Genomic DNA, 72,089 nt, shown 5'->3' with positions numbered 1-72,089 from the left:
AGATTTAACTGGCAGTCAAATTTCAAACCCATTTTTGAGAGAAATTTGCTCTTTTGTGTTTTCCATTCTCTTTCTTTTCTTACCATTCTTATCTCAGCTTTTCTTGGTTTTGAGTCAAAGGGTGGTCGTTGGCTAGTTTCAAGAGATTTTGCATTTTTCCACTCTTTCAACATGTCTTTGTGATTAAACAGATTTTAGACTGTTTTCATGGAAATCTTCTTTTGTCCTCTTTTGACGTATTTAATGATTTATTTATTTTTCTCTTCAATCTGCAGTTGGGGTGTGCATGTAAGGGTTTTTCGCAGGAAAGGTAAAGATTATTTCACATTTTTTACCTTTTTCACTCTTTTCTTTTTGGTCTGTGTATGCTTTGCCCGTTTCATGTTTGGAATGAATCATTCTAGAGTGGGGTTGAAACACTAAACTTTTGGTGCCTGTCACTTGATCATAAGATTGATGCTGTCATGTTTTAAAGTTAATTGCTTGTATGTGGACTCTAAGCTTCAAGTAAAATTGCATTGTCTCATGATTTCACATGTTTGCTTGAATGGTCAAATTTCAAAACATTTTCATTGAAAAAAATAACAACAACTCATGCTGTCTTCCACTGCTTTTAACGTTTGTCCAATATTGCTCTGGGTTCCATGTTTTTGTTGTTTTTTGTGGGAAAAATGTGGAATTTTGTGCTTTTGGCTTCTTGGCTAACACGTGCTTGGCCCCTCCCATATTGAAAATGCACGGTCCTGGAGTGGGTTTGAACTTACAAGCTTATGCAGGATGATATGTGTTTGAAACAATTCAAGACATGTCCCCGAGGACAAAGGATACAAGCAGTGTCCTTCTAATCTTTTCTTTGACCGATCCCAATTTCCAATGGGTAGTGTTCCCGCTCACTTCTCAAAAAGTTTGTGGTGACGTTTCAAATTGAAACCATTGTCACAGAAAAGTGTTTGCCTCACCCTTTAGACATGGTTTTGAGAAGCATCTCTACTTGGGTTAATCAGCACTGTTTTTCAGTTTGATTACTACAGGCTTATTTTCAACTTCTTAGAGAAAAAGCTACTGCGACCGTGTCATCTTGTACACAGTAAACTCACGTCCCTGGGTGGGCTTGAACCACCAACCTTTCGGTTAACAGCCGAACGCGCTAACCGATTGCGCCACAGAGACAGCTCTTGATGGCCACAGAGTTGAGGGATTTTTGTCTCTCGATATCTCCCCACTTATACAGTTCCCACTTTAACACTGCTTCCGGTAAGAAGTAGAGACAGCTGTGAGGATGACTACATTTTAAGCATCAGCAGAGTGGCGCAGCGGAAGCGTGCTGGGCCCATAACCCAGAGGTCGATGGATCGAAACCATCCTCTGCTAAACTGTTTTGCTTGGGTTTTGTTTAATCTTTGAGATTTAACTGGCAGTCAAATTTCAAACCCATTTTTGAGAGAAATTTGCTCTTTTGTGTTTTCCATTCTCTTTCTTTTCTTACCATTCTTATCTCAGCTTTTCTTGGTTTTGAGTCAAAGGGTGGTCGTTGGCTAGTTTCAAGAGATTTTGCATTTTTCCACTCTTTCAACATGTCTTTGTGATTAAACAGATTTTAGACTGTTTTCATGGAAATCTTCTTTTGTCCTCTTTTGACGTATTTAATGATTTATTTATTTTTCTCTTCAATCTGCAGTTGGGGTGTGCATGTAAGGGTTTTTCGCAGGAAAGGTAAAGATTATTTCACATTTTTTACCTTTTTCACTCTTTTCTTTTTGGTCTGTGTATGCTTTGCCCGTTTCATGTTTGGAATGAATCATTCTAGAGTGGGGTTGAAACACTAAACTTTTGGTGCCTGTCACTTGATCATAAGATTGATGCTGTCATGTTTTAAAGTTAATTGCTTGTATGTGGACTCTAAGCTTCAAGTAAAATTGCATTGTCTCATGATTTCACATGTTTGCTTGAATGGTCAAATTTCAAAACATTTTCATTGAAAAAAATAACAACAGCTCATGCTGTCTTCCACTGCTTTTAACGTTTGTCCAATATTGCTCTGGGTTCCATGTTTTTGTTGTTTTTTGTGGGAAAAATGTGGAATTTTGTGCTTTTGGCTTCTTGGCTAACACGTGCTTGGCCCCTCCCATATTGAAAATGCACGGTCCTGGAGTGGGTTTGAACTTACAAGCTTATGCAGGATGATATGTGTTTGAAACAATTCAAGACATGTCCCCGAGGACAAAGGATACAAGCAGTGTCCTTCTAATCTTTTCTTTGACCGATCCCAATTTCCAATGGGTAGTGTTCCCGCTCACTTCTCAAAAAGTTTGTGGTGACGTTTCAAATTGAAACCATTGTCACAGAAAAGTGTTTGCCTCACCCTTTAGACATGGTTTTGAGAAGCATCTCTATCTTGGGTTAATAGGCATAGAGCCACTGTTTTTCAGTTTGATTACTACAGGCTTATTTTCAACTTCTTAGAGAAAAAGCTACTGCGACCGTGTCATCTTGTACACAGTGAACTCACGTCCCTTTCGGTTAACAGCCGAACGCGCTAACCGATTGCGCCACAGAGACAGCTCTTGATGTCCACAGAGTTGAGGGATTTTTGTCTCTCGATATCTCCCCACTTATACAGTTCCCACTTTAACACTGCTTCCGGTAAGAAGTAGAGACAGCTGTGAGGATGACTACATTTTAAGCATTAGCAGAGTGGCGCAGCGGAAGCGTGCTGGGCCCATAACCCAGAGGTCGATGGATCGAAACCATCTTCTGCTAAACTGTTTTGCTTGGGTTTTGTTTAATCTTTGAGATTTAACTGGCAGTCAAATTTCAAACCCATTTTTGAGAGAAATTTGCTCTTTTGTGTTTTCCATTCTCTTTCTTTTCTTACCATTCTTATCTCAGCTTTTCTTGGTTTTGAGTCAAAGGGTGGTCGTTGGCTAGTTTCAAGAGATTTTGCATTTTTCCACTCTTTCAACATGTCTTTGTGATTAAACAGATTTTAGACTGTTTTCATGGAAATCTTCTTTTGTCCTCTTTTGACGTATTTAATGATTTATTTATTTTTCTCTTCAATCTGCACTTGGGGTGTGCATGTAAGGGTTTTTCGCAGGAAAGGTAAAGATTATTTCACATTTTTTACCTTTTTCACTCTTTTCTTTTTGGTCTGTGTATGCTTTGCCCGTTTCATGTTTGGAATGAATCATTCTAGAGTGGGGTTGAAACACTAAACTTTTGGTGCCTGTCACTTGATCATAAGATTGATGCTGTCATGTTTTAAAGTCAATTGCTTGTATGTGGACTCTAAGCTTCAAGTAAAATTGCATTGTCTCATGATTTCACATGTTTGCTTGAATAGTCAAATTTCAAAAAATTTTCATTGAAAAAAATAACAACAGCTCATGCTGTCTTCCACTGCTTTTAACGTTTGTCCAATATTGCTCTGGGTTCCATGTTTTTTGTTGTTTTTTTGTGGGAAAAATGTGGAATTTTGTGCTTTTGGCTTCTTGGCTAACACGTGCTTGGCCCCTCCCATATTGAAAATGCACGGTCCTGGAGTGGGTTTGAACTTACAAGCTTATGCAGGATGATATGTGTTTGAAATAATTCAAGACATTTCCCCGTGGACAAAGGATACAGCAGTGTCCTTCTAATCTTTTCTTTGACCGATCCCAATTTCCAATGGGCAGTGTTCCCGCTCATTTCTCAAAAAGTTTGTGGTGACGTTTCAAATTGAAACCATTGTCACAGAAAAGTGTTTGCCTCACCCTTTAGACATGGTTTTGAGAAGCATCTCTATCTTGGGTTAATAGGCATAGTGCCACTGTTTTTCAGTTTGATTACTACAGGCTTATTTTCAACTTCTTAGAGAAAAAGCTACTGCGACCGTGTCATCTTTTACACAGTGAACTCACGTCCCTGGGTGGGCTTGAACCACCAACCTTTCGGTTAACAGCCGAACGCGCTAACCGATTGCGCCACAGAGACAGTTGAGGGATTTTTGTCTCTCGATATCTCCCCACTTATACAGTTCCCACTTTAACACTGCTTCCGGTAAGAAGTAGAGACAGCTGTGAGGATGACTACATTTTAAGCATTAGCAGAGTGGCGCAGCGGAAGCGTGCTGGGCCCATAACCCAGAGGTCGATGGATCGAAACCATCTTCTGCTAAACTGTTTTGCTTGGGTTTTGTTTAATCTTTGAGATTTAACTGGCAGTCAAATTTCAAACCCATTTTTGAGAGAAATTTGCTCTTTTGTGTTTTCCATTCTCTTTCTTTTCTTACCATTCTTATCTCAGCTTTTCTTGGTTTTGAGTCAAAGGGTGGTCGTTGGCTAGTTTCAAGAGATTTTGCATTTTTCCACTCTTTCAACATGTCTTTGTGATTAAACAGATTTTAGACTGTTTTCATGGAAATCTTCTTTTGTCCTCTTTTGACGTATTTAATGATTTATTTATTTTTCTCTTCAATCTGCACTTGGGGTGTGCATGTAAGGGTTTTTCGCAGGAAAGGTAAAGATTATTTCACATTTTTTACCTTTTTCACTCTTTTCTTTTTGGTCTGTGTATGCTTTGCCCGTTTCATGTTTGGAATGAATCATTCTAGAGTGGGGTTGAAACACTAAACTTTTGGTGCCTGTCACTTGATCATAAGATTGATGCTGTCATGTTTTAAAGTCAATTGCTTGTATGTGGACTCTAAGCTTCAAGTAAAATTGCATTGTCTCATGATTTCACATGTTTGCTTGAATGGTCAAATTTCAAAAAATTTTCATTGAAAAAAATAACAACAGCTCATGCTGTCTTCCACTGCTTTTAACGTTTGTCCAATATTGCTCTGGGTTCCATGTTTTTTGTTGTTTTTTTGTGGGAAAAATGTGGAATTTTGTGCTTTTGGCTTCTTGGCTAACACGTGCTTGGCCCCTCCCATATTGAAAATGCACGGTCCTGGAGTGGGTTTGAACTTACAAGCTTATGCAGGATGATATGTGTTTGAAATAATTCAAGACATTTCCCCGTGGACAAAGGATACAGCAGTGTCCTTCTAATCTTTTCTTTGACCGATCCCAATTTCCAATGGGCAGTGTTCCCGCTCATTTCTCAAAAAGTTTGTGGTGACGTTTCAAATTGAAACCATTGTCACAGAAAAGTGTTTGCCTCACCCTTTAGACATGGTTTTGAGAAGCATCTCTATCTTGGGTTAATAGGCATAGTGCCACTGTTTTTCAGTTTGATTACTACAGGCTTATTTTCAACTTCTTAGAGAAAAAGCTACTGCGACCGTGTCATCTTGTACACAGTGAACTCACGTCCCTGGGTGGGCTTGAACCACCAACCTTTCGGTTAACAGCCGAACGCGCTAACCGATTGCGCCACAGAGACAGTTGAGGGATTTTTGTCTCTCGATATCTCCCCACTTATACAGTTCCCACTTTAACACTGCTTCCGGTAAGAAGTAGAGACAGCTGTGAGGATGACTACATTTTAAGCATTAGCAGAGTGGCGCAGCGGAAGCGTGCTGGGCCCATAACCCAGAGGTCGATGGATCGAAACCATCTTCTGCTAAACTGTTTTGCTTGGGTTTTGTTTAATCTTTGAGATTTAACTGGCAGTCAAATTTCAAACCCATTTTTGAGAGAAATTTGCTCTTTTGTGTTTTCCATTCTCTTTCTTTTCTTACCATTCTTATCTCAGCTTTTCTTGGTTTTGAGTCAAAGGGTGGTCGTTGGCTAGTTTCAAGAGATTTTGCATTTTTCCACTCTTTCAACATGTCTTTGTGATTAAACAGATTTTAGACTGTTTTCATGGAAATCTTCTTTTGTCCTCTTTTGACGTATTTAATGATTTATTTATTTTTCTCTTCAATCTGCACTTGGGGTGTGCATGTAAGGGTTTTTCGCAGGAAAGGTAAAGATTATTTCACATTTTTTTTTTTTTTTTGTATATTTTTTATTTTTTGCCTTTATCATTTTCCAGTAAAATGCATAGACATTGCATATTATAGTATAACATTATACAAGATCTCGTAGTCCACATATTCACTTAGTATAACATTTTTTGTTTTTAACATAATGGAACAAGAAACAAGAAAAGAAGAAAAGAGAAAAAGAAAAAAAAAAAGGGATTCAATCTTAAATTGTCAGTAAATAATAAACTTAATAACTTTGTATTCCCCCAAGTGTTACATCCTTGATAAGGTCTCATATATGAAGTACATACAATAGGATATACAGTGAAATTTAGGTTGAGCTCTAATGTTTCCCACAAAGATCAATTGAGCCTTTCAGAAATTGTTTCCAAGGGTGCCAAATTTCTTGGTATTTGTAGTATTTATTCAATGCCCCCCACCTTAGTTCCTCCATCGCGTGAAAATGTTCAATTTTACAGTACCAATCTTTCTTTGAGGGGGTCTTGGTTGTTCTCCAGTTAGTCACTATAGCATATTTAGCTGCAGTCAGCATGAAATAAGTAAGGGAGTATCTAAATTTGCCATGAGGTGTGTCTATATGGAGCAGGAGAAGCGCCTCTATGTCAAGGGATATGTTGTGATCAGTTACTAGGTGTACTGTGGTCCAAACCTCTCTCCAAAATCCTGTGATTAAAGAGCATGACCACCATAAATGGTGAAATGAGCCTCTTTCGAGTTTACATCTCCAGCATTCTGCGGACTTAGTTGGATCGTACCTATTTATGTCTACCGGAGTAGTGTACCATTTTGTAATAAATTTGTAGTTTATCTCCTGTAGTGGGACACTAGAATGTGCATGGAAAATAGTTTTAAAGATGGCGTTCCATTCCCCTTCCCCAAGCTCATGTTGTAAATGGTCGTTCCAAGTTTTGGTGAAATAAGGTAGCCTAGTGTGTACTTGGTCTTGTAGCAATTTGTAACATGTGGAAGTTGGTTTAGGTGGAATTTTGTCTTGGCAGCACAATTGTTCAAATTTTGTCCTACCCCTAGGGGTCCAATTTAGTAGGGTCTGAGATTTTAAGAAGTGTCTTAGTTGTTCGTATTGGAAATTGTGCATGAGAGTCGGGAACTTTCCCATCGTCATATCCGACAGAGGGACCAGTCCTCCATCTGTTATAACCTCCTCTAGTGTGACATGACCTGCCAGGTCCACGCTATTGCGGGGTTTCAGTATGAAACCACTGTACCCAGCTGTGAAATTCGGATTATATGTTATTGGGTAGTGTGGTGAGGGTGTTGGCGCTATATCTGTGCCTAGGAGAAGTTTCTCCCATATTTTGATGGTGGGAGATATTGTCGGATGGTGCGGAATCTTCCAGTTATTGGGGGCAGTCAGAAGCCATGGTATCTTCTTGAGCGATTCTCCTATCTGTGCCTGTTCTAAGGGAATCCATAGTTTGGATGGGGATTGGTGTGACCAATCAAGTACTCGTCCCATATGTATGGCTTGGTAATAAAGCCAGATATCTGGAAGACCTACTCCTCCTTTGTCTTTAGGCCTGGTGAGGATATTATATCGTAATCTAGGTCGCCTCCCTGCCCAAATGAATTGCGTGAATAGAGCCTGGATTTTCTTGAAGAACTGACGTGGGATGAAGATAGGGAGTGTGTTCAGAAGATAGAGTAGTCTCGGGAGTGTGTTCATTTTTAATATGTTTACCCTGCCGAACCACCTAAAGTGTGGTTTATTCCAGCTGTCTAGGTCAGATTTAATGGCGTCTAAGAGGTGTGGAAAGTTGGCCCCGTATAGCGATTTAGAGTGTGGAGTTATGTTGATACCCAGATATTTAATGGATTTTTTCGCCCATTGAAAGGGGTATTTCGCCTTCAGGAGTGTTTCTTCCCTCTCGGACATTGTAATGTTTAAAATTTCACATTTGTCTGCATTGATTTTGAAATTCGAGAAAGCGCTATAGTCAGACATTACTTCCATTAGGGCCGGAAGAGAAGTTTTAGGTTTGGCCAGGGTGAAAAGTAAGTCATCAGCAAAAGCTGAGACTTTATATTGTGATTTGCCTACCCGTATCCCTTCAATTTGTGTTTGGGCTCTGGTCGCCTGCAGGAGAGGTTCTAATCCTATGATAAAAAGGAGTGGCGATAAGGGGCATCCCTGCCTCGTCCCATTCGTTATTTGGAATGGTTCAGATAAAGTTCCGTTAATTTTAAGTCTAGCTGATGGGATCGAATAGATCGCCTGTATCCACTGCATCCATCGATTGCCAAATCCCAATGTTTCTAGCGTCGACAGGAGGAAGGACCAATCCACCCTGTCGAACGCCTTTTCGGCATCAATAGCTAACATTATCGTAGGGTGGGCCAGCCCGTGTGCGCTGTGGACTAGATTTATTATTTTAGTGGTATTGTCCTTCGCTTCTCGTGAGGGCACAAATCCCGCCTGGTCTGGATGGATTAAGGAGGGGAGGAGAGGTTTTAATCGTAGCGCCAGCATTTTAGTGAAGATTTTGATATCCACATTTATTAACGATATCGGCCTATAACTACCACATAAATCTGGGTTTTTCCCTGGTTTATGGAGCAGGGTAATGTTAGCTGCTAGGCTCGATTTCGGGATCGGGTTTGCATTGTTAAGGGAGTTGATGGCTTTTAGCAAGTGATGGCCCAATTCTTTCTGATATACTTTGTAATAGGATGCCGAGTATCCATCTGGGCCTGGACTTTTGCCCGATGGTGTGGATTTTATGGCGTTCGTGAGTTCCATGAACGAGAAGGGTTCGTCCAAAGATTTTGATACTGCCTGGGGGAGTATTTTATCAAACTTGTCTGCTAGGTATGCCATAATCTTTTCCTTCTCAATAGAGTTTTTAGTGATATTATAAAGAGAATCGTAAAATTCTGTAAAGGTTTTCGCTATTCCTTCATTAGTTTGTTCTATTTTATTGACATTATTTTTAATTTGTGGGATGTATGTTTTTTCTCTTTTTTGCTTAATTGCATTAGCTAACAGTTTTCCGCATCTATTTCCCTGGGCAAAGAAAATTTGTTTGTTCCATTGCAACGCCTTTTTAGCCTTGTGTTGTAACAGTATTGTTAGGTCTGACCGTAGGGACATTAGTGTGCGGTGTATTGTCTCCGTCATGTTAGTTTTATGTGTTTCTTCTAGTTTCGCTATGTCCCTTAATAGTTCTGATTGTTTCTTGATGCGTTCTTTTTTAAGGAAGGAACCCCATTTGATTAAGTCCCCTCTAACTACACATTTATGAGCCTCCCATTGAAGGAAGGGTGTAGTATCTGGGGTATTGTTGTCTCGAAAGTACTGCGATATAGAGTCAGCTATTGCCTGTTTTGCCCTATCGTTGTGTAGTATAGACGTGTTCAGTGTCCATTGTCCTCTCCCTTGTGCCATGGTGGGGATCCTAACTGTTATCCGTATTGGGGCATGGTCTGACCAAGTGATGTTGTCAATAGATGCTGAGGTTATCAGAGAGAGGTCCTTCTGAGGGGTTAAAAACATGTCAATTCGTGTATATGTGTTTGCTGGTCTAGAGTAGAAGGAATAGTCCTTTGTGGTAGGATTCAGTGCTCTCCAACAGTCCACTAATTGGTGACTATGCATGAGGCTCCTCATCTGTGATCGGGTTGATTTTAAATGGTCTGAATGAGGGGCCGTGCTGTCTTTTTGCCCATCTATGGATATGTTGATGTCGCCCCCTATGATTGTTATCCCTGTCGCGAGTCGTTGGACTTTGGCTAGAATTCTGCGTAAGGTATGGCATTGTTTAGTGTTCGGCAGGTAGATGTTTACTAGGGTGATAGGTTGATTGTATATAGTGCCCAGAAGGATAACATAGCGACCCGATCTATCAGTATGATGTGAAGTATACATAAATGGGATTTGGGCTCCAATCAAGATTGCTACTCCCCGCGTTTTACTATTGGTGAAGTTATTATAATAAGCTATGGGGAAATGTCTATTATGTAATGTCGGAGCTCTGGGATCCCTAAAGTGTGTCTCCTGTACAAATACCACATCCGCTTGAAGTCTATGAAAGTCCCTGAGTGCCATATTTCTTTTGATAGGTGAATTAAGACCTTTGACATTGTAAGAGAGTATATTTAGTGTGTCTGTTACCTTTGGGGGTTTTTTAAGTGGCTCCTCCATTTCACACTTAGTTTTACCAAAGTAGTGTAGCTTGTGGGTAAGTGGGCTACCAAGTCTATTTATTGCACAGACGCTCCTCTATCGTGATGTCTTGATCAAGTGTGAGTGGGGAAATAAAAGGGGACAAAACAAGACAAATATGAAAGTAAAAACAATTCAACAAGTTAATAACCAAAACTTATTTACACTCTGCTGTAGATCCTAGGCCTAGGATCTACTAGCCTTAGCTGGTTCTTGTACCAGCGTACAAGGAGTCAGTGCTCTATGACCCACACCGTCAGCTTCACTTGCTGAAACGGGATTACTTGCCAATGGTGAATGAGATGTAGTTAGTGCACCGCTCGTAACCGCAGTGGGTTACGTCTGGGGTATTTGAGATAATATTATGCAACTGATTTCGAAATTGTAGTTCTTTATATTAGATTATTAGTAGTGTTAATGGGTTGTCGGAGCTCCCTCCAACCTTACTAAATTGATCTATAACAATTGTTGCGCCGCCAAGCGCTAGTAAACTTATCAATGAAGTTCGTAAACTATCGGGCTAAAAATAAAGGGTAGACCCAAACCTTGTCCAGACCTACAATGGGTAGACATTAATGCAGGTCATATCCTTGAATTCTATTTACTAGAAATATCCCCTGATATCTCTCTAACCTCTTCTTCTACTGATACACTTCTATAGATATACCTAAATAAATGTTGTTTTTTTTTTTTTTTTTTTTTTTTTTTTTTTTTTGTAATACAGGTTTTGACGGTCATATAAAGTTGTGTAGGCTATCCACCTAGTGGTGAGATATGTATGTTAGCATGTTAGCGCCCACATCTATTAGACAAATTATATACATTACATGCATCTTCCACGTCTACAGGTCCTTGATGAGCCATTCAGTCTACTTCCCTGGGTTATAGTGTCCATAGTTCGAAGGAAAGGCCTGGCAAATAATGTATTGTATCCCCCTAAAGGATTTAAATGGTGACCAAGTGGCTGCTAGTTCGTGGTGAATGTTCAGGTGTACTGAGAAGTAAATCGGGGTCTCGTGGTCGGTGTAAATGGGAGCCGTTTTCCTGGTGTTCCCCTCTTCTCGGCTTGTCCCCTCCATCTGGACCTTTGCGCTTGGGTTTGTGTGGTTCCCTGGTGCCATGTATTGTACCAGTCTGCTATTTCCATCTGAGGGAGGTCAAACATCTTGAGGAATTCAGGTACATCATGAATGGTAGAGATGGTACCCTGCCGCCCCTGATATGTTGCCATTAGGGAAAAGGGGTATCCCCACCGATACCTAATCTCCTTCGCCTGCAGGGCCTGGGTAATTGGGCGGAGCGCCCTCCTACCCTGTAGCGTTTGCCAAGCCAGATCTGGCAGAATTTGAATGTGGGGTGAGGCAGCCGCCAATGTTGGGGAGTTGCGGGCTAGGCGCAGTATATCTTCTTTTAGTGCATAATAATGTACCCTGCAGATGATGTCTCGTGGCATGTCTTGCGGCAGTCCCCTAGGTCTCACTGCCCTGTGTGCCCTGTCCAGTTCAATATGAGTGTCAGTGGGGCGGTTCAGGATATCATTAAATAGCTTTTGCAGTATAACTTGAATATTTTCCGTGTCTCCTTGGGGCTCAGGAATGCCCCTGATTCTTAAATTATTACGCCTGCCTCGATTGTCGAGGTCCTCATTCTGGCGCAGAATTTGTGTTATTTTGAGTTCCTGAGCATTTTGTCTCTGCTCAATATTGTGCAGTTGTAACTGTATATTGTCTCTATCCCCCTCCAAGTCTCCCACTCTGAGGCCTATTTGACGTACCTCTGTGGTGATGGCAGAGAGTTTGTCCTGCATAGATGCCTCCAATTTCGCCAGCATAGATGCCATTTCGTCTTTGGAGGGGAATTTCTGTATCATCTCTTGCAGCAACGAGTAGCCGATTGCGGGCGGAATGTCCGTGCTCGCTGGGCTGTGTGGTATAGAGCCACGTGGGGAAGATGGCGTCTCCTCCATTTCTTCCTCCGATAGAGCCCTCACTTTTTCTTTAAAATAGCGGTCCAAATCTCCGGATTTCTTGCTGGAGGGCGGACCCGGAGTCTCTTGGTTCGGAGCCTGCTTTTTTTTGTTACCCATATTATTTTTCGGGTTGTTTGGCGGCGTAATTAGATAAGGTCGGTCGGGAGCTGAAGCAACAAGCGTCCGCTCACACCATCAGTCAGGCCACGCCCCTATTTCACATTTTTTACCTTTTTCACTCTTTTCTTTTTGGTCTGTGTATGCTTTGCCCGTTTCATGTTTGGAATGAATCATTCTAGAGTGGGGTTGAAACACTAAACTTTTGGTGCCTGTCACTTGATCATAAGATTGATGCTGTCATGTTTTAAAGTCAATTGCTTGTATGTGGACTCTAAGCTTCAAGTAAAATTGCATTGTCTCATGATTTCACATGTTTGCTTGAATAGTCAAATTTCAAAAAATTTTCATTGAAAAAAATAACAACAGCTCATGCTGTCTTCCACTGCTTTTAACGTTTGTCCAATATTGCTCTGGGTTCCATGTTTTTTGTTGTTTTTTTGTGGGAAAAATGTGGAATTTTGTGCTTTTGGCTTCTTGGCTAACACGTGCTTGGCCCCTCCCATATTGAAAATGCACGGTCCTGGAGTGGGTTTGAACTTACAAGCTTATGCAGGATGATATGTGTTTGAAATAATTCAAGACATTTCCCCGTGGACAAAGGATACAGCAGTGTCCTTCTAATCTTTTCTTTGACCGATCCCAATTTCCAATGGGCAGTGTTCCCGCTCATTTCTCAAAAAGTTTGTGGTGACGTTTCAAATTGAAACCATTGTCACAGAAAAGTGTTTGCCTCACCCTTTAGACATGGTTTTGAGAAGCATCTCTATCTTGGGTTAATAGGCATAGAGCCACTGTTTTTCAGTTTGATTACTACAGGCTTATTTTCAACTTCTTAAAGAAAAAGCTACTGCGACCGTGTCATCTTGTACACAGTGAACTCACGTCCCTGGGTGGGCTTGAACCACCAACCTTTCGGTTAACAGCCGAACGCGCTAACCGATTGCGCCACAGAGACAGTTGAGGGATTTTTGTCTCTCGATATCTCCCCACTTATACAGTTCCCACTTTAACACTGCTTCCGGTAAGAAGTAGAGACAGCTGTGAGGATGACTACATTTTAAGCATTAGCAGAGTGGCGCAGCGGAAGCGTGCTGGGCCCATAACCCAGAGGTCGATGGATCGAAACCATCTTCTGCTAAACTGTTTTGCTTGGGTTTTGTTTAATCTTTGAGATTTAACTGGCAGTCAAATTTCAAACCCATTTTTGAGAGAAATTTGCTCTTTTGTGTTTTCCATTCTCTTTCTTTTCTTACCATTCTTATCTCAGCTTTTCTTGGTTTTGAGTCAAAGGGTGGTCGTTGGCTAGTTTCAAGAGATTTTGCATTTTTCCACTCTTTCAACATGTCTTTGTGATTAAACAGATTTTAGACTGTTTTCATGGAAATCTTCTTTTGTCCTCTTTTGACGTATTTAATGATTTATTTATTTTTCTCTTCAATCTGCACTTGGGGTGTGCATGTAAGGGTTTTTCGCAGGAAAGGTAAAGATTATTTCACATTTTTTACCTTTTTCACTCTTTTCTTTTTGGTCTGTGTATGCTTTGCCCGTTTCATGTTTGGAATGAATCATTCTAGAGTGGGGTTGAAACACTAAACTTTTGGTGCCTGTCACTTGATCATAAGATTGATGCTGTCATGTTTTAAAGTCAATTGCTTGTATGTGGACTCTAAGCTTCAAGTAAAATTGCATTGTCTCATGAGTTCACATGTTTGCTTGAATAGTCAAATTTCAAAAAATTTTCATTGAAAAAAATAACAACAGCTCATGCTGTCTTCCACTGCTTTTAACGTTTGTCCAATATTGCTCTGGGTTCCATGTTTTTTGTTGTTTTTTTGTGGGAAAAATGTGGAATTTTGTGCTTTTGGCTTCTTGGCTAACACGTGCTTGGCCCCTCCCATATTGAAAATGCACGGTCCTGGAGTGGGTTTGAACTTACAAGCTTATGCAGGATGATATGTGTTTGAAATAATTCAAGACATTTCCCCGTGGACAAAGGATACAGCAGTGTCCTTCTAATCTTTTCTTTGACCGATCCCAATTTCCAATGGGCAGTGTTCCCGCTCATTTCTCAAAAAGTTTGTGGTGACGTTTCAAATTGAAACCATTGTCACAGAAAAGTGTTTGCCTCACCCTTTAGACATGGTTTTGAGAAGCATCTCTATCTTGGGTTAATAGGCATAGAGCCACTGTTTTTCAGTTTGATTACTACAGGCTTATTTTCAACTTCTTAGAGAAAAAGCTACTGTGACCGTGTCATCTTGTACACAGTGAACTCACGTCCCTGGGTGGGCTTGAACCACCAACCTTTCGGTTAACAGCCGAACGCGCTAACCGATTGCGCCACAGAGACAGCTCTTGATGTCCACAGAGTTGAGGGATTTTTGTCTCTCGATATCTCCCCACTTATACAGTTCCCACTTTAACACTGCTTCCGGTAAGAAGTAGAGACAGCTGTGAGGATGACTACATTTTAAGTATCAGCAGAGTGGCGCAGCGGAAGCGTGCTGGGCCCATAACCCAGAGGTCGATGGATCGAAATCATCCTCTGCTAAACTGTTTTGCTTGGGTTTTGTTTAATCTTTGAGATTTAACTGGCAGTCAAATGTCAAACCCATTTTTGAGAGAAATTTGCTCTTTTGTGTTTTCCATTCTCTTTCTTTTCTTACCATTCTTATCTCAGCTTTTCTTGGTTTTGAGTCAAAGGGTGGTCGTTGGTTAGTTTCAAGAGATTTTGCATTTTTCCACTCTTTCAACATGTCTTTGTGATTAAACAGATTTTAGACTGTTTTCATGGAAATCTTCTTTTGTCCTCTTTTGACGTATTTAATGATTTCTTTATTTTTCTCTTCAATCTGCAGTTGGGGTGTGCATGTAAGGGTTTTTCGCAGGAAAGGTAAAGATTATTTCACATTTTTTACCTTTTTCACTCTTTTCTTTTTGGTCTGTGTATGCTTTGCCCATTTCATGTTTGGAATGAATCATTCTAGAGTGGGGTTGAAACACTAAACTTTTGGTGCCTGTCACTTGATCATAAGATTGATGCTGTCATGTTTTAAAGTTAATTGCTTGTATGTGGACTCTAAGCTTCAAGTAAAATTGCATTGTCTCATGATTTCACATGTTTGCTTGAATGGTCAAATTTCAAAACATTTTCATTGAAAAAAATAACAACAGCTCATGCTGTCTTCCACTGCTTTTAACGTTTGTCCAATATTGCTCTGGGTTCCATGTTTTTTGTTGTTTTTTTGTGGGAAAAATGTGGAATTTTGTGCTTTTGGCTTCTTGGCTAACACGTGCTTGGCCCCTCCCATATTGAAAATGCACGGTCCTGGAGTGGGTTTGAACTTACAAGCTTATGCAGGATGATATGTGTTTGAAACAATTCAAGACATGTCCCCGAGGACAAAGGATACAAGCAGTGTCCTTCTAATCTTTTCTTTGACCGATCTCAAATTCCAATGGGTAGTGTTCCCGCTCACTTCTCAAAAAGTTTGTGGTGACGTTTCAAATTGAAACCATTGTCACAGAAAAGTGTTTTCCTCACCCTTTAGACATGGTTTTGAGAAGCATCTCTACTTGGGTTAATCAGCATAGAGCCACTGTTTTTCAGTTTGATTACTACAGGCTTATTTTCAACTTCTTAGAGAAAAAGCTACTGCGACCGTGTCATCTTGTACACAGTGAACTCACGTCCCTGGGTGGGCTTGAACCACCAACCTTTCGGTTAACAGCCGAACGCGCTAACCGATTGCGCCACAGAGACAGCTCTTGATGTCCACGGAGTTGAGGGATTTTTGTCTCTCGATATCTCCCCACTTATACAGTTCCCACTTTAACACTGCTTCCGGTAAGAAGTAGAGACAGCTGTGAGGATGACTACATTTTAAGCATCAGCAGAGTGGCGCAGCGGAAGCGTGCTGGGCCCATAACCCAGAGGTCGATGGATCGAAACCATCCTCTGCTAAACTGTTTTGCTTGGGTTTTGTTTAATCTTTGAGATTTAACTGGCAGTCAAATTTCAAACCCATTTTTGAGAGAAATTTGCTCTTTTGTGTTTTCCATTCTCTTTCTTTTCTTACCATTCTTACATAGTTACATAGTTACATAGTTACATAGTTAGATAGCTGAAAAGAGACTTGCGTCCATCAAGTTCAGCCTTCCTCACACCTGTTTTTTGCTGTTGATCCAAAAGGAAAAAAAAAAAAAAAAAAAAAACCCAGTTTGAAGCACAATTTTGCAACAAGCTAGGACAAAAAATTCCTTCTTGACCCCAGAATGGCAGTCAGATTTATCCTTGAATCAAGCAGTTATTACCCTACATTGAAAGATTATATCCTTGAATATTCTGTATTTGCAAGTATGCATCTAGTAGCTGTTTGAACATATGTATGGACTCTGATAAAACCACTTCTTCAGGCAGAGAATTCCACATCCTGATTGTTCTTACAGTAAAAAAACCTTTCCTTTGCCTTAGACGAAATCTTCTTTCTTCCAGTCTAAACGCATGGCCTCGTGTCCTATGTAATCGTGTCTTATCTCAGCTTTTCTTGGTTTTGAGTCAAAGGGTGGTCGTTGGCTAGTTTCAAGAGATTTTGCATTTTTCCACTCTTTCAACATGTCTTTGTGATTAAACAGATTTTAGACTGTTTTCATGGAAATCTTCTTTTGTCCTCTTTTGACGTATTTAATGATTTATTTATTTTTCTCTTCAATCTGCACTTGGGGTGTGCATGTAAGGGTTTTTCGCAGGAAAGGTAAAGATTATTTCACATTTTTTACCTTTTTCACTCTTTTCTTTTTGGTCTGTGTATGCTTTGCCCGTTTCATGTTTGGAATGAATCATTCTAGAGTGGGGTTGAAACACTAAACTTTTGGTGCCTGTCACTTGATCATAAGATTGATGCTGTCATGTTTTAAAGTTAATTGCTTGTATGTGGACTCTAAGCTTCAAGTAAAATTGCATTGTCTCATGATTTCACATGTTTGCTTGAATGGTCAAATTTCAAAACATTTTCATTGAAAAAAATAACAACAACTCATGCTGTCTTCCACTGCTTTTAACGTTTGTCCAATATTGCTCTGGGTTCCATGTTTTTTGTTGTTTTTTTGTGGGAAAAATGTGGAATTTTGTGCTTTTGGCTTCTTGGCTAACACGTGCTTGGCCCCTCCCATATTGAAAATGCACGGTCCTGGAGTGGGTTTGAACTTACAAGCTTATGCAGGATGATATGTGTTTGAAACAATTCAAGACATGTCCCCGAGGACAAAAGATACAAGCAGTGTCCTTCTAATCTTTTCTTTGACCGATCCCAATTTCCAATGGGTAGTGTTCCCGCTCACTTCTCAAAAAGTTTGTGGTGATGTTTCAAATTGAAACCATTGTCACAGAAAAGTGTTTTCCTCACCCTTTAGACATGGTTTTGAGAAGCATCTCTACTTGGGTTAATCAGCATAGAGACACTGTTTTTCAGTTTGATTACAACAGGCTTATTTTCAACTTCTTAGAGAAAAAGCTACTGCGACCGTGTCATCTTGTACACAGTGAACTCACGTACCTGGGTGGGCTTGAACCACCAACCTTTCGGTTAACAGCCAAACGCGCTAACCGATTGCGCCACAGAGACAGCTCTTGATGTCCCCAGAGTTGAGGGATTTTTGTCTCTCGATATCTCCCCACTTATACAGTTCCCACTTTAACACTGCTTCCGGTAAGAAGTAGAGACAGCTGTGAGGATGACTACATTTTAAGCATCAGCAGAGTGGCGCAGCGGAAGCGTGCTGGGCCCATAACCCAGAGGTCGATGGATCGAAACCATCCTCTGCTAAACTGTTTTGCTTGGGTTTTGTTTAATCTTTGAGATTTAACTGGCAGTCAAATTTCAAACCCATTTTTGAGAGAAATTTGCTCTTTTGTGTTTTACATTCTCTTTCTTTTCTTACCATTCTTATCTCAGCTTTTCTTGGTTTTGAGTCAAAGGGTGGTCGTTGGCTAGTTTCAAGAGATTTTGCATTTTTTCCACTCTTTCAACATGTCTTTGTGATTAAAAAGATTTTAGACTGTTTTCATGGAAATCTTCTTTTGTCCTCTTTTGACGTATTTAATGATTTATTTATTTTTCTCTTCAATCTGCAGTTGGGGTGTGCATGTAAGGGTTTTTCGCAGGAAAGGTAAAGATTATTTCACATTTTTTACCTTTTTCACTCTTTTCTTTTTGGTCTGTGTATGCTTTGCCCGTTTCATGTTTGGAATGAATCATTCTAGAGTGGGGTTGAAACACTAAACTTTTGGTGCCTGTCACTTGATCATAAGATTGATGCTGTCATGTTTTAAAGTTAATTGCTTGTATGTGGACTCTAAGCTTCAAGTAAAATTGCATTGTCTCATGATTTCACATGTTTGCTTGAATGGTCAAATTTCAAAACATTTTCATTGAAAAAAATAACAACAACTCATGCTGTCTTCCACTGCTTTTAACGTTTGTCCAATATTGCTCTGGGTTCCATGTTTTTGTTGTTTTTTTGTGGGAAAAATGTGGAATTTTGTGCTTTTGGCTTCTTGGCTAACACGTGCTTGGCCCCTCCCATATTGAAAATGCACGGTCCTGGAGTGGGTTTGAACTTACAAGCTTATGCAGGATGATATGTGTTTGAAACAATTCAAGACATGTCCCCGAGGACAAAGGATACAAGCAGTGTCCTTCTAATCTTTTCTTTGACCGATCCCAATTTCCAATGGGTAGTGTTCCCGCTCACTTCTCAAAAAGTTTGTGGTGACGTTTCAAATTGAAACCATTGTCACAGAAAAGTGTTTGCCTCACCCTTTAGACATGGTTTTGAGAAGCATCTCTACTTGGGTTAATCAGCATAGAGCCACTGTTTTTCAGTTTGATTACTACAGGCTTATTTTCAACTTCTTAGAGAAAAAGCTACTGCGACCATGTCATCTGGTACACAGTGAACTCACATCCCTGGGTGGGCTTGAACCACCAACCTTTCGGTTAACAGCCGAACGCGCTAACCGATTGCGCCACAGAGACAGCTCTTGATGTCCACAGAGTTGAGGGATTTTTGTCTCTCGATATCTCCCCACTTATACAGTTCCCACTTTAACACTGCTTCCGGTAAGAAGTAGAGACAGCTGTGAGGATGACTACATTTTAAGCATCAGCAGAGTGGCGCAGCGGAAGCGTGCTGGGCCCATAACCCAGAGGTCGATGGATCGAAACCATCCTCTGCTAAACTGTTTTGCTTGGGTTTTGTTTAATCTTTGAGATTTAACTGGCAGTCAAATTTCAAACCCATTTTTGAGAGAAATTTGCTCTTTTGTGTTTTCCATTCTCTTTCTTTTCTTACCATTCTTATCTCAGCTTTTCTTGGTTTTGAGTCAAAGGGTGGTCGTTGGCTAGTTTCAAGAGATTTTGCATTTTTCCACTCTTTCAACATGTCTTTGTGATTAAACAGATTTTAGACTGTTTACATGGAAATCTTCTTTTGTCCTCTTTTGACGTATTTAATGATTTATTTATTTTTCTCTTCAATCTGCAGTTGGATTGTGCATGTAAGGGTTTTTCGCAGGAAAGGTAAAGATTATTTCACATTTTTTACCTTTTTCACTCTTTTCTTTTTGGTCTGTGTATGCTTTGCCCGTTTCATGTTTGGAATGAATCATTCTAGAGTGGGGTTGAAACACTAAACTTTTGGTGCCTGTCACTTGATCATAAGATTGATGCTGTCATGTTTTAAAGTTAATTGCTTGTATGTGGACTCTAAGCTTCAAGTAAAATTGCATTGTCTCATGATTTCACATGTTTGGTGAATGGTCAAATTTCAAAACATTTTCATTGAAAAAAATAACAACTCATGCTGTCTTCCACTGCTTTTAACGTTTGTCCAATATTGCTCTGGGTTCCATGTTTTTTGTTGTTTTTTTGTGGGAAAAATTTGGAATTTTGTGCTTTTGGCTTCTTGGCTAACACGTGCTTGGCCCCTCCCATATTGAAAATGCACGGTCCTGGAGTGGGTTTGAACTTACAAGCTTATGCAGGATGATATGTGTTTGAAACAATTCAAGACATGTCCCCGAGAACAAAGGATACAAGCAGTGTCCTTCTAATCTTTTCTTTGACCGATCCCAATTTCCAATGGGTAGTGTTCCCGCTCACTTCTCAAAAAGTTTGTGGTGACGTTTCAAATTGAAACCATTGTGACCATTGTAACACTGAGTCCGGTAAGAAGTAGAGACAGCTGTGAGGATGCCCACATTTTAAGCATCAGCAGAGTGGCGCAGCGGAAGCGTGCTGGGCCCATAACCCAGAGGTCGATGGATCGAAACCATCCTCTGCTAAACTGTTTTGCTTGGGTTTTGTTTAATCTTTGAGATTTAACTGGCAGTCAAATGTCAAACCCATTTTTGAGAGAAATTTGCTCTTTTGTGTTTTCCCTTCTCTTTCTTTTCTTACCATTCTTATCTCAGCTTTTCTTGGTTTTGAGTCAAAGGGTGGTCGTTGGCTAGTTTCAAGAGATTTTGCATTTTTCCACTCATTCAACATGTCTTTGTGATTAAACAGATTTTAGACTGTTTTCATGCAAAACTTCTTTTGTCCTCTTTTGACGTATTTAATGATTTATTTATTTTTCTCTTCAATCTGCAGTTGGGGTGTGCATGTAAGGGTTTTTCGCAGGAAAGGTAAAGATTATTTAACATTTTTTACCCTTTTCACTCTTTTCTTTTTGGTCTGTGTATGCTTTGCCCATTTCATGTTTGGAATGAATCATTCTAGAGTGGGGTTGAAACACTAAACTTTTGGTGCCTGTCACTTGATCATAAGATTGATGCTGTCATGTTTTAAAGTTAATTGCTTGTATCTGGACTCTAAGCTTAAAGTAAAATTGCATTGTCTCATGATTTCACATGTTTGCTTGAATGGTCAAATTTCAAAAATTTTCATTGAAAAAAAATAACAACAACTCATGCTGTCTTCCACTGCTTTTAACGTTTGTCCAATATTGCTCTGGGTTCCATGTTTTTGTTGTTTTTTTGTGGGAAAAATGTGGAATTTTGTGCTTTTGGCTTCTTGGCTAACACGTGCTTGGCCCCTCCCATATTGAAAATGCACGGTCCTGGAGTGGGTTTGAACTTACAAGCTTATGCAGGATGATATGTGTTTGAAACAATTCAAGACATGTCCCCGAGGACAAAGGATACAAGCAGTGTCCTTCTAATCTTTTCTTTGACCGATCCCAATTTCCAATGGGTAGTGTTCCCGCTCACTTCTCAAAAAGTTTGTGGTGACGTTTCAAATTGAAACCATTGTCACAGAAAAGTGTTTGCCTCACCCTTTAGACATGGTTTTGAGAAGCATCTCTACTTGGGTTAATCAGCACTGTTTTTCAGTTTGATTACTACAGGCTTATTTTCAACTTCTTAGAGAAAAAGCTACTGCGACCGTGTCATCTTGTACACAGTAAACTCACGTCCCTGGGTGGGCTTGAACCACCAACCTTTCGGTTAACAGCCGAACGCGCTAACCGATTGCGCCACAGAGACAGCTCTTGATGTCCACAGAGTTGAGGGATTTTTGTCTCTCGATATCTCCCCACTTATACAGTTCCCACTTTAACACTGCTTCCGGTAAGAAGTAGAGACAGCTGTGAGGATGACTACATTTTAAGCATCAGCAGAGTGGCGCAGCGGAAGCGTGCTGGGCCCATAACCCAGAGGTCGATGGATCGAAACCATCCTCTGCTAAACTGTTTTGCTTGGGTTTTGTTTAATCTTTGAGATTTAACTGGCAGTCAAATTTCAAACCCATTTTTGAGAGAAATTTGCTCTTTTGTGTTTTCCATTCTCTTTCTTTTCTTACCATTCTTATCTCAGCTTTTCTTGGTTTTGAGTCAAAGGGTGGTCGTTGGCTAGTTTCAAGAGATTTTGCATTTTTCCACTCTTTCAACATGTCTTTGTGATTAAACAGATTTTAGACTGTTTTCATGGAAAACTTCTTTTGTCCTCTTTTGACGTATTTAATGATTTATTTATTTTTCTCTTCAATCTGCAGTTGGGGTGTGCATGTAAGGGTTTTTCGCAGGAAAGGTAAAGATTATTTCACATTTTTTACCTTTTTCACTCTTTTCTTTTTGGTCTGTGTATGCTTTGCCCGTTTCATGTTTGGAATGAATCATTCTAGAGTGGGGTTGAAACACTAAACTTTTGGTGCCTGTCACTTGATCATAAGATTGATGCTGTCATGTTTTAAAGTTAATTGCTTGTATGTGGACTCAAAGCTTCAAGTAAAATTGCATTGTCTCATGATTTCACATTTGCTTGAATGGTCAAATTTCAAAACATTTTCATTGAAAAAAATAACAACAACTCATGCTGTCTTCCACTGCTTTTAACGTTTGTCCAATATTGCTCTGGGTTCCATGTTTTTGTTGTTTTTTTGTGGGAAAAATTTGGAATTTTGTGCTTTTGGCTTCTTGGCTAACACGTGCTTGGCCCCTCCCATATTGAAAATGCACGGTCCTGGAGTGGGTTTGAACTTACAAGCTTATGCAGGATGATATGTGTTTGAAACAATTCAAGACATGTCCCCGAGGACAAAGGATACAAGCAGTGTCCTTCTAATCTTTTCTTTGACCGATCCCAATTTCCAATGGGTAGTGTTCCCGCTCACTTCTACAAAAAGTTTGTGGTGACGTTTCAAATTGAAACCATTGTCACAGAAAAGTGTTTTCCTCACCCTTTAGACATGGTTTTGAGAAGCATCTCTACTTGGGTTAATCAGCATAGAGCCACTGTTTTTCAGTTTGATTACAACAGGCTTATTTTCAACTTCTTAGAGAAAAAGCTACTGCGACCGTGTCATCTTGTACACAGTGAACTCACGTACCTGGGTGGGCTTGAACCACCAACCTTTCGGTTAACAGCCGAACGCGCTAACCGATTGCGCCACAGAGACAGCTCTTGATGTCCACCGAGTTGAGGGATTTTTGTCTCTCGATATCTCCCCACTTATACAGTTCCCACTTTAACACTGCTTCCGGTAAGAAGTAGAGACAGCTGTGAGGATGACTACATTTTAAGCATCAGCAGAGTGGCGCAGCGGAAGCGTGCTGGGCCCATAACCCAGAGGTCGATGGATCGAAACCATCCTCTGCTAAACTGTTTTGCTTGGGTTTTGTTTAATCTTTGAGATTTAACTGGCAGTCAAATTTCAAACCCATTTTTGAGAGAAATTTGCTCTTTTGTGTTTTCCATTCTCTTTCTTTTCTTACCATTCTTATCTCAGCTTTTCTTGGTTTTGAGTCAAAGGGTGGTCGTTGGCTAGTTTCAAGAGATTTTGCATTTTTCCACTCTTTCAACATGTCTTTGTGATTAAACAGATTTTAGACTGTTTTCATGGAAATCTTCTTTTGTCCTCTTTTGACGTATTTAATGATTTATTTATTTTTCTCTTCAATCTGCAGTTGGGGTGTGCATGTAAGGGTTTTTCGCAGGAAAGGTAAAGATTATTTCACATTTTTTACCTTTTTCACTCTTTTCTTTTTGGTCTGTGTATGCTTTGCCCATTTCATGTTTGGAATGAATCATTCTAGAGTGGGGTTGAAACACTAAACTTTTGGTGCCTGTCACTTGATCATAAGATTGATGCTGTCATGTTTTAAAGTTAATTGCTTGTATGTGGACTCTAAGCTTAAAGTAAAATTGCATTGTCTCATGATTTCACATGTTTGCTTGAATGGTCAAATTTCAAAAATTTTCATTGAAAAAAAATAACAACAACTCATGCTGTCTTCCACTGCTTTTAACGTTTGTCCAATATTGCTCTGGGTTCCATGTTTTTGTTGTTTTTTTGTGGGAAAAATGTGGAATTTTGTGCTTTTGGCTTCTTGGCTAACACGTGCTTGGCCCCTCCCATATTGAAAATGCACGGTCCTGGAGTGGGTTTGAACTTACAAGCTTATGCAGGATGATATGTGTTTGAAACAATTCAAGACATGTCCCCGAGGACAAAGGATACAAGCAGTGTCCTTCTAATCTTTTCTTTGACCGATCCCAATTTCCAATGGGTAGTGTTCCCGCTCACTTCTCAAAAAGTTTGTGGTGACGTTTCAAATTGAAACCATTGTCACAGAAAAGTGTTTGCCTCACCCTTTAGACATGGTTTTGAGAAGCATCTCTACTTGGGTTAATCAGCATAGCGCCACTGTTTTTCAGTTTGATTACTACAGGCTTATTTTCAACTTCTTAGAGAAAAAGCTACTGCGACCGTGTCATCTTGTACACAGTGAACTCACGTCCCTGGGTGGGCTTGAACCACCAACCTTTCGGTTAACAGCCGAACGCGCTAACCGATTGCACCACAGAGACAGCTCTTGATGTCCACAGAGTTGAGGGATTTTTGTCTCTCGATATCTCCCCACTTATACAGTTCCCACTTTAACACTGCTTCCGGTAAGAAGTAGAGACAGCTGTGAGGATGACTACATTTTAAGCATCAGCAGAGTGGCGCAGCGGAAGCGTGCTGGGCCCATAACCCAGAGGTCGATGGATCGAAACCATCCTCTGCTAAACTGTTTTGCTTGGGTTTTGTTTAATCTTTGAGATTTAACTGGCAGTCAAATTTCAAACCCATTTTTGAGAGAAATTTGCTCTTTTGTGTTTTCCATTCTCTTTCTTTTCTTACCATTCTTATCTCAGCTTTTCTTGGTTTTGAGTCAAAGGGTGGTCATTGGCTAGTTTCAAGAGATTTTGCATTTTTCCACTCTTTCAACATGTCTTTGTGATTAAACAGATTTTAGACTGTTTTCATGGAAATCTTCTTTTGTCCTCTTTTGACGTATTTAATGATTTATTTATTTTTCTCTTCAATCTGCAGTTTGGGTGTGCATGTAAGGGTTTTTCGCAGGAAAGGTAAAGATTATTTAACATTTTTTACCCTTTTCACTCTTTTCTTTTTGGTCTGTGTATGCTTTGCCCATTTCATGTTTGGAATGAATCATTCTAGAGTGGGGTTGAAACACTAAACTTTTGGTGCCTGTCACTTGATCATAAGATTGATGCTGTCATGTTTTAAAGTTAATTGCTTGTATCTGGACTCTAAGCTTAAAGTAAAATTGCATTGTCTCATGATTTCACATGTTTGCTTGAATGGTCAAATTTCAAAAATTTTCATTGAAAAAAAATAACAACAACTCATGCTGTCTTCCACTGCTTTTAACGTTTGTCCAATATTGCTCTGGGTTCCATGTTTTTGTTGTTTTTTTGTGGGAAAAATGTGGAATTTTGTGCTTTTGGCTTCTTGGCTAACACGTGCTTGGCCCCTCCCATATTGAAAATGCACGGTCCTGGAGTGGGTTTGAACTTACAAGCTTATGCAGGATGATATGTGTTTGAAACAATTCAAGACATGTCCCCGAGGACAAAGGATACAAGCAGTGTCCTTCTAATCTTTTCTTTGACCGATCCCAATTTCCAATGGGTAGTGTTCCCGCTCACTTCTCAAAAAGTTTGTGGTGACGTTTCAAATTGAAACCATTGTCACAGAAAAGTGTTTGCCTCACCCTTTAGACATGGTTTTGAGAAGCATCTCTACTTGGGTTAATCAGCATAGCGCCACTGTTTTTCAGTTTGATTACTACAGGCTTATTTTCAACTTCTTAGAGAAAAAGCTACTGCGACCGTGTCATCTTGTACACAGTGAACTCACGTCTCTGGGTGGGCTTGAACCACCAACCTTTCGGTTAACAGCCGAACGCGCTAACCGATTGCGCCACAGAGACAGCTCTTGATGTCCACAGAGTTGAGGGATTTTTGTCTCTCGATATCTCCCCACTTATACAGTTCCCACTTTAACACTGCTTCCGGTAAGAAGTAGAGACAGCTGTGAGGATGACTACATTTTAAGCATCAGCAGAGTGGCGCAGCGGAAGCGTGCTGGGCCCATAACCCAGAGGTCGATGGATCGAAACCATCCTCTGCTAAACTGTTTTGCTTGGGTTTTGTTTAATCTTTGAGATTTAACTGGCAGTCAAATGTCAAACCCATTTTTGAGAGAAATTTGCTCTTTTGTGTTTTCCCTTCTCTTTCTTTTCTTACCATTCTTATCTCAGCTTTTCTTGGTTTTGAGTCAAAGGGTGGTCGTTGGCTAGTTTCAAGAGATTTTGCATTTTTCCACTCTTTCAACATGTCTTTGTGATTAAACAGATTTTAGACTGTTTTCATGGAAATCTTCTTTTGTCCTCTTTTGACGTATTTAATGATTTATTTATTTTTCTCTTCAATCTGCAGTTGGGGTGTGCATGTAAGGGTTTTTTGCAGGAAAGGTAAAGATTATTTAACATTTTTTACCTTTTTCACTCTTTTCTTTTTGGTCTGTGTATGCTTTGCCCATTTCATGTTTGGAATGAATCATTCTAGAGTGGGGTTGAAACACTAAACTTTTGGTGCCTGTCACTTGATCATAAGATTGACTCTCGATATCTCCCCACAGTCATGTTTTAAAGTTAATTGCTTGTATGTGGACTCTAAGCTTCAAGTAAAATTGCATTGTCTCATGATTTCACATGTTTGGTGAATGGTCAAATTTCAAAAATTTTCATTGAAAAAAAATAACAACAACTCATGCTGTCTTCCACTGCTTTTAACGTTTGTCCAATATTGCTCTGGGTTCCATGTTTTTGTTGTTTTTTTGTGGGAAAAATGTGGAATTTTGTGCTTTTGGCTTCTTGGCTAACACGTGCTTGGCCCCTCCCATATTGAAAATGCACGGTCCTGGAGTGGGTTTGAACTTACAAGCTTATGCAGGATGATATGTGTTTGAAACAATTCAAGACATGTCCCCGAGGACAAAGGATACAAGCAGTGTCCTTCTAATCTTTTCTTTGACCGATCCCAATTTCCAATGGGTAGTGTTCCCGCTCACTTCTCAAAAAGTTTGTGGTGACGTTTCAAATTGAAACCATTGTCACAGAAAAGTGTTTGCCTCACCCTTTAGACATGGTTTTGAGAAGCATCTCTACTTGGGTTAATCAGCATAGAGCCACTGTTTTTCAGTTTGATTACTACAGGCTTATTTTCAACTTCTTAGAGAAAAAGCTACTGCAACCATGTCATCTTGTACACAGTGAACTCACGTCCCTGGGTGGGCTTGAACCACCAACCTTTCGGTTAACAGCCGAACGCGCTAACCGATTGCGCCACAGAGACAGCTCTTGATGTCCACAGAGTTGAGGGATTTTTGTCTCTCGATATCTCCCCACTTATACAGTTCCCACTTTAACACTGCTTCCGGTAAGAAGTAGAGACAGCTGTGAGGATGACTACATTTTAAGCATCAGCAGAGTGGCGCAGCGGAAGCGTGCTGGGCCCATAACCCAGAGGTCGATGGATCGAAACCATCCTCTGCTAAACTGTTTTGCTTGGGTTTTGTTTAATCTTTGAGATTTAACTGGCAGTCAAATTTCAAACCCATTTTTGAGAGAAATTTGCTCTTTTGTGTTTTCCATTCTCTTTCTTTTCTTACCATTCTTATCTCAGCTTTTCTTGGTTTTGAGTCAAAGGGTGGTCGTTGGCTAGTTTCAAGAGATTTTGCATTTTTCCACTCTTTCAACATGTCTTTGTGATTAAACAGATTTTAGACTGTTTTCATGGAAAACTTCTTTTGTCCTCTTTTGACGTATTTAATGATTTATTTATTTTTCTCTTCAATCTGCAGTTGGGGTGTGCATGTAAGGGTTTTTCGCAGGAAAGGTAAAGATTATTTCACATTTTTTACCTTTTTTACTCTTTTCTTTTTGGTCTGTGTATGCTTTGCCCGTTTCATGTTTGGAATGAATCATTCTAGAGTGGGGTTGAAACACTAAACTTTTGGTGCCTGTCACTTGATCATAAGATTGATGCTGTCATGTTTTAAAGTTAATTGCTTGTATGTGGACTCTAAGCTTCAAGTAAAATTGCATTGTCTCATGATTTCACATGTTTGCTTGAATGGTCAAATTTCAAAAATTTTCATTGAAAAAAAATAACAACAACTCATGCTGTCTTCCACTGCTTTTAACGTTTGTCCAATATTGCTCTGGGTTCCATGTTTTTGTTGTTTTTTTGTGGGAAAAATTTGGAATTTTGTGCTTTTGGCTTCTTGGCTAACACGTGCTTGGCCCCTCCCATATTGAAAATGCACGGTCCTGGAGTGGGTTTGAACTTACAAGCTTATGCAGGATGATATGTGTTTGAAACAATTCAAGACATGTCCCCGAGGACAAAGGATACAAGCAGTGTCCTTCTAATCTTTTCTTTGACCGATCCCAATTTCCAATGGGTAGTGTTCCCGCTCACTTCTCAAAAAGTTTGTGGTGACGTTTCAAATTGAAACCATTGTCACAGAAAAGTGTTTGCCTCACCCTTTAGACATGGTTTTGAGAAACATCTCTACTTGGGTTAATCAGCATAGAGCCACTGTTTTTCAGTTTGATTACTACAGGCTTATTTTCAACTTCTTAGAGAAAAAGCTACTGCGACCGTGTCATCTTGTACACAGTGAACTCATGTCCCTGGGTGGGCTTGAACCACCAACCTTTCGGTTAACAGCCGAACGCGCTAACCGATTGCGCCACAGAGACAGCTCTTGATGTCCATAGAGTTGAGGGATTTTTGTCTCTCGATATCTCCCCACTTATACAGTTCCCACTTTAACACTGCTTCCGGTAAGAAGTAGAGACAGCTGTGAGGATGACTACATTTTAAGCATCAGCAGAGTGGCGCAGCGGAAGCGTGCTGGGCCCATAACCCAGAGGTCGATGGATCGAAACCATCCTCTGCTAAACTGTTTTGCTTGGGTTTTGTTTAATCTTTGAGATTTAACTGGCAGTCAAATTTCAAACCCATTTTTGAGAGAAATTTGCTCTTTTGTGTTTTCCATTCTCTTTCTTTTCTTACCATTCTTATCTCAGCTTTTCTTGGTTTTGAGTCAAAGGGTGGTCGTTGGCTAGTTTCAAGAGATTTTGCATTTTTCCACTCTTTCAACATGTCTTTGTGATTAAACAGATTTTAGACTGTTTTCATGGAAATCTTCTTTTGTCCTCTTTTGACGTATTTAATGATTTATTTATTTTTCTCTTCAATCTGCAGTTTGGGTGTGCATGTAAGGGTTTTTCGCAGGAAAGGTAAAGATTATTTAACATTTTTTACCCTTTTCACTCTTTTCTTTTTGGTCTGTGTATGCTTTGCCCATTTCATGTTTGGAATGAATCATTCTAGAGTGGGGTTGAAACACTAAACTTTTGGTGCCTGTCACTTGATCATAAGATTGATGTTGTCATGTTTTAAAGTTAATTGCTTGTATCTGGACTCTAAGCTTAAAGTAAAATTGCATTGTCTCATGATTTCACATGTTTGCTTGAATGGTCAAATTTCAAAAATTTTCATTGAAAAAAAATAACAACAACTCATGCTGTCTTCCACTGCTTTTAACGTTTGTCCAATATTGCTCTGGGTTCCATGTTTTTGTTGTTTTTTTGTGGGAAAAATGTGGAATTTTGTGCTTTTGGCTTCTTGGCTAACACGTGCTTGGCCCCTCCCATATTGAAAATGCACGGTCCTGGAGTGGGTTTGAACTTACAAGCTTATGCAGGATGATATGTGTTTGAAACAATTCAAGACATGTCCCCGAGGACAAAGGATACAAGCAGTGTCCTTCTAATCTTTTCTTTGACCGATCCCAATTTCCAATGGGTAGTGTTCCCGCTCACTTCTCAAAAAGTTTGTGGTGACGTTTCAAATTGAAACCATTGTCACAGAAAAGTGTTTGCCTCACCCTTTAGACATGGTTTTGAGAAGCATCTCTACTTGGGTTAATCAGCATAGCGCCACTGTTTTTCAGTTTGATTACTACAGGCTTATTTTCAACTTCTTAGAGAAAAAGCTACTGCGACCTTGTCATCTTGTACACAGTGAACTCACGTCCCTGGGTGGGCTTGAACCACCAACCTTTCGGTTAACAGCCGAACACGCTAACCGATTGCGCCACAGAGACAGCTCTTGATGTCCACAGAGTTGAGGGATTTTTGTCTCTCGATATCTCCCCACTTATACAGTTCCCACTTTAACACTGCTTCCGGTAAGAAGTAGAGACAGCTGTGAGGATGACTACATTTTAAGCATCAGCAGAGTGGCGCAGCGGAAGCGTGCTGGGCCCATAACCCAGAGGTCGATGGATCGAAACCATCCTCTGCTAAACTGTTTTGCTTGGGTTTTGTTTAATCTTTGAGATTTAACTGGCAGTCAAATGTCAAACCCATTTTTGAGAGAAATTTGCTCTTTTGTGTTTTCCCTTCTCTTTCTTTTCTTACCATTCTTATCTCAGCTTTTCTTGGTTTTGAGTCAAAGGGTGGTCGTTGGCTAGTTTCAAGAGATTTTGCATTTTTCCACTCTTTCAACATGTCTTTGTGATTAAACAGATTTTAGACTGTTTTCATGGAAATCTTCTTTTGTCCTCTTTTGACGTATTTAATGATTTATTTATTTTTCTCTTCAATCTGCAGTTTGGGTGTGCATGTAAGGGTTTTTCGCAGGAAAGGTAAAGATTATTTAACATTTTTTACCCTTTTCACTCTTTTCTTTTTGGTCTGTGTATGCTTTGCCCATTTCATGTTTGGAATGAATCATTCTAGAGTGGGGTTGAAACACTAAACTTTTGGTGCCTGTCACTTGATCATAAGATTGATGTTGTCATGTTTTAAAGTTAATTGCTTGTATCTGGACTCTAAGCTTAAAGTAAAATTGCATTGTCTCATGATTTCACATGTTTGCTTGAATGGTCAAATTTCAAAAATTTTCATTGAAAAAAAATAACAACAACTCATGCTGTCTTCCACTGCTTTTAACGTTTGTCCAATATTGCTCTGGGTTCCATGTTTTTGTTGTTTTTTTGTGGGAAAAATGTGGAATTTTGTGCTTTTGGCTTCTTGGCTAACACGTGCTTGGCCCCTCCCATATTGAAAATGCACGGTCCTGGAGTGGGTTTGAACTTACAAGCTTATGCAGGATGATATGTGTTTGAAACAATTCAAGACATGTCCCCGAGGACAAAGGATACAAGCAGTGTCCTTCTAATCTTTTCTTTGACCGATCCCAATTTCCAATGGGTAGTGTTCCCGCTCACTTCTCAAAAAGTTTGTGGTGACGTTTCAAATTGAAACCATTGTCACAGAAAAGTGTTTGCCTCACCCTTTAGACATGGTTTTGAGAAGCATCTCTACTTGGGTTAATCAGCATAGCGCCACTGTTTTTCAGTTTGATTACTACAGGCTTATTTTCAACTTCTTAGAGAAAAAGCTACTGCGACCTTGTCATCTTGTACACAGTGAACTCACGTCCCTGGGTGGGCTTGAACCACCAACCTTTCGGTTAACAGCCGAACACGCTAACCGATTGCGCCACAGAGACAGCTCTTGATGTCCACAGAGTTGAGGGATTTTTGTCTCTCGATATCTCCCCACTTATACAGTTCCCACTTTAACACTGCTTCCGGTAAGAAGTAGAGACAGCTGTGAGGATGACTACATTTTAAGCATCAGCAGAGTGGCGCAGCGGAAGCGTGCTGGGCCCATAACCCAGAGGTCGATGGATCGAAACCATCCTCTGCTAAACTGTTTTGCTTGGGTTTTGTTTAATCTTTGAGATTTAACTGGCAGTCAAATGTCAAACCCATTTTTGAGAGAAATTTGCTCTTTTGTGTTTTCCCTTCTCTTTCTTTTCTTACCATTCTTATCTCAGCTTTTCTTGGTTTTGAGTCAAAGGGTGGTCGTTGGCTAGTTTCAAGAGATTTTGCATTTTTCCACTCTTTCAACATGTCTTTGTGATTAAACAGATTTTAGACTGTTTTCATGGAAATCTTCTTTTGTCCTCTTTTGACGTATTTAATGATTTATTTATTTTTCTCTTCAATCTGCAGTTTGGGTGTGCATGTAAGGGTTTTTCGCAGGAAAGGTAAAGATTATTTAACATTTTTTACCCTTTTCACTCTTTTCTTTTTGGTCTGTGTATGCTTTGCCCATTTCATGTTTGGAATGAATCATTCTAGAGTGGGGTTGAAACACTAAACTTTTGGTGCCTGTCACTTGATCATAAGATTGATGCTGTCATGTTTTAAAGTTAATTGCTTGTATGTGGACTCTAAGCTTCAAGTAAAATTGCATTGTCTCATGATTTCACATGTTTGCTTGAATGGTCAAATTTCAAAACATTTTCATTGAAAAAAATAACAACAACTCATGCTGTCATTCTAGAGTGGGGTTGAAACACTAAACTTTTGGTGCCTGTCACTTGATCATAAGATTGATGCTGTCATGTTTTAAAGTTAATTGCTTGTATGTGGACTCTAAGCTTCAAGTAAAATTGCATTGTCTCATGATTTCACATGTTTGCTTGAATGGTCAAATTTCAAAACATTTTCATTGAAAAAAATAACAACAACTCATGCTGTCTTCCACTGCTTTTAACGTTTGTCCAATATTGCTCTGGGTTCCATGTTTTTGTTGTTTTTTTGTGGGAAAAATTTGGAATTTTGTGCTTTTGGCTTCTTGGCTAACACGTGCTTGGCCCCTCCCATATTGAAAATGCACGGTCCTGGAGTGGGTTTGAACTTACAAGCTTATGCAGGATGATATGTGTTTGAAACAATTCAAGACATGTCCCCGAGGACAAAGGATACAAGCAGTGTCCTTCTAATCTTTTCTTTGACCGATCCCAATTTCCAATGGGTAGTGTTCCCGCTCACTTCTCAAAAAGTTTGTGGTGACGTTTCAAATTGAAACCATTGTGACCATTGTAACACTGAGTCCGGTAAGAAGTAGAGACAGCTGTGAGGATGCCCACATTTTAAGCATCAGCAGAGTGGCGCAGCGGAAGCGTGCTGGGCCCATAACCCAGAGGTCGATGGATCGAAACCATCCTCTGCTAAACTGTTTTGCTTGGGTTTTGTTTAATCTTTGAGATTTAACTGGCAGTCAAATTTCAAACCCATTTTTGAGAGAAATTTGCTCTTTTGTGTTTTCCATTCTCTTTCTTTTCTTACCATTCTTATCTCAGCTTTTCTTGGTTTTGAGTCAAAGGGTGGTCGTTGGCTAGTTTCAAGAGATTTTGCATTTTTCCACTCTTTCAACATGTCTTTGTGATTAAACAGATTTTAGACTGTTTTCATGGAAATCTTCTTTTGTCCTCTTTTGACGTATTTAATGATTTATTTATTTTTCTCTTCAATCTGCAGTTGGGGTGTGCATGTAAGGGTTTTTCGCAGGAAAGGTAAAGATTATTTCACATTTTTTACCTTTTTCACTCTTTTCTTTTTGGTCTGTGTATGCTTTGCCCGTTTCATGTTTGGAATGAATCATTCTAGAGTGGGGTTGAAACACTAAACTTTTGGTGCCTGTCACTTGATCATAAGATTGATGCTGTCATGTTTTAAAGTTAATTGCTTGTATGTGGACTCTAAGCTTCAAGTAAAATTGCATTGTCTCATGATTTCACATGTTTGCTTGAATGGTCAAATTTCAAAACATTTTCATTGAAAAAAATAACAACAACTCATGCTGTCTTCCACTGCTTTTAACGTTTGTCCAATATTGCTCTGGGTTCCATGTTTTTGTTGTTTTTTTGTGGGAAAAATGTGGAATTTTGTGCTTTTGGCTTCTTGGCTAACACGTGCTTGGCCCCTCCCATATTGAAAATGCACGGTCCTGGAGTGGGTTTGAACTTACAAGCTTATGCAGGATGATATGTGTTTGAAACAATTCAAGACATGTCCCCGAGGACAAAGGATACAAGCAGTGTCCTTCTAATCTTTTCTTTGACCGATCCCAATTTCCAATGGGTAGTGTTCCCGCTCACTTCTCAAAAAGTTTGTGGTGACGTTTCAAATTGAAACCATTGTCACAGAAAAGTGTTTGCCTCACCCTTTAGACATGGTTTTGAGAAGCATCTCTACTTGGGTTAATCAGCATAGAGCCACTGTTTTTCAGGTTGATTACTACAGGCTTATTTTCAACTTCTTAGAGAAAAAGCTACTGCAACCATGTCATCTTGTACACAGTGAACTCACGTCCCTGGGTGGGCTTGAACCACCAACCTTTCGGTTAACAGCCGAACACGCTAACCGATTGCGCCACAGAGACAGCTCTTGATGTCCACAGAGTTGAGGGATTTTTGTCTCTCGATATCTCCCCACTTATACAGTTCCCACTTTAACACTGCTTCCGGTAAGAAGTAGAGACAGCTGTGAGGATGACTACATTTTAAGCATCAGCAGAGTGGCGCAGCGGAAGCGTGCTGGGCCCATAACCCAGAGGTCGATGGATCGAAACCATCCTCTGCTAAACTGTTTTGCTTGGGTTTTGTTTAATCTTTGAGATTTAACTGGCAGTCAAATTTCAAACCCATTTTTGAGAGAAATTTGCTCTTTTGTGTTTTCCATTCTCTTTCTTTTCTTACCATTCTTATCTCAGCTTTTCTTGGTTTTGAGTCAAAGGGTGGTCGTTGGCTAGTTTCAAGAGATTTTGCATTTTTCCACTCTTTCAACATGTCTTTGTGATTAACCCCTTAAGGACACATGACGTGTGTGACACGTCATGATTCCCTTTTATTCCAGAAGTTTGGTCCTTAAGGGGTTAAACAGATTTTAGACTGTTTTCATGGAAATCTTCTTTTGTCCTCTTTTGACGTATTTAATGATTTATTTATTTTTCTCTTCAATCTGCAGTTGGGGTGTGCATGTAAGGGTTTTTCGCAGGAAAGGTAAAGATTATTTCACATTTTTTACCTTTTTCACTCTTTTCTTTTTGGTCTGTGTATGCTTTGCCCGTTTCATGTTTGGAATGAATCATTCTAGAGTGGGGTTGAAACACTAAACTTTTGGTGCCTGTCACTTGATCATAAGATTGATGCTGTCATGTTTTAAAGTTAATTGCTTGTATGTGGACTCTAAGCTTCAAGTAAAATTGCATTGTCTCATGATTTCACATGTTTGCTTGAATGGTCAAATTTCAAAAATTTTCATTGAAAAAAAATAACAACAACTCATGCTGTCTTCCACTGCTTTTAACGTTTGTCCAATATTGCTCTGGGTTCCATGTTTTTGTTGTTTTTTTGTGGGAAAAATTTGGAATTTTGTGCTTTTGGCTTCTTGGCTAACACGTGCTTGGCCCCTCCCATATTGAAAATGCACGGTCCTGGAGTGGGTTTGAACTTACAAGCTTATGCAGGATGATATGTGTTTGAAACAATTCAAGACATGTCCCCGAGGACAAAGGATACAAGCAGTGTCCTTCTAATCTTTTCTTTGACCGATCCCAATTTCCAATGGGTAGTGTTCCCGCTCACTTCTCAAAAAGTTTGTGGTGACGTTTCAAATTGAAACCATTGTCACAGAAAAGTGTTTGCCTCACCCTTTAGACATGGTTTTGAGAAGCATCTCTACTTGGGTTAATCAGCATAGAGCCACTGTTTTTCAGTTTGATTACTACAGGCTTATTTTCAACTTCTTAGAGAAAAAGCTACTGCGACCGTGTCATCTTGTACACAGTGAACTCATGTCCCTGGGTGGGCTTGAACCACCAACCTTTCGGTTAACAGCCGAACGCGCTAACCGATTGCGCCACAGAGACAGCTCTTGATGTCCATAGAGTTGAGGGATTTTTGTCTCTCGATATCTCCCCACTTATACAGTTCCCACTTTAACACTGCTTCCGGTAAGAAGTAGAGACAGCTGTGAGGATGACTACATTTTAAGCATCAGCAGAGTGGCGCAGCGGAAGCGTGCTGGGCCCATAACCCAGAGGTCGATGGATCGAAACCATCCTCTGCTAAACTGTTTTGCTTGGGTTTTGTTTAATCTTTGAGATTTAACTGGCAGTCAAATTTCAAACCCATTTTTGAGAGAAATTTGCTCTTTTGTGTTTTCCATTCTCTTTCTTTTCTTACCATTCTTATCTCAGCTTTTCTTGGTTTTGAGTCAAAGGGTGGTCGTTGGCTAGTTTCAAGAGATTTTGCATTTTTCCACTCTTTCAACATGTCTTTGTGATTAAACAGATTTTAGACTGTTTTCATGGAAATCTTCTTTTGTCCTCTTTTGACGTATTTAATGATTTATTTATTTTTCTCTTCAATCTGCAGTTTGGGTGTGCATGTAAGGGTTTTTCGCAGGAAAGGTAAAGATTATTTAACATTTTTTACCCTTTTCACTCTTTTCTTTTTGGTCTGTGTATGCTTTGCCCATTTCATGTTTGGAATGAATCATTCTAGAGTGGGGTTGAAACACTAAACTTTTGGTGCCTGTCACTTGATCATAAGATTGATGCTGTCATGTTTTAAAGTTAATTGCTTGTATCTGGACTCTAAGCTTAAAGTAAAATTGCATTGTCTCATGATTTCACATGTTTGCTTGAATGGTCAAATTTCAAAAATTTTCATTGAAAAAAAATAACAACAACTCATGCTGTCTTCCACTGCTTTTAACGTTTGTCCAATATTGCTCTGGGTTCCATGTTTTTGTTGTTTTTTTGTGGGAAAAATGTGGAATTTTGTGCTTTTGGCTTCTTGGCTAACACGTGCTTGGCCCCTCCCATATTGAAAATGCACGGTCCTGGAGTGGGTTTGAACTTACAAGCTTATGCAGGATGATATGTGTTTGAAACAATTCAAGACATGTCCCCGAGGACAAAGGATACAAGCAGTGTCCTTCTAATCTTTTCTTTGACCGATCCCAATTTCCAATGGGTAGTTTTCCCGCTCACTTCTCAAAAAGTTTGTGGTGACGTTTCAAATTGAAACCATTGTCACAGAAAAGTGTTTGCCTCACCCTTTAGACATGGTTTTGAGAAGCATCTCTACTTGGGTTAATCAGCATAGCGCCACTGTTTTTCAGTTTGATTACTACAGGCTTATTTTCAACTTCTTAGAGAAAAAGCTACTGCGACCTTGTCATCTTGTACACAGTGAACTCACGTCCCTGGGTGGGCTTGAACCACCAACCTTTCGGTTAACAGCCGAACGCGCTAACTGATTGCGCCACAGAGACAGCTCTTGATGTCCACAGAGTTGAGGGATTTTTGTCTCTCGATATCTCCCCACTTATACAGTTCCCACTTTAACACTGCTTCCGGTAAGAAGTAGAGACAGCTGTGAGGATGACTACATTTTAAGCATCAGCAGAGTGGCGCAGCGGAAGCGTGCTGGGCCCATAACCCAGAGGTCGATGGATCGAAACCATCCTCTGCTAAACTGTTTTGCTTGGGTTTTGTTTAATCTTTGAGATTTAACTGGCAGTCAAATTTCAAACCCATTTTTGAGAGAAATTTGCTCTTTTGTGTTTTCCATTCTCTTTCTTTTCTTACCATTCTTATCTCAGCTTTTCTTGGTTTTGAGTCAAAGGGTGGTCGTTGGCTAGTTTCAAGAGATTTTGCATTTTTCCACTCTTTCAACATGTCTTTGTGATTAAACAGATTTTAGACTGTTTTCATGGAAATCTTCTTTTGTCCTCTTTTGACGTATTTAATGATTTATTTATTTTTCTCTTCAATCTGCAGTTGGGGTGTGCATGTAAGGGTTTTTCGCAGGAAAGGTAAAGATTATTTCACATTTTTTACCTTTTTCACTCTTTTCTTTTTGGTCTGTGTATGCTTTGCCCGTTTCATGTTTGGAATGAATCATTCTAGAGTGGGGTTGAAACACTAAACTTTTGGTGCCTGTCACTTGATCATAAGATTGATGCTGTCATGTTTTAAAGTTAATTGCTTGTATGTGGACTCTAAGCTTCAAGTAAAATTGCATTGTCTCATGATTTCACATGTTTGCTTGAATGGTCAAATTTCAAAACATTTTCATTGAAAAAAATAACAACAACTCATGCTGTCTTCCACTGCTTTTAACGTTTGTCCAATATTGCTCTGGGTTCCATGTTTTTGTTGTTTTTTTGTGGGAAAAATGTGGAATTTTGTGCTTTTGGCTTCTTGTCTAACACGTGCTTGGCCCCTCCCATATTGAAAATGCACGGTCCTGGAGTGGGTTTGAACTTACAAGCTTATGCAGGATGATATGTGTTTGAAACAATTCAAGACATGTCCCCGAGGACAAAGGATACAAGCAGTGTCCTTCTAATCTTTTCTTTGACCGATCCCAATTTCCAATGGGTAGTGTTCCCGCTCACTTCTCAAAAAGTTTGTGGTGACGTTTCAAATTGAAACCATTGTCACAGAAAAGTGTTTGCCTCACCCTTTAGACATGGTTTTGAGAAGCATCTCTACTTGGGTTAATCAGCATAGCGCCACTGTTTTTCAGTTTGATTACTACAGGCTTATTTTCAACTTCTTAGAGAAAAAGCTACTGCGACCTTGTCATCTTGTACACAGTGAACTCACGTCCCTGGGTGGGCTTGAACCACCAACCTTTCGGTTAACAGCCGAACACGCTAACCGATTGCGCCACAGAGACAGCTCTTGATGTCCACAGAGTTGAGGGATTTTTGTCTCTCGATATCTCCCCACTTATACAGTTCCCACTTTAACACTGCTTCCGGTAAGAAGTAGAGACAGCTGTGAGGATGACTACATTTTAAGCATCAGCAGAGTGGCGCAGCGGAAGCGTGCTGGGCCCATAACCCAGAGGTCGATGGATCGAAACCATCCTCTGCTAAACTGTTTTGCTTGGGTTTTGTTTAATCTTTGAGATTTAACTGGCAGTCAAATTTCAAACCCATTTTTGAGAGAAATTTGCTCTTTTGTGTTTTCCATTCTCTTTCTTTTCTTACCATTCTTATCTCAGCTTTTTTTGGTTTTGAGTCAAAGGGTGGTCGTTGGCTAGTTTCAAGAGATTTTGCATTTTTCCACTCTTTCAACATGTCTTTGTGATTAAACAGATTTTAGACTGTTTTCATGGAAATCTTCTTTTGTCCTCTTTTGACGTATTTAATGATTTATTTATTTTTCTCTTCAATCTGCAGTTTGGGTGTGCATGTAAGGGTTTTTCGCAGGAAAGGTAAAGATTATTTAACATTTTTTACCCTTTTCACTCTTTTCTTTTTGGTCTGTGTATGCTTTGCCCATTTCATGTTTGGAATGAATCATTCTAGAGTGGGGTTGAAACACTAAACTTTTGGTGCCTGTCACTTGATCATAAGATTGATGCTGTCATGTTTTAAAGTTAATTGCTTGTATGTGGACTCTAAGCTTCAAGTAAAATTGCATTGTCTCATGATTTCACATGTTTGGTGAATGGTCAAATTTCAAAACATTTTCATTGAAAAAAATAACAACAACTCATGCTGTCTTCCACTGCTTTTAACGTTTGTCCAATATTGCTCTGGGTTCCATGTTTTTTGTTGTTTTTTTGTGGGAAAAATGTGGAATTTTGTGCTTTTGGCTTCTTGGCTAACACGTGCTTGGCCCCTCCCATATTGAAAATGCACGGTCCTGGAGTGGGTTTGAACTTACAAGCTTATGCAGGATGATATGTGTTTGAAACAATTCAAGACATGTCCCCGAGGACAAAGGATACAAGCAGTGTCCTTCTAATCTTTTCTTTGACCGATCCCAATTTCCAATGGGTAGTGTTCCCGCTCACTTCTCAAAAAGTTTGTGGTGACATTTCAAATTGAAACCATTGTGACCATTGTAACATGGTTTGAACTTACAAGCTTATGCAGGATGATATGTGTTTGAAACAATTCAAGACATGTCCCCGAGGACAAAGGATACAAGCAGTGTCCTTCTAATCTTTTCTTTGACCGATCCCAATTTCCAATGGGTAGTGTTCCCGCTCACTTCTCAAAAAGTTTGTGGTGACGTTTCAAATTGAAACCATTGTCACAGAAAAGTGTTTGCCTCACCCTTTAGACATGGTTTTGAGAAGCATCTCTACTTGGGTTAATCAGCACTGTTTTTCAGTTTGATTACTACAGGCTTATTTTCAACTTCTTAGAGAAAAAGCTACTGCGACCGTGTCATCTTATACACAGTAAACTCACGTCCCTGGGTGGGCTTGAACCACCAACCTTTCGGTTAACAGCCGAACGCGCTAACCGATTGCGCCACAGAGACAGCTCTTGATGTCCACAGAGTTGAGGGATTTTTGTCTCTCGATATCTCCCCACTTATACAGTTCCCACTTTAACACTGCTTCCGGTAAGAAGTAGAGACAGCTGTGAGGATGACTACATTTTAAGCATCAGCAGAGTGGCGCAGCGGAAGCGTGCTGGGCCCATAACCCAGAGGTCGATGGATCGAAACCATCCTCTGCTAAACTGTTTTGCTTGGGTTTTGTTTAATCTTTGAGATTTAACTGGCAGTCAAATTTCAAACCCATTTTTGAGAGAAATTTGCTCTTTTGTGTTTTCCATTCTCTTTCTTTTCTTACCATTCTTATCTCAGCTTTTCTTGGTTTTGAGTCAAAGGGTGGTCGTTGGCTAGTTTCAAGAGATTTTGCATTTTTCCACTCTTTCAACATGTCTTTGTGATTAAACAGATTTTAGACTGTTTTCATGGAAATCTTCTTTTGTCCTCTTTTGACGTATTTAATGATTTATTTATTTTTCTCTTCAATCTGCAGTTGGGGTGTGCATGTAAGGGTTTTTCGCAGGAAAGGTAAAGATTATTTCACATTTTTTACCTTTTTCACTCTTTTCTTTTTGGTCTGTGTATGCTTTGCCCGTTTCATGTTTGGAATGAATCATTCTAGAGTGGGGTTGAAACACTAAACTTTTGGTGCCTGTCACTTGATCATAAGATTGATGCTGTCATGTTTTAAAAATAATTGCTTGTATGTGGACTCTAAGCTTCAAGTAAAATTGCATTGTCTCATGATTTCACATGTTTGCTTGAATGGTCAAATTTCAAAACATTTTCATTGAAAAAAATAACAACAACTCATGCTGTCTTCCACTGCTTTTAACGTTTGTCCAATATTGCTCTGGGTTCCATGTTTTTTGTTGTTTTTTTGTGGGAAAAATGTGGAATTTTGTGCTTTTGGCTTCTTGGCTAACACGTGCTTGGCCCCTCCCATATTGAAAATGCACGGTCCTGGAGTGGGTTTGAACTTACAAGCTTATGCAGGATGATATGTGTTTGAAACAATTCAAGACATGTCCCCGAGGACAAAGGATACAAGCAGTGTCCTTCTAATCTTTTCTTTGACCGATCCCAATTTCCAATGGGTAGTGTTCCCGCTCACTTCTCAAAAAGTTTGTGGTGACGTTTCAAATTGAAACCATTGTCACAGAAAAGTGTTTGCCTCACCCTTTAGACATGGTTTTGAGAAGCATCTCTACTTGGGTTAATCAGCACTGTTTTTCAGTTTGATTACTACAGGCTTATTTTCAACTTCTTAGAGAAAAAGCTACTGCGACCGTGTCATCTTGTACACAGTGAACTCACGTCCCTGGGTGGGCTTGAACCACGTCCCTGGGTGGGCTTGAACCACCAACCTTTCGGTTAACAGCCGAACGCGCTAACCGATTGCGCCACAGAGACAGCTCTTGATGTCCACAGAGTTGAGGGATTTTTGTCTCTCGATATCTCCCCACTTATACAGTTCCCACTTTAACACTGCTTCCGGTAAGAAGTAGAGACAGCTGTGAGGATGACTACATTTTAAGCATCAGCAGAGTGGCGCAGCGGAAGCGTGCTGGGCCCATAACCCAGAGGTCGATGGATCGAAACCATCCTCTGCTAAACTGTTTTGCTTGGGTTTTGTTTAATCTTTGAGATTTAACTGGCAGTCAAATTTCAAACCCATTTTTGAGAGAAATTTGCTCTTTTGTGTTTTCCATTCTCTTTCTTTTCTTACCATTCTTATCTCAGCTTTTCTTGGTTTTGAGTCAAAGGGTGGTCGTTGGCTAGTTTCAAGAGATTTTGCATTTTTCCACTCTTTCAACATGTCTTTGTGATTAAACAGATTTTAGACTGTTTTCATGGAAATCTTCTTTTGTCCTCTTTTGACGTATTTAATGATTTATTTATTTTTCTCTTCAATCTGCAGTTGGGGTGTGCATGTAAGGGTTTTTCGCAGGAAAGGTAAAGATTATTTCACATTTTTTACCTTTTTCACTCTTTTCTTTTTGGTCTGTGTATGCTTTGCCCGTTTCATGTTTGGAATGAATCATTCTAGAGTGGGGTTGAAACACTAAACTTTTGGTGCCTGTCACTTGATCATAAGATTGATGCTGTCATGTTTTAAAGTTAATTGCTTGTATGTGGACTCTAAGCTTCAAGTAAAATTGCATTGTCTCATGATTTCACATGTTTGCTTGAATGGTCAAATTTCAAAACATTTTCATTGAAAAAAATAACAACAACTCATGCTGTCTTCCACTGCTTTTAACGTTTGTCCAATATTGCTCTGGGTTCCATGTTTTTGTTGTTTTTTTGTGGGAAAAATGTGGAATTTTGTGCTTTTGGCTTCTTGGCTAACACGTGCTTGGCCCCTCCCATATTGAAAATGCACGGTCCTGGAGTGGGTTTGAACTTACAAGCTTATGCAGGATGATATGTGTTTAAAACAATTCAAGACATGTCCCCGAGGACAAAGGATAAAAGCAGTGTCCTTCTAATCTTTTCTTTGACCGATCCCAATTTCCAATGGGTAGTGTTCCCGCTCACTTCTCAAAAAGTTTGTGGTGACGTTTCAAATTGAAACCATTGTCACAGAAAAGTGTTTGCCTCACCCTTTAGACATGGTTTTGAGAAGCATCTCTACTTGGGTTAATCAACATAGCGCCACTGTTTTTCAGTTTCATTACTACAGGCTTATTTTCAACTTCTTAGAGAAAAAGCTACTGCGACCGTGTCATCTTGTACACAGTGAACTCACGTCCCTGGGTGGGCTTGAACCACCAACCTTTCGGGTAACAGCCGAACGCGCTAACCGATTGCGCCACAGAGACAGCTCTTGATGTCCATAGAGTTGAGGGATTTTTGTCTCTCGATATCTCCCCACTTATACAGTTCCCACTTTAACACTGCTTCCGGTAAGAAGTAGAGACAGCTGTGAGGATGACTACATTTTAAGCATCAGCAGAGTGGCGCAGCGGAAGCGTGCTGGGCCCATAACCCAGAGGTCGATGGATCGAAACCATCCTCTGCTAAACTGTTTTGCTTGGGTTTTGTTTAATCTTTGAGATTTAACTGGCAGTCAAATTTCAAACACATTTTTGAGAGAAATTTGCTCTTTTGTGTTTTCCATTCTCTTTCTTTTCTTACCATTCTTATCTCAGCTTTTCTTGGTTTTGAGTCAAAGGGTGGTCGTTGGCTAGTTTCAAGAGATTTTGCATTTTTCCACTCTTTCAACATGTCTTTGTGATTAAACAGATTTTAGACTGTTTTCATGGAAATCTTCTTTTGTCCTCTTTTGACGTATTTAATGATTTATTTATTTTTCTCTTCAATCTGCAGTTGGGGTGTGCATGTAAGGGTTTTTCGCAGGAAAGGTAAAGATTATTTCACATTTTTTACCTTTTTCACTCTTTTCTTTTTGGTCTGTGTATGCTTTGCCCGTTTCATGTTTGGAATGAATCATTCTAGAGTGGGGTTGAAACACTAAACTTTTGGTGCCTGTCACTTGATCATAAGATTGATGCTGTCATGTTTTAAAGTTAATTGCTTGTATGTGGACTCTAAGCTTCAAGTAAAATTGCATTGTCTCATGATTTCACATGTTTGCTTGAATGGTCAAATTTCAAAACATTTTCATTGAAAAAAATAACAACAACTCATGCTGTCTTCCACTGCTGTTAACGTTTGTCCAATATTGCTCTGGGTTTCATGTTTTTGTTGTTTTTTTGTGGGAAAAATGTGGAATTTTGTGCTTTTGGCTTCTTGGCTAACACGTGCTTGGCCCCTCCCATATTGAAAATGCACGGTCCTGGAGTGGGTTTGAACTTACAAGCTTATGCAGGATGATATGTGTTTGAAACAATTCAAGACATGTCCCCGAGGACAAAGGATACAAGCAGTGTCCTTCTAATCTTTTCTTTGACCGATCCCAATTTCCAATGGGTAGTGTTCCCGCTCACTTCTCAAAAAGTTTGTGATGACGTTTCAAATTGAAACCATTGTCACAGAAAAGTGTTTGCCTCACCCTTTAGACATGGTTTTGAGAAGCATCTCTACTTGGGTTAATCAGCACTGTTTTTCAGTTTGATTACTACAGGCTTATTTTCAACTTCTTAGAGAAAATGCTACTGCGACCGTGTCATCTTGTACACAGTGAACTGGGTGGGCTGGAACCACCAACCTTTCGGTTAACAGCCGAACGCGCTAACCGATTGCGCCACAGAGACAGCTCTTGATGTCCCCAGAGTTGAGGGATTTTTGTCTCTCGATATCTCCCCACTTATACAGTTCCCACTTTAACACTGCTTCCGGTAAGAAGTAGAGACAGCTGTGAGGATGACTACATTTTAAGCATCAGCAGAGTGGCGCAGCGGAAGCGTTCTGGGCCCATAACCCAGAGGTCGATGGATCGAAACCATCCTCTGCTAAACTGTTTTGCTTGGGTTTTGTTTAATCTTTGAGATTTAACTGGCAGTCAAATTTCAAACCCATTTTTGAGAGAAATTTGCTCTTTTGTGTTTTCCATTCTCTTTCTTTTCTTACCATTCTTATCTCAGCTTTTCTTGGTTTTGAGTCAAAGGGTGGTCGTTGGCTAGTTTCAAGAGATTTTGCATTTTTCCACTCTTTCAACATGTCTTTGTGATTAAACAGATTTTAGACTGTTTTCATGGAAATCTTCTTTTGTCCTCTTTTGACGTATTTAATGATTTATTTATTTTTCTCTTCAATCTGCAGTTGGGGTGTGCATGTAAGGGTTTTTCGAAGGAAAGGTAAAGATTATTTCACATTTTTTACCTTTTTCACTCTTTTCTTTTTGGTCTGTGTATGCTTTGCCCGTTTCATGTTTGGAATGAATCATTCTAGAATGGGGTTGAAACACTAAACTTTTGGTGCCTGTCACTTGATCATAAGATTGATGCTGTCATGTTTTAAAGTTAATTGCTTGTATGTGGACTCTAAGCTTCAAGTAAAATTGCATTGTCTCATGATTTCACATGTTTGCTTGAATGGTCAAATTTCAAAACATTTTCATTGAAAAAAATAACAACAACTCATGCTGTCTTCCACTGCTTTTAACGTTTGTACAATATTGCTCTGGGTTCCATGTTTTTGTTGTTTTTTTGTGGGAAAAATGTGGAATTTTGTGCTTTTGGCTTCTTGGCTAACACGTGCTTGGCCCCTCCCATATTGAAAATGCACGGTCCTGGAGTGGGTTTGAACTTACAAGCTTATGCAGGATGATATGTGTTTGAAACAATTCAAGACATGTCCCCGAGGACAAAGGATACAAGCAGTGTCCTTCTAATCTTTTCTTTGACCGATCCCAATTTCCAATGGGTAGTGTTCCCGCTCACTTCTCAAAAAGTTTGTGGTGACGTTTCAAATTGAAACCATTGTCACAGAAAAGTGTTTGCCTCACCCTTTAGACATGGTTTTGAGAAGCATCTCTACTTGGGTTAATCAGCACTGTTTTTCAGTTTGATTACTACAGGCTTATTTTCAACTTCTTAGAGAAAAAGCTACTGCGACCGTGTCATCTTATACACAGTAAACTCACGTCCCTGGGTGGGCTTGAACCACCAACCTTTCGGTTAACAGCCGAACGCGCTAACCGATTGCGCCACAGAGACAGCTCTTGATGTCCACAGAGTTGAGGGATTTTTGTCTCTCGATATCTCCCCACTTATACAGTTCCCACTTTAACACTGCTTCCGGTAAGAAGTAGAGACAGCTGTGAGGATGACTACATTTTAAGCATCAGCAGAGTGGCGCAGCGGAAGCGTGCTGGGCCCATAACCCAGAGGTCGATGGATCGAAACCATCCTCTGCTAAACTGTTTTGCTTGGGTTTTGTTTAATCTTTGAGATTTAACTGGCAGTCAAATTTCAAACACATTTTTGAGAGAAATTTGCTCTTTTGTGTTTTCCATTCTCTTTCTTTTCTTACCATTCTTATCTCAGCTTTTCTTGGTTTTGAGTCAAAGGGTGGTCGTTGGCTAGTTTCAAGAGATTTTGCATTTTTCCACTCTTTCAACATGTCTTTGTGATTAAACAGATTTTAGACTGTTTTCATGGAAATCTTCTTTTGTCCTCTTTTGACGTATTTAATGATTTATTTATTTTTCTCTTCAATCTGCAGTTGGGGTGTGCATGTAAGGGTTTTTCGCAGGAAAGGTAAAGATTATTTCACATTTTTTACCTTTTTCACTCTTTTCTTTTTGGTCTGTGTATGCTTTGCCCGTTTCATGTTTGGAATGAATCATTCTAGAGTGGGGTTGAAACACTAAACTTTTGGTGCCTGTCACTTGATCATAAGATTGATGCTGTCATGTTTTAAAGTTAATTGCTTGTATGTGGACTCTAAGCTTCAAGTAAAATTGCATTGTCTCATGATTTCACATGTTTGCTTGAATGGTCAAATTTCAAAACATTTTCATTGAAAAAAATAACAACAACTCATGCTGTCTTCCACTGCTTTTAACGTTTGTCCAATATTGCTCTGGGTTCCATGTTTTTGTTGTTTTTTTGTGGGAAAAATGTGGAATTTTGTGCTTTTGGCTTCTTGGCTAACACGTGCTTGGCCCCTCCCATATTGAAAATGCACGGTCCTGGAGTGGGTTTGAACTTACAAGCTTATGCAGGATGATATGTGTTTAAAACAATTCAAGACATGTCCCCGAGGACAAAGGATAAAAGCAGTGTCCTTCTAATCTTTTCTTTGACCGATCCCAATTTCCAATGGGTAGTGTTCCCGCTCACTTCTCAAAAAGTTTGTGGTGACGTTTCAAATTGAAACCATTGTCACAGAAAAGTGTTTGCCTCACCCTTTAGACATGGTTTTGAGAAGCATCTCTACTTGGGTTAATCAACATAGCGCCACTGTTTTTCAGTTTCATTACTACAGGCTTATTTTCAACTTCTTAGAGAAAAAGCTACTGCGACCGTGTCATCTTGTACACAGTGAACTCACGTCCCTGGGTGGGCTTGAACCACCAACCTTTCGGGTAACAGCCGAACGCGCTAACCGATTGCGCCACAGAGACAGCTCTTGATGTCCATAGAGTTGAGGGATTTTTGTCTCTCGATATCTCCCCACTTATACAGTTCCCACTTTAACACTGCTTCCGGTAAGAAGTAGAGACAGCTGTGAGGATGACTACATTTTAAGCATCAGCAGAGTGGCGCAGCGGAAGCGTGCTGGGCCCATAACCCAGAGGTCGATGGATCGAAACCATCCTCTGCTAAACTGTTTTGCTTGGGTTTTGTTTAATCTTTGAGATTTAACTGGCAGTCAAATTTCAAACACATTTTTGAGAGAAATTTGCTCTTTTGTGTTTTCCATTCTCTTTCTTTTCTTACCATTCTTATCTCAGCTTTTCTTGGTTTTGAGTCAAAGGGTGGTCGTTGGCTAGTTTCAAGAGATTTTGCATTTTTCCACTCTTTCAACATGTCTTTGTGATTAAACAGATTTTAGACTGTTTTCATGGAAATCTTCTTTTGTCCTCTTTTGACGTATTTAATGATTTATTTATTTTTCTCTTCAATCTGCAGTTGGGGTGTGCATGTAAGGGTTTTTCGCAGGAAAGGTAAAGATTATTTCACATTTTTTACCTTTTTCACTCTTTTCTTTTTGGTCTGTGTATGCTTTGCCCGTTTCATGTTTGGAATGAATCATTCTAGAGTGGGGTTGAAACACTAAACTTTTGGTGCCTGTCACTTGATCATAAGATTGATGCTGTCATGTTTTAAAGTTAATTGCTTGTATGTGGACTCTAAGCTTCAAGTAAAATTGCATTGTCTCATGATTTCACATGTTTGCTTGAATGGTCAAATTTCAAAACATTTTCATTGAAAAAAATAACAACAACTCATGCTGTCTTCCACTGCTTTTAACGTTTGTCCAATATTGCTCTGGGTTTCATGTTTTTGTTGTTTTTTTGTGGGAAAAATGTGGAATTTTGTGCTTTTGGCTTCTTGGCTAACACGTGCTTGGCCCCTCCCATATTGAAAATGCACGGTCCTGGAGTGGGTTTGAACTTACAAGCTTATGCAGGATGATATGTGTTTGAAACAATTCAAGACATGTCCCCGAGGACAAAGGATACAAGCAGTGTCCTTCTAATCTTTTCTTTGACCGATCCCAATTTCCAATGGGTAGTGTTCCCGCTCACTTCTCAAAAAGTTTGTGATGACGTTTCAAATTGAAACCATTGTCACAGAAAAGTGTTTGCCTCACCCTTTAGACATGGTTTTGAGAAGCATCTCTACTTGGGTTAATCAGCACTGTTTTTCAGTTTGATTACTACAGGCTTATTTTCAACTTCTTAGAGAAAATGCTACTGCGACCGTGTCATCTTGTACACAGTGAACTGGGTGGGCTTGAACCACCAACCTTTCGGTTAACAGCCGAACGCGCTAACCGATTGCGCCACAGAGACAGCTCTTGATGTCCACAGAGTTGAGGGATTTTTGTCTCTCGATATCTCCCCACTTATACAGTTCCCACTTTAACACTGCTTCCGGTAAGAAGTAGAGACAGCTGTGAGGATGACTACATTTTAAGCATCAGCAGAGTGGTGCAGCGGAAGCGTGCTGGGCCCATAACCCAGAGGTCGATGGATCGAAACCATCCTCTGCTAAACTGTTTTGCTTGGGTTTTGTTTAATCTTTGAGATTTAACTGGCAGTCAAATTTCAAACCCATTTTTAGAGAAATTTGCTCTTTTGTGTTTTCCATTCTCTTTCTTTTCTTACCATTCTTATCTCAGCTTTTCTTGGTTTTGAGTCAAAGGGTGGTCGTTGGCTAGTTTCAAGAGATTTTGCATTTTTCCACTCTTTCAACATGTCTTTGTGATTAAACAGATTTTAGACTGTTTTCATGGAAATCTTCTTTTGTCCTCTTTTGACGTATTTAATGATTTATTTATTTTTCTCTTCAATCTGCAGTTGGGGTGTGCATGTAAGGGTTTTTCGCAGGAAAGGTAAAGATTATTTCACATTTTTTACCTTTTTCACTCTTTTCTTTTTGGTCTGTGTATGCTTTGCCCGTTTCATGTTTGGAATGAATCATTCTAGAGTGGGGTTGAAACACTAAACTTTTGGTGCCTGTCACTTGATCATAAGATTGATGCTGTCATGTTTTAAAGTTAATTGCTTGTATGTGGACTCTAAGCTTCAAGTAAAATTGCATTGTCTCATGATTTCACATGTTTGCTTGAATGGTCAAATTTCAAAACATTTTCATTGAAAAAAATAACAACAGCTCATGCTGTCTTCCACTGCTTTTAACGTTTGTCCAATATTGCTCTGGGTTCCATGTTTTTTGTTGTTTTTTTGTGGGAAAAATGTGGAATTTTGTGCTTTTGGCTTCTTGGCTAACACGTGCTTGGCCCCTCCCATATTGAAAATGCACGGTCCTGGAGTGGGTTTGAACTTACAAGCTTATGCAGGATGATATGTGTTTGAAACAATTCAAGACATGTCCCCGAGGACAAAGGATACAAGCAGTGTCCTTCTAATCTTTTCTTTGACCGATCCCAATTTCCAATGGGTAGTGTTCCCGCTCACTTCTCAAAAAGTTTGTGGTGACGTTTCAAATTGAAACCATTGTCACAGAAAAGTGTTTGCCTCACCCTTTAGACATGGTTTTGAGAAGCATCTCTACTTGGGTTAATCAGCATAGAGCCACTGTTTTTCAGTTTGATTACTACAGGCTTATTTTCAACTTCTTAGAGAAAAAGCTACTGCGACCGTGTCATCTTGTACACAGTGAACTCACGTCCCTGGGTGGGCTTGAACCACCAACCTTTCGGTTAACAGCCGAACGCGCTAACCGATTGCGCCACAGAGACAGCTCTTGATGTCCACAGAGTTGAGGGATTTTTGTCTCTCGATATCTCCCCACTTATACAGTTCCCACTTTAACACTGCTTCCGGTAAGAAGTAGAGACAGCTGTGAGGATGACTACATTTTAAGCATCAGCAGAGTGGTGCAGCGGAAGCGTGCTGGGCCCATAACCCAGAGGTCGATGGATCGAAACCATCCTCTGCTAAACTGTTTTGCTTGGGTTTTGTTTAATCTTTGAGATTTAACTGGCAGTCAAATTTCAAACCCATTTTTAGAGAAATTTGCTCTTTTGTGTTTTCCATTCTCTTTCTTTTCTTACCATTCTTATCTCAGCTTTTCTTGGTTTTGAGTCAAAGGGTGGTCGTTGGCTAGTTTCAAGAGATTTTGCATTTTTCCACTCTTTCAACATGTCTTTGTGATTAAACAGATTTTAGACTGTTTTCATGGAAATCTTCTTTTGTCCTCTTTTGACGTATTTAATGATTTATTTATTTTTCTCTTCAATCTGCAGTTGGGGTGTGCATGTAAGGGTTTTTCGCAGGAAAGGTAAAGATTATTTCACATTTTTTACCTTTTTCACTCTTTTCTTTTTGGTCTGTGTATGCTTTGCCCGTTTCATGTTTGGAATGAATCATTCTAGAGTGGGGTTGAAACACTAAACTTTTGGTGCCTTTCACTTGATCATAAGATTGATGCTGTCATGTTTTAAAGTTAATTGCTTGTATGTGGACTCTAAGCTTCAAGTAAAATTGCATTGTCTCATGATTTCACATGTTTGCTTGAATGGTCAAATTTCAAAACATTTTCATTGAAAAAAATAACAACAACTCATGCTGTCTTCCACTGCTTTTAACGTTTGTCCAATATTGCTCTGGGTTTCATGTTTTTGTTGTTTTTTTGTGGGAAAAATGTGGAATTTTGTGCTTTTGGCTTCTTGGCTAACACGTGCTTGGCCCCTCCCATATTGAAAATGCACGGTCCTGGAGTGGGTTTGAACTTACAAGCTTATGCAGGATGATATGTGTTTGAAACAATTCAAGACATGTCCCCGAGGACAAAGGATACAAGCAGTGTCCTTCTAATCTTTTCTTTGACCGATCCCAATTTCCAATGGGTAGTGTTCCCGCTCACTTCTCAAAAAGTTTGTGATGACGTTTCAAATTGAAACCATTGTCACAGAAAAGTGTTTGCCTCACCCTTTAGACATGGTTTTGAGAAGCATCTCTACTTGGGTTAATCAGCACTGTTTTTCAGTTTGATTACTACAGGCTTATTTTCAACTTCTTAGAGAAAAAGCTACTGCGACCGTGTCATCTTGTACAAAGTGAACTGGGTGGGCTTGAACCACCAACCTTTCGGTTAACAGCCGAACGCGCTAACCGATTGCGCCACAGAGACAGCTCTTGATGTCCACAGAGTTGAGGGATTTTTGTCTCTCGATATCTCCCCACTTATACAGTTCCCACTTTAACACTGCTTCCGGTAAGAAGTAGAGACAGCTGTGAGGATGACTACATTTTAAGCATCAGCAGAGTGGCGCAGCGGAAGCGTGCTGGGCCCATAACCCAGAGGTCGATGGATCGAAACCATCCTCTGCTAAACTGTTTTGCTTGGGTTTTGTTTAATCTTTGAGATTTAACTGGCAGTCAAATTTCAAACCCATTTTTGAGAGAAATTTGCTCTTTTGTGTTTTCCATTCTCTTTCTTTTCTTACCATTCTTATCTCAGCTTTTCTTGGTTTTGAGTCAAAGGGTGGTCGTTGGCTAGTTTCAAGAGATTTTGCATTTTTCCACTCTTTCAACATGTCTTTGTGATTAAACAGATTTTAGACTGTTTTCATGGAAATCTTCTTTTGTCCTCTTTTGACGTATTTAATGATTTATTTATTTTTCTCTTCAATCTGCAGTTGGGGTGTGCATGTAAGGGTTTTTCGCAGGAAAGGTAAAGATTATTTCACATTTTTTACCTTTTTCACTCTTTTCTTTTTGGTCTGTGTATGCTTTGCCCGTTTCATGTTTGGAATGAATCATTCTAGAGTGGGGTTGAAACACTAAACTTTTGGTGCCTGTCACTTGATCATAAGATTGATGCTGTCATGTTTTAAAAATAATTGCTTGTATGTGGACTCTAAGCTTCAAGTAAAATTGCATTGTCTCATGATTTCACATGTTTGCTTGAATGGTCAAATTTCAAAACATTTTCATTGAAAAAAATAACAACAACTCATGCTGTCTTCCACTGCTTTTAACGTTTGTCCAATATTGCTCTGGGTTCCATGTTTTTTGTTGTTTTTTTGTGGGAAAAATGTGGAATTTTGTGCTTTTGGCTTCTTGGCTAACACGTGCTTGGCCCCTCCCATATTGAAAATGCACGGTCCTGGAGTGGGTTTGAACTTACAAGCTTATGCAGGATGATATGTGTTTGAAACAATTCAAGACATGTCCCCGAGGACAAAGGATACAAGCAGTGTCCTTCTAATCTTTTCTTTGACCGATCCCAATTTCCAATGGGTAGTGTTCCCGCTCACTTCTCAAAAAGTTTGTGGTGACGTTTCAAATTGAAACCATTGTCACAGAAAAGTGTTTGCCTCACCCTTTAGACATGGTTTTGAGAAGCATCTCTACTTGGGTTAATCAGCACTGTTTTTCAGTTTGATTACTACAGGCTTATTTTCAACTTCTTAGAGAAAAAGCTACTGCGACCGTGTCATCTTGTACACAGTGAACTCACGTCCCTGGGTGGGCTTGAACCACCAACCTTTCGGTTAACAGCCGAACGCGCTAACCGATTGCGCCACAGAGACAGCTCTTGATGTCCACAGAGTTGAGGGATTTTTGTCTCTCGATATCTCCCCACTTATACAGTTCCCACTTTAACACTGCTTCCGGTAAGAAGTAGAGACAGCTGTGAGGATGACTACATTTTAAGCATCAGCAGAGTGGCGCAGCGGAAGCGTGCTGGGCCCATAACCCAGAGGTCGATGGATCGAAACCATCCTCTGCTAAACTGTTTTGCTTGGGTTTTGTTTAATCTTTGAGATTTAACTGGCAGTCAAATTTCAAACCCATTTTTGAGAGAAATTTGCTCTTTTGTGTTTTCCATTCTCTTTCTTTTCTTACCATTCTTATCTCAGCTTTTCTTGGTTTTGAGTCAAAGGGTGGTCGTTGGCTAGTTTCAAGAGATTTTGCATTTTTCCACTCTTTCAACATGTCTTTGTGATTAAACAGATTTTAGACTGTTTTCATGGAAATCTTCTTTTGTCCTCTTTTGACGTATTTAATGATTTATTTATTTTTCTCTTCAATCTGCAGTTGGGGTGTGCATGTAAGGGTTTTTCGCAGGAAAGGTAAAGATTATTTCACATTTTTTACCTTTTTCACTCTTTTCTTTTTGGTCTGTGTATGCTTTGCCCGTTTCATGTTTGGAATGAATCATTCTAGAGTGGGGTTGAAACACTAAACTTTTGGTGCCTGTCACTTGATCATAAGATTGATGCTGTCATGTTTTAAAGTTAATTGCTTGTATGTGGACTCTAAGCTTCAAGTAAAATTGCATTGTCTCATGATTTCACATGTTTGCTTGAATGGTCAAATTTCAAAACATTTTCATTGAAAAAAATAACAACAACTCATGCTGTCTTCCACTGCTTTTAACGTTTGTCCAATATTGCTCTGGGTTCCATGTTTTTGTTGTTTTTTTGTGGGAAAAATGTGGAATTTTGTGCTTTTGGCTTCTTGGCTAACACGTGCTTGGCCCCTCCCATATTGAAAATGCACGGTCCTGGAGTGGGTTTGAACTTACAAGCTTATGCAGGATGATATGTGTTTGAAACAATTCAAGACATGTCCCCGAGGACAAAGGATACAAGCAGTGTCCTTCTAATCTTTTCTTTGACCGATCCCAATTTCCAATGGGTAGTGTTCCCGCTCACTTCTCAAAAAGTTTGTGGTGACGTTTCAAATTGAAACCATTGTCACAGAAAAGTGTTTGCCTCACCCTTTAGACATGGTTTTGAGAAGCATCTCTACTTGGGTTAATCAGCACTGTTTTTCAGTTTGATTACTACAGGCTTATTTTCAACTTCTTAGAGAAAAAGCTACTGCGACCGTGTCATCTTGTACACAGTAAACTCACGTCCCTGGGTGGGCTTCAACCACCAACCTTTCGGTTAACAGCCGAACGCGCTAACCGATTGCGCCACAGAGACAGCTCTTGGCCCATAACCCAGAGGTCGATGGATCGAAACCATCCTCTGCTAAACTGTTTTGCTTGGGTTTTGTTTAATCTTTGAGATTTAACTGGCAGTCAAATTTCAAACCCATTTTTGAGAGAAATTTGCTCTTTTGTGTTTTCCATTCTCTTTCTTTTCTTACCATTCTTATCTCAGCTTTTCTTGGTTTTGAGTCAAAGGGTGGTCGTTGGCTAGTTTCAAGAGATTTTGCATTTTTCCACTCTTTCAACATGTCTTTGTGATTAAACAGATTTTAGACTGTTTTCATGGAAATCTTCTTTTGTCCTCTTTTGACGTATTTAATGATTTATTTATTTTTCTCTTCAATCTGCAGTTGGGGTGTGCATGTAAGGGTTTTTCGCAGGAAAGGTAAAGATTATTTCACATTTTTTACCTTTTTCACTCTTTTCTTTTTGGTCTGTGTATGCTTTGCCCGTTTCATGTTTGGAATGAATCATTCTAGAGTGGGGTTGAAACACTAAACTTTTGGTGCCTGTCACTTGATCATAAGATTGATGCTGTCATGTTTTTAAAATAATTGCTTGTATGTGGACTCTAAGCTTCAAGTAAAATTGCATTGTCTCATGATTTCACATGTTTGCTTGAATGGTCAAATTTCAAAACATTTTCATTGAAAAAAATAACAACAACTCATGCTGTCTTCCACTGCTTTTAACGTTTGTCCAATATTGCTCTGGGTTCCATGTTTTTTGTTGTTTTTTTGTGGGAAAAATGTGGAATTTTGTGCTTTTGGCTTCTTGGCTAACACGTGCTTGGCCCCTCCCATATTGAAAATGCACGGTCCTGGAGTGGGTTTGAACTTACAAGCTTATGCAGGATGATATGTGTTTGAAACAATTCAAGACATGTCCCCGAGGACAAAGGATACAAGCAGTGTCCTTCTAATCTTTTCTTTGACCGATCCCAATTTCCAATTGGTAGTGTTCCCGCTCACTTCTCAAAAAGTTTGTGGTGACGTTTCAAATTGAAACCATTGTCACAGAAAAGTGTTTGCCTCACCCTTTAGACATGGTTTTGAGAAGCATCTCTACTTGGGTTAATCAGCACTGTTTTTCAGTTTGATTACTACAGGCTTATTTTCAACTTCTTAGAGAAAAAGCTACTGCGACCGTGTCATCTTGTACACAGTGAACTCACGTCCCTGGGTGGGCTTGAACCACCAACCTTTCGGTTAACAGCCGAACGCGCCAACCGATTGCGCCACAGAGACAGCTCTTGATGTCCACAGAGTTGAGGGATTTTTGTCTCTCGATATCTCCCCACTTATACAGTTCCCACTTTAACACTGCTTCCGGTAAGAAGTAGAGACAGCTGTGAGGATGACTATATTTTAAGCATCAGCAGAGTGGCGCAGCGGAAGCGTGCTGGGCCCATAACCCAGAGGTCGATGGATCGAAACCATCCTCTGCTAAACTGTTTTGCTTGGGTTTTGTTTAATCTTTGAGATTTAACTGGCAGTCAAATTTCAAACCCATTTTTGAGAGAAATTTGCTCTTTTGTGTTTTCCATTCTCTTTCTTTTCTTACCATTCTTATCTCAGCTTTTCTTGGTTTTGAGTCAAAGGGTGGTCGTTGGCTAGTTTCAAGAGATTTTGCATTTTTCCACTCTTTCAACATGTCTTTGTGATTAAACAGATTTTAGACTGTTTTCATGGAAATCTTCTTTTGTCCTCTTTTGACGTATTTAATGATTTATTTATTTTTCTCTTCAATCTGCAGTTGGGGTGTGCATGTAAGGGTTTTTCGCAGGAAAGGTAAAGATTATTTCACATTTTTTACCTTTTTCACTCTTTTCTTTTTGGTCTGTGTATGCTTTGCCCGTTTCATGTTTGGAATGAATCATTCTAGAGTGGGGTTGAAACACTAAACTTTTGGTGCCTGTCACTTGATCATAAGATTGATGCTGTCATGTTTTAAAGTTAATTGCTTGTATGTGGACTCTAAGCTTCAAGTAAAATTGCATTGTCTCATGATTTCACATGTTTGCTTGAATGGTCAAATTTCAAAACATTTTCATTGAAAAAAATAACAACAACTCATGCTGTCTTCCACTGCTTTTAACGTTTGTCCAATATTGCTCTGGGTTCCATGTTTTTTGTTGTTTTTTTGTGGGAAAAATGTGGAATTTTGTGCTTTTGGCTTCTTGGCTAACACGTGCTTGGCCCCTCCCATATTGAAAATGCACGGTCCTGGAGTGGGTTTGAACTTACAAGCTTATGCAGGATGATATGTGTTTGAAACAATTCAAGACATGTCCCCGAGGACAAAGGATACAAGCAGTGTCCTTCTAATCTTTTCTTTGACCGATCCCAATTTCCAATTGGTAGTGTTCCCGCTCACTTCTCAAAAAGTTTGTGGTGACGTTTCAAATTGAAACCATTGTCACAGAAAAGTGTTTGCCTCACCCTTTAGACATGGTTTTGAGAAGCATCTCTACTTGGGTTAATCAGCACTGTTTTTCAGTTTGATTACTACAGGCTTATTTTCAACTTCTTAGAGAAAAAGCTACTGCGACCGTGTCATCTTGTACACAGTGAACTCACGTCCCTGGGTGGGCTTGAACCACCAACCTTTCGGTTAACAGCCGAACGCGCTAACCGATTGCGCCACAGAGACAGCTCTTGATGTCCACAGAGTTGAGGGATTTTTGTCTCTCGATATCTCCCCACTTATACAGTTCCCACTTTAACACTGCTTCCGGTAAGAAGTAGAGACAGCTGTGAGGATGACTATATTTTAAGCATCAGCAGAGTGGCGCAGCGGAAGCGTGCTGGGCCCATAACCCAGAGGTCGATGGATCGAAACCATCCTCTGCTAAACTGTTTTGCTTGGGTTTTGTTTAATCTTTGAGATTTAACTGGCAGTCAAATTTCAAACCCATTTTTGAGAGAAATTTGCTCTTTTGTGTTTTCCATTCTCTTTCTTTTCTTACCATTCTTATCTCAGCTTTTCTTGGTTTTGAGTCAAAGGGTGGTCGTTGGCTAGTTTCAAGAGATTTTGCATTTTTCCACTCTTTCAACATGTCTTTGTGATTAAACAGATTTTAGACTGTTTTCATGGAAATCTTCTTTTGTCCTCTTTTGACGTATTTAATGATTTATTTATTTTTCTCTTCAATCTGCAGTTGGGGTGTGCATGTAAGGGTTTTTCGCAGGAAAGGTAAAGATTATTTCACATTTTTTACCTTTTTCACTCTTTTCTTTTTGGTCTGTGTATGCTTTGCCCGTTTCATGTTTGGAATGAATCATTCTAGAGTGGGGTTGAAACACTAAACTTTTGGTGCCTGTCACTTGATCATAAGATTGATGCTGTCATGTTTTAAAGTTAATTGCTTGTATGTGGACTCTAAGCTTCAAGTAAAATTGCATTGTCTCATGATTTCACATGTTTGCTTGAATGGTCAAATTTCAAAACATTTTCATTGAAAAAAATAACAACAACTCATGCTGTCTTCCACTGCTTTTAACGTTTGTCCAATATTGCTCTGGGTTCCATGTTTTTGTTGTTTTTTTGTGGGAAAAATGTGGAATTTTGTGCTTTTGGCTTCTTGGCTAACACGTGCTTGGCCCCTCCCATATTGAAAATGCACGGTCCTGGAGTGGGTTTGAACTTACAAGCTTATGCAGGATGATATGTGTTTGAAACAATTCAAGACATGTCCCCGAGGACAAAGGATACAAGCAGTGTCCTTCTAATCTTTTCTTTGACCGATCCCAATTTCCAATGGGTAGTGTTCCCGCTCACTTCTCAAAAAGTTTGTGGTGACGTTTCAAATTGAAACCATTGTCACAGAAAAGTGTTTGCCTCACCCTTTAGACATGGTTTTGAGAAGCATCTCTACTTGGGTTAATCAGCACTGTTTTTCAGTTTGATTACTACAGGCTTATTTTCAACTTCTTAGAGAAAAAGCTACTGCGACCGTGTCATCTTGTACACAGTAAACTCACGTCCCTGGGTGGGCTTGAACCACCAACCTTTCGGTTAACAGCCGAACGCGCTAACCGATTGCGCCACAGAGACAGCTCTTGATGTCCACAGAGTTGAGGGATTTTTGTCTCTCGATATCTCCCCACTTATACAGTTCCCACTTTAACACTGCTTCCGGTAAGAAGTAGAGACAGCTGTGAGGATGACTACATTTTAAGCATCAGCAGAGTGGCGCAGCGGAAGCGTGCTGGGCCCATAACCCAGAGGTCGATGGATCGAAACCATCCTCTGCTAAACTGTTTTGCTTGGGTTTTGTTTAATCTTTGAGATTTAACTGGCAGTCAAATTTCAAACCCATTTTTGAGAGAAATTTGCTCTTTTGTGTTTTCCATTCTCTTTCTTTTCTTACCATTCTTATCTCAGCTTTTCTTGGTTTTGAGTCAAAGGGTGGTCGTTGGCTAGTTTCAAGAGATTTTGCATTTTTCCACTCTTTCAACATGTCTTTGTGATTAAACAGATTTTAGACTGTTTTCATGGAAATCTTCTTTTGTCCTCTTTTGACGTATTTAATGATTTATTTATTTTTCTCTTCAATCTGCAGTTGGGGTGTGCATGTAAGGGTTTTTCGCAGGAAAGGTAAAGATTATTTCACATTTTTTACCTTTTTCACTCTTTTCTTTTTGGTCTGTGTATGCTTTGCCCGTTTCATGTTTGGAATGAATCATTCTAGAGTGGGGTTGAAACACTAAACTTTTGGTGCCTGTCACTTGATCATAAGATTGATGCTGTCATGTTTTAAAAATAATTGCTTGTATGTGGACTCTAAGCTTCAAGTAAAATTGCATTGTCTCATGATTTCACATGTTTGCTTGAATGGTCAAATTTCAAAACATTTTCATTGAAAAAAATAACAACAACTCATGCTGTCTTCCACTGCTTTTAACGTTTGTCCAATATTGCTCTGGGTTCCATGTTTTTTGTTGTTTTTTTGTGGGAAAAATGTGGAATTTTGTGCTTTTGGCTTCTTGGCTAACACGTGCTTGGCCCCTCCCATATTGAAAATGCACGGTCCTGGAGTGGGTTTGAACTTACAAGCTTATGCAGGATGATATGTGTTTGAAACAATTCAAGACATGTCCCCGAGGACAAAGGATACAAGCAGTGTCCTTCTAATCTTTTCTTTGACCGATCCCAATTTCCAATGGGTAGTGTTCCCGCTCACTTCTCAAAAAGTTTGTGGTGACGTTTCAAATTGAAACCATTGTCACAGAAAAGTGTTTGCCTCACCCTTTAGACATGGTTTTGAGAAGCATCTCTACTTGGGTTAATCAGCACTGTTTTTCAGTTTGATTACTACAGGCTTATTTTCAACTTCTTAGAGAAAAAGCTACTGCGACCGTGTCATCTTGTACACAGTGAACTCACGTCCCTGGGTGGGCTTGAACCACGTCCCTGGGTGGGCTTGAACCACCAACCTTTCGGTTAACAGCCGAACGCGCTAACCGATTGCGCCACAGAGACAGCTCTTGATGTCCACAGAGTTGAGGGATTTTTGTCTCTCGATATCTCCCCACTTATACAGTTCCCACTTTAACACTGCTTCCGGTAAGAAGTAGAGACAGCTGTGAGGATGACTACATTTTAAGCTTCAGCAGAGTGGCGCAGCGGAAGCGTGCTGGGCCCATAACCCAGAGGTCGATGGATCGAAACCATCCTCTGCTAAACTGTTTTGCTTGGGTTTTGTTTAATCTTTGAGATTTAACTGGCAGTCAAATTTCAAACCCATTTTTGAGAGAAATTTGCTCTTTTGTGTTTTCCATTCTCTTTCTTTTCTTACCATTCTTATCTCAGCTTTTCTTGGTTTTGAGTCAAAGGGTGGTCGTTGGCTAGTTTCAAGAGATTTTGCATTTTTCCACTCTTTCAACATGTCTTTGTGATTAAACAGATTTTAGACTGTTTTCATGGAAATCTTCTTTTGTCCTCTTTTGACGTATTTAATGATTTCTTTATTTTTCTCTTCAATCTGCAGTTGGGGTGTGCATGTAAGGGTTTTTCGCAGGAAAGGTAAAGATTATTTCACATTTTTTACCTTTTTCACTCTTTTCTTTTTGGTCTGTGTATGCTTTGCCCATTTCATGTTTGGAATGAATCATTCTAGAGTGGGGTTGAAACACTAAACTTTTGGTGCCTGTCACTTGATCATAAGATTGATGCTGTCATGTTTTAAAGTTAATTGCTTGTATGTGGACTCTAAGCTTCAAGTAAAATTGCATTGTCTCATGATTTCACATGTTTGCTTGAATGGTCAAATTTCAAAACATTTTCATTGAAAAAAATAACAACAGCTCATGCTGTCTTCCACTGCTTTTAACGTTTGTCCAATATTGCTCTGGGTTCCATGTTTTTTGTTGTTTTTTTGTGGGAAAAATGTGGAATTTTGTGCTTTTGGCTTCTTGGCTAACACATGCTTGGCCCCTCCCATATTGAAAATGCACGGTCCTGGAGTGGGTTTGAACTTACAAGCTTATGCAGGATGATATGTGTTTGAAACAATTCAAGACATGTCCCCGAGGACAAAGGATATATTGAAACCATTGTCACAGAAAAGTGTTTGCCTCACCCTTTAGACATGGTTTTGAGAAGCATCTCTATCTTGGGTTAATCAGCATAGAGCCACTGTTTTTCAGTTTGATTACAACAGGCTTATTTTCAACTTCTTAGAGAAAAAGCTATGGCGACCGTGTCATCTTGTACAGAGTGAACTCACGTCCCTGGGTGGGCTTGAACCACCAACCTTTCGGTTAACAGCCGAACGCGCTAACCGATTGCTCCACAGAGACAGCTCTTGATGTCCACAGAGTTGAGGGATTTTTGTCTCTCGATATCTCCCCACTTATACAGTTCCCACTTTAACACTGCTTCCGGTAAGAAGTAGAGACAGCTGTGAGGATGACTACATTTTAAGCTTCAGCAGAGTGGTGCAGCGGAAGCGTGCTGGGCCCATAACCCAGAGGTCGATGGATCGAAACCATCCTCTGCTAAACTGTTTTGCTTGGGTTTTGTTTAATCTTTGAGATTTAACTGGCAGTCAAATTTCAAACCCATTTTTGAGAGAAATTTGCTCTTTTGTGTTTTCCATTCTCTTTCTTTTCTTACCATTCTTATCTCAGCTTTTCTTGGTTTTGAGTCAAAGGGTGGTCGTTGGCTAGTTTCAAGAGATTTTGCATTTTTCCACTCTTTCAACATGTCTTTGTGATTAAACAGATTTTAGACTGTTTTCATGGAAATCTTCTTTTGTCCTCTTTTGACGTATTTAATGATTTATTTATTTTTCTCTTCAATCTGCAGTTGGGGTGTGCATGTAAGGGTTTTTCGCAGGAAAGGTAAAGATTATTTCACATTTTTTACCTTTTTCACTCTTTTCTTTTTGGTCTGTGTATGCTTTGCCCGTTTCATGTTTGGAATGAATCATTCTAGAGTGGGGTTGAAACACTAAACTTTTGGTGCCTGTCACTTGATCATAAGATTGATGCTGTCATGTTTTAAAGTTAATTGCTTGTATGTGGACTCTAAGCTTCAAGTAAAATTGCATTGTCTCATGATTTCACATGTTTGCTTGAATGGTCAAATTTCAAAACATTTTCATTGAAAAAAATAACAACAACTCATGCTGTCTTCCACTGCTTTTAACGTTTGTCCAATATTGCTCTGGGTTCCATGTTTTTGTTGTTTTTTTGTGGGAAAAATGTGGAATTTTGTGCTTTTGGCTTCTTGGCTAACACGTGCTTGGCCCCTCCCATATTGAAAATGCACGGTCCTGGAGTGGGTTTGAACTTACAAGCTTATGCAGGATGATATGTGTTTGAAACAATTCAAGACATGTCCCCGAGGACAAAGGATACAAGCAGTGTCCTTCTAATCTTTTCTTTGACCGATCCCAATTTCCAATGGGTAGTGTTCCCGCTCACTTCTCAAAAAGTTTGTGGTGACGTTTCAAATTGAAACCATTGTCACAGAAAAGTGTTTGCCTCACCCTTTAGACATGGTTTTTCAGTTTGATTACTACAGGCTTATTTTCAACTTCTTAGAGAAAAAGCTACTGCGACCGTGTCATCTTGTACACAGTAAACTCACGTCCCTGGGTGGGCTTGAACCACCAACCTTTCGGTTAACAGCCGAACGCGCTAACCAATTGCGCCACAGAGACAGCTCTTGATGTCCACAGAGTTGAGGGATTTTTGTCTCTCGATATCTCCCCACTTATACAGTTCCCACTTTAACACTGCTTCCGGTAAGAAGTAGAGACAGCTGTGAGGATGACTACATTTTAAGCATCAGCAGAGTGGTGCAGCGGAAGCGTGCTGGGCCCATAACCCAGAGGTCGATGGATTGAAACCATCCTCTGCTAAACTGTTTTGCTTGGGTTTTGTTTAATCTTTGAGATTTAACTGGCAGTCAAATTTCAAACCCATTTTTGAGAGAAATTTGCTCTTTTGTGTTTTCCATTCTCTTTCTTTTCTTACCATTCTTATCTCAGCTTTTCTTGGTTTTGAGTCAAAGGGTGGTCGTTGGCTAGTTTCAAGAGATTTTGCATTTTTCCACTCTTTCAACATGTCTTTGTGATTAAACAGATTTTAGACTGTTTTCATGGAAATCTTCTTTTGTCCTCTTTTGACGTATTTAATGATTTATTTATTTTTCTCTTCAATCTGCAGTTGGGGTGTGCATGTAAGGGTTTTTCGCAGGAAAGGTAAAGATTATTTCACATTTTTTACCTTTTTCACTCTTTTCTTTTTGGTCTGTGTATGCTTTGCCTGTTTCATGTTTGGAATGAATCATTCTAGAGTGGGGTTGAAACACTAAACTTTTGGTGCCTGTCACTTGATCATAAGATTGATGCTGTCATGTTTTAAAGTTAATTGCTTGTATGTGGACTCTAAGCTTCAAGTAAAATTGCATTGTCTCATGATTTCACATGTTTGCTTGAATGGTCAAATTTCAAAACATTTTCATTGAAAAAAATAACAACAACTCATGCTGTCTTCCACTGCTTTTAACGTTTGTCCAATATTGCTCTGGGTTCCATGTTTTTGTTGTTTTTTTGTGGGAAAAATGTGGAATTTTGTGCTTTTGGCTTCTTGGCTAACACGTGCTTGGCCCCTCCCATATTGAAAATGCACGATCCTGGAGTGGGTTTGAACTTACAAGCTTATGCAGGATGATATGTGTTTGAAACAATTCAAGACATGTCCCCGAGGACAAAGGATACAAGCAGTGTCCTTCTAATCTTTTCTTTGACCGATCCCAATTTCCAATGGGTAGTGTTCCCGCTCACTTCTCAAAAAGTTTGTGGTGACGTTTCAAATTGAAACCATTGTCACAGAAAAGTGTTTGCCTCACCCTTTAGACATGGTTTTGAGAAGCATCTCTACTTGGGTTAATCAGCACTGTTTTTCAGTTTGATTACTACAGGCTTATTTTCAACTTCTTAGAGAAAAAGCTACTGCGACCGTGTCATCTTGTACACAGTAAACTCACGTCCCTGGGTGGGCTTGAACCACCAACCTTTCGGTTAACAGCCGAACGCGCTAACCGATTGCGCCACAGAGACAGCTCTTGATGTCCACAGAGTTGAGGGATTTTTGTCTCTCGATATCTCCCCACTTATACAGTTCCCACTTTAACACTGCTTCCGGTAAGAAGTAGAGACAGCTGTGAGGATGACGACATTTTAAGCATCAGCAGAGTGGCGCAGCGGAAGCGTGCTGGGCCCATAACCCAGAGGTCGATGGATCGAAACCATCCTCTGCTAAACTGTTTTGCTTGGGTTTTGTTTAATCTTTGAGATTTAACTGGCAGTCAAATTTCAAACCCATTTTTGAGAGAAATTTGCTCTTTTGTGTTTTCCATTCTCTTTCTTTTCTTACCATTCTTATCTCAGCTTTTCTTGGTTTTGAGTCAAAGGGTGGTCGTTGGCTAGTTTCAAGAGATTTTGCATTTTTCCACTCTTTCAACATGTCTTTGTGATTAAACAGATTTTAGACTGTTTTCATGGAAATCTTCTTTTGTCCTCTTTTGACGTATTTAATGATTTATTTATTTTTCTCTTCAATCTGCAGTTGGGGTGTGCATGTAAGGGTTTTTCGCAGGAAAGGTAAAGATTATTTCACATTTTTTACCTTTTTCACTCTTTTCTTTTTGGTCTGTGTATGCTTTGCCCGTTTCATGTTTGGAATGAATCATTCTAGAGTGGGGTTGAAACACTAAACTTTTGGTGCCTGTCACTTGATCATAAGATTGATGCTGTCATGTTTTAAAGTTAATTGCTTGTATGTGGACTCTAAGCTTCAAGTAAAATTGCATTGTCTCATGATTTCACATGTTTGCTTGAATGGTCAAATTTCAAAACATTTTCATTGAAAAAAATAACAACAACTCATGCTGTCTTCCACTGCTTTTAACGTTTGTCCAATATTGCTCTGGGTTCCATGTTTTTGTTGTTTTTTTGTGGGAAAAATGTGGAATTTTGTGCTTTTGGCTTCTTGGCTAACACGTGCTTGGCCCCTCCCATATTGAAAATGCACGGTCCTGGAGTGGGTTTGAACTTACAAGCTTATGCAGGATGATATGTGTTTGAAACAATTCAAGACATGTCCCCGAGGACAAAGGATACAAGCAGTGTCCTTCTAATCTTTTCTTTGACCGATCCCAATTTCCAATGGGTAGTGTTCCCGCTCACTTCTCAAAAAGTTTGTGGTGACGTTTCAAATTGAAACCATTGTCACAGAAAAGTGTTTGCCTCACCCTTTAGACATGGTTTTGAGAAGCATCTCTACTTGGGTTAATCAGCACTGTTTTTCAGTTTGATTACTACAGGCTTATTTTCAACTTCTTAGAGAAAAAGCTACTGCGACCGTGTCATCTTGTACACAGTAAACTCACGTCCCTGGGTGGGCTTGAACCACCAACCTTTCGGTTAACAGCCGAACGCGCTAACCGATTGCGCCACAGAGACAGCTCTTGATGTCCACAGAGTTGAGGGATTTTTGTCTCTCGATATCTCCCCACTTATACAGTTCCCACTTTAACACTGCTTCCGGTAAGAAGTAGAGACAGCTGTGAGGATGACTACATTTTAAGCATCAGCAGAGTGGCGCAGCGGAAGCGTGCTGGGCCCATAACCCAGAGGTCGATGGATCGAAACCATCCTCTGCTAAACTGTTTTGCTTGGGTTTTGTTTAATCTTTGAGATTTAACTGGCAGTCAAATTTCAAACCCATTTTTGAGAGAAATTTGCTCTTTTGTGTTTTCCATTCTCTTTCTTTTCTTACCATTCTTATCTCAGCTTTTCTTGGTTTTGAGTCAAAGGGTGGTCGTTGGCTAGTTTCAAGAGATTTTGCATTTTTCCACTCTTTCAACATGTCTTTGTGATTAAACAGATTTTAGACTGTTTTCATGGAAATCTTCTTTTGTCCTCTTTTGACGTATTTAATGATTTATTTATTTTTCTCTTCAATCTGCAGTTGGGGTGTGCATGTAAGGGTTTTTCGCAGGAAAGGTAAAGATTATTTCACATTTTTTACCTTTTTCACTCTTTTCTTTTTGGTCTGTGTATGCTTTGCCCGTTTCATGTTTGGAATGAATCATTCTAGAGTGGGGTTGAAACACTAAACTTTTGGTGCCTGTCACTTGATCATAAGATTGATGCTGTCATGTTTTAAAGTTAATTGCTTGTATGTGGACTCTAAGCTTCAAGTAAAATTGCATTGTCTCATGATTTCACATGTTTGCTTGAATGGTCAAATTTCAAAACATTTTCATTGAAAAAAATAACAACAACTCATGCTGTCTTCCACTGCTTTTAACGTTTGTCCAATATTGCTCTGGGTTCCATGTTTTTGTTGTTTTTTTGTGGGAAAAATGTGGAATTTTGTGCTTTTGGCTTCTTGGCTAACACGTGCTTGGCCCCTCCCATATTGAAAATGCACGGTCCTGGAGTGGGTTTGAACTTACAAGCTTATGCAGGATGATATGTGTTTGAAACAATTCAAGACATGTCCCCGAGGACAAAGGATACAAGCAGTGTCCTTCTAATCTTTTCTTTGACCGATCCCAATTTCCAATGGGTAGTGTTCCCGCTCACTTCTCAAAAAGTTTGTGGTGACGTTTCAAATTGAAACCATTGTCACAGAAAAGTGTTTGCCTCACCCTTTAGACATGGTTTTGAGAAGCATCTCTACTTGGGTTAATCAGCACTGTTTTTCAGTTTGATTACTACAGGCTTATTTTCAACTTCTTAGAGAAAAAGCTACTGCGACCGTGTCATCTTGTACACAGTGAACTCACGTCCCTGGGTGGGCTTGAACCACGTCCCTGGGTGGGCTTGAACCACCAACCTTTCGGTTAACAGCCGAACGCGCTAACCGATTGCGCCACAGAGACAGCTCTTGATGTCCACAGAGTTGAGGGATTTTTGTCTCTCGATATCTCCCCACTTATACAGTTCCCACTTTAACACTGCTTCCGGTAAGAAGTAGAGACAGCTGTGAGGATGACTATATTTTAAGCATCAGCAGAGTGGCGCAGCGGAAGCGTGCTGGGCCCATAACCCAGAGGTCGATGGATCGAAACCATCCTCTGCTAAACTGTTTTGCTTGGGTTTTGTTTAATCTTTGAGATTTAACTGGCAGTCAAATTTCAAACCCATTTTTGAGAGAAATTTGCTCTTTTGTGTTTTCCATTCTCTTTCTTTTCTTACCATTCTTATCTCAGCTTTTCTTGGTTTTGAGTCAAAGGGTGGTCGTTGGTTAGTTTCAAGAGATTTTGCATTTTTCCACTCTTTCAACATGTCTTTGTGATTAAACAGATTTTAGACTGTTTTCATGGAAATCTTCTTTTGTCCTCTTTTGACGTATTTAATGATTTCTTTATTTTTCTCTTCAATCTGCAGTTGGGGTGTGCATGTAAGGGTTTTTCGCAGGAAAGGTAAAGATTATTTCACATTTTTTACCTTTTTCACTCTTTTCTTTTTGGTCTGTGTATGCTTTGCCCGTTTCATGTTTGGAATGAATCATTCTAGAGTGGGGTTGAAACACTAAACTTTTGGTGCCTGTCACTTGATCATAAGATTGATGCTGTCATGTTTTAAAGTTAATTGCTTGTATGTGGACTCTAAGCTTCAAGTAAAATTGCATTGTCTCATGATTTCACATGTTTGCTTGAATGGTCAAATTTCAAAACATTTTCATTGAAAAAAATAACAACAACTCATGCTGTCTTCCACTGCTTTTAACGTTTGTCCAATATTGCTCTGGGTTCCATGTTTTTGTTGTTTTTTTGTGGGAAAAATGTGGAATTTTGTGCTTTTGGCTTCTTGGCTAACACGTGCTTGGCCCCTCCCATATTGAAAATGCACGGTCCTGGAATGGGTTTGAACTTACAAGCTTATGCAGGATGATATGTGTTTGAAACAATTCAAGACATGTCCCCGAGGACAAAGGATACAAGCAGTGTCCTTCTAATCTTTTCTTTGACCGATCCCAATTTCCAATGGGTAGTGTTCCCGCTCACTTCTCAAAAAGTTTGTGGTGACGTTTCAAATTGAAACCATTGTCACAGAAAAGTGTTTGCCTCACCCTTTAGACATGGTTTTGAGAAGCATCTCTACTTGGGTTAATCAGCACTGTTTTTCAGTTTGATTACTACAGGCTTATTTTCAACTTCTTAGAGAAAAAGCTACTGCGACCGTGTCATCTTGTACACAGTGAACTCACGTCCCTGGGTGGGCTTGAACCACGTCCCTGGGTGGGCTTGAACCACCAACCTTTCGGTTAACAGCCGAACGCGCTAACCGATTGCGCCACAGAGACAGCTCTTGATGTCCACAGAGTTGAGGGATTTTTGTCTCTCGATATCTCCCCACTTATACAGTTCCCACTTTAACACTGCTTCCGGTAAGAAGTAGAGACAGCTGTGAGGATGACTACATTTTAAGCATCAGCAGAGTGGCGCAGCGGAAGCGTGCTGGGCCCATAACCCAGAGGTCGATGGATCGAAACCATCCTCTGCTAAACTGTTTTGCTTGGGTTTTGTTTAATCTTTGAGATTTAACTGGCAGTCAAATTTCAAACCCATTTTTGAGAGAAATTTGCTCTTTTGTGTTTTCCATTCTCTTTCTTTTCTTACCATTCTTATCTCAGCTTTTCTTGGTTTTGAGTCAAAGGGTGGTCGTTGGCTAGTTTCAAGAGATTTTGCATTTTTCCACTCTTTCAACATGTCTTTGTGATTAAACAGATTTTAGACTGTTTTCATGGAAATCTTCTTTTGTCCTCTTTTGACGTATTTAATGATTTATTTATTTTTCTCTTCAATCTGCAGTTGGGGTGTGCATGTAAGGGTTTTTCGCAGGAAAGGTAAAGATTATTTCACATTTTTTACCTTTTTCACTCTTTTCTTTTTGGTCTGTGTATGCTTTGCCCGTTTCATGTTTGGAATGAATCATTCTAGAGTGGGGTTGAAACACTAAACTTTTGGTGCCTGTCACTTGATCATAAGATTGATGCTGTCATGTTTTAAAGTTAATTGCTTGTATGTGGACTCTAAGCTTCAAGTAAAATTGCATTGTCTCATGATTTCACATGTTTGCTTGAATGGTCAAATTTCAAAACATTTTCATTGAAAAAAATAACAACAACTCATGCTGTCTTCCACTGCTTTTAACGTTTGTCCAATATTGCTCTGGGTTCCATGTTTTTGTTGTTTTTTTGTGGGAAAAATGTGGAATTTTGTGCTTTTGGCTTCTTGGCTAACACGTGCTTGGCCCCTCCCATATTGAAAATGCACGGTCCTGGAGTGGGTTTGAACTTACAAGCTTATGCAGGATGATATGTGTTTGAAACAATTCAAGACATGTCCCCGAGGACAAAGGATACAAGCAGTGTCCTTCTAATCTTTTCTTTGACCGATCCCAATTTCCAATGGGTAGTGTTCCCGCTCACTTCTCAAAAAGTTTGTGGTGACGTTTCAAATTGAAACCATTGTCACAGAAAAGTGTTTGCCTCACCCTTTAGACATGGTTTTGAGAAGCATCTCTACTTGGGTTAATCAGCATAGAGCCACTGTTTTTCAGTTTGATTACAACAGGCTTATTTTCAACTTCTTAGAGAAAAAGCTACTGCGACCGTGTCATCTTGTACACAGTGAACTCACGTACCTGGGTGGGCTTGAACCACCAACCTTTCGGTTAACAGCCGAACGCGCTAACCGATTGCGCCACAGAGACAGCTCTTGATGTCCCCAGAGTTGAGGGATTTTTGTCTCTCGATATCTCCCCACTTATACAGTTCCCACTTTAACACTGCTTCCGGTAAGAAGTAGAGACAGCTGTGAGGATGACTACATTTTAAGCATCAGCAGAGTGGCGCAGCGGAAGCGTGCTGGGCCCATAACCCAGAGGTCGATGGATTGAAACCATCCTCTGCTAAACTGTTTTGCTTGGGTTTTGTTTAATCTTTGAGATTTAACTGGCAGTCAAATTTCAAACCCATTTTTGAGAGAAATTTGCTCTTTTGTGTTTCCCATTCTCTTTCTTTTCTTACCATTCTTATCTCAGCTTTTCTTGGTTTTGAGTCAAAGGGTGGTCGTTGGCTAGTTTCAAGAGATTTTGCATTTTTCCACTCTTTCAACATGTCTTTGTGATTAAACAGATTTTAGACTGTTTTCATGGAAATCTTCTTTTGTCCTCTTTTGACGTATTTAATGATTTATTTATTTTTCTCTTCAATCTGCAGTTGGGGTGTGCATGTAAGGGTTTTTCGCAGGAAAGGTAAAGATTATTTCACATTTTTTACCTTTTTCACTCTTTTCTTTTTGGTCTGTGTATGCTTTGCCCGTTTCATGTTTGGAATGAATCATTCTAGAGTGGGGTTGAAACACTAAACTTTTGGTGCCTGTCACTTGATCATAAGATTGATGCTGTCATGTTTTAAAGTTAATTGCTTGTATGTGGACTCTAAGCTTCAAGTAAAATTGCATTGTCTCATGATTTCACATGTTTGCTTGAATGGTCAAATTTCAAAACATTTTCATTGAAAAAAATAACAACAACTCATGCTGTCTTCCCCTGCTTTTAACGTTTGTCCAATATTGCTCTGGGTTCCATGTTTTTGTTGTTTTTTTGTGGGAAAAATGTGGAATTTTGTGCTTTTGGCTTCTTGGCTAACACGTGCTTGGCCCCTCCCATATTGAAAATGCACGGTCCTGGAGTGGGTTTGAACTTACAAGCTTATGCAGGATGATATGTGTTTGAAACAATTCAAGACATGTCCCCGAGGACAAAGGATAAAAGGAGTGTCCTTCTAATCTTTTCTTTGACCGATCCCAATTTCCAATGGGTAGTGTTCCCGCTCACTTCTCAAAAAGTTTGTGGTGACGTTTCAAATTGAAACCATTGTCACAGAAAAGTGTTTGCCTCACCCTTTAGACATGGTTTTGAGAAGCATCTCTACTTGGGTTAATCAGCACTGTTTTTCAGTTTGATTACTACAGGCTTATTTTCAACTTCTTAGAGAAAAAGCTACTGCGACCGTGTCATCTTGTACACAGTGAACTGGGTGGGCTTGAACCACCAACCTTTCGGTTAACAGCCGAACGCGCTAACCGATTGCGCCACAGAGACAGCTCTTGATGTCCACAGAGTTGAGGGATTTTTGTCTCTCGATATCTCCCCACTTATACAGTTCCCACTTTAACACTGCTTCCGGTAAGAAGTAGAGACAGCTGTGAGGATGACTACATTTTAAGCATCAGCAGAGTGGTGCAGCGGAAGCGTGCTGGGCCCATAACCCAGAGGTCGATGGATCGAAACCATCCTCTGCTAAACTGTTTTGCTTGGGTTTTGTTTAATCTTTGAGATTTAACTGGCAGTCAAATTTCAAACCCATTTTTGAGAGAAATTTGCTCTTTTGTGTTTCCCATTCTCTTTCTTTTCTTACCATTCTTATCTCAGCTTTTCTTGGTTTTGAGTCAAAGGGTGGTCGTTGGTTAGTTTCAAGAGATTTTGCATTTTTCCACTCTTTCAACATGTCTTTGTGATTAAACAGATTTTAGACTGTTTTCATGGAAATCTTCTTTTGTCCTCTTTTGACGTATTTAATGATTTCTTTATTTTTCTCTTCAATCTGCAGTTGGGGTGTGCATGTAAGGGTTTTTCGCAGGAAAGGTAAAGATTATTTCACATTTTTTACCTTTTTCACTCTTTTCTTTTTGGTCTGTGTATGCTTTGCCCGTTTCATGTTTGGAATGAATCATTCTAGAGTGGGGTTGAAACACTAAACTTTTGGTGCCTGTCACTTGATCATAAGATTGATGCTGTCATGTTTTAAAGTTAATTGCTTGTATGTGGACTCTAAGCTTCAAGTAAAATTGCATTGTCTCATGATTTCACATGTTTGCTTGAATGGTCAAATTTCAAAACATTTTCATTGAAAAAAATAACAACAACTCATGCTGTCTTCCACTGCTTTTAACGTTTGTCCAATATTGCTCTGGGTTCCATGTTTTTGTTGTTTTTTTGTGGGAAAAATGTGGAATTTTGTGCTTTTGGCTTCTTGGCTAACACGTGCTTGGCCCCTCCCATATTGAAAATGCACGGTCCTGGAGTGGGTTTGAACTTACAAGCTTATGCAGGATGATATGTGTTTGAAACAATTCAAGACATGTCCCCGAGGACAAAGGATACAAGCAGTGTCCTTCTAATCTTTTCTTTGACCGATCCCAATTTCCAATGGG

At 39.6% G+C, this 72,089-nt stretch overlaps 4 non-coding genes across 4 annotated transcripts; all 4 read right to left on the bottom strand.

The window, feature by feature from the left end:
- Positions 1-25,891: 25,891 nt before the first annotated feature.
- Positions 25,892-25,965, bottom strand: TRNAN-GUU (transfer RNA asparagine (anticodon GUU)). The gene has a single exon. It is a non-coding gene; the product is annotated as a tRNA-Asn (tRNA).
- Positions 25,966-28,729: 2,764 nt separating this feature from the next.
- TRNAN-GUU (transfer RNA asparagine (anticodon GUU)) lies at positions 28,730-28,803 on the bottom strand. Its single transcript has one exon. It is a non-coding gene; the product is annotated as a tRNA-Asn (tRNA).
- Positions 28,804-35,767: 6,964 nt separating this feature from the next.
- Positions 35,768-35,841, bottom strand: TRNAN-GUU (transfer RNA asparagine (anticodon GUU)). Its single transcript has one exon. It is a non-coding gene; the product is annotated as a tRNA-Asn (tRNA).
- A 26,593-nt stretch (positions 35,842-62,434) lies between these two features.
- Positions 62,435-62,508, bottom strand: TRNAN-GUU (transfer RNA asparagine (anticodon GUU)). The gene has a single exon. It is a non-coding gene; the product is annotated as a tRNA-Asn (tRNA).
- Between the last annotated feature and the right edge of the window lie 9,581 nt (positions 62,509-72,089).

Source organism: Pelobates fuscus, chromosome 2 (assembly GCF_036172605.1).
Source record: "Pelobates fuscus isolate aPelFus1 chromosome 2, aPelFus1.pri, whole genome shotgun sequence".
Taxonomy (NCBI): domain Eukaryota; kingdom Metazoa; phylum Chordata; class Amphibia; order Anura; family Pelobatidae; genus Pelobates; species Pelobates fuscus.
This window is presented reverse-complemented; position numbering and strand designations above follow the sequence as displayed.